At 35.6% G+C, this 72,089-nt stretch overlaps 3 protein-coding genes across 19 annotated transcripts; all 3 read right to left on the reverse strand.

Annotated features, from left to right (window-relative positions):
• Positions 1-2,797: 2,797 nt before the first annotated feature.
• LOC112276722 (uncharacterized) lies at positions 2,798-7,343 on the reverse strand. Of its 6 annotated transcripts, none has more exons than XM_024508339.3 (5): positions 7,189-7,343; positions 6,898-6,980; positions 5,391-5,559; positions 3,941-4,355; positions 2,798-3,824 (listed from the first exon to the last, which is right to left on the reverse strand). In XM_024508339.3, exons 3-5 carry the CDS (start codon positions 5,492-5,494, stop codon positions 3,555-3,557), a joined length of 789 nt encoding a protein of 262 aa, XP_024364107.1. In that variant the 5' UTR covers positions 5,495-5,559; positions 6,898-6,980; positions 7,189-7,343; the 3' UTR covers positions 2,798-3,554. The 6 variants fall into 6 exon arrangements, with proteins under 6 accessions (XP_024364107.1, XP_024364105.1, XP_073387168.1 ...); XM_024508337.3 differs by having other exon boundaries at positions 5,391-5,751; XM_073531067.2 differs by having other exon boundaries at positions 5,391-6,980.
• A 19,528-nt stretch (positions 7,344-26,871) lies between these two features.
• LOC112276436 (uncharacterized) lies at positions 26,872-31,417 on the reverse strand. Of its 11 annotated transcripts, XM_073530876.2 has the most exons (10): positions 30,946-31,417; positions 30,662-30,820; positions 30,098-30,224; positions 29,624-29,950; positions 29,142-29,185; positions 28,440-28,971; positions 28,161-28,263; positions 27,780-27,919; positions 27,456-27,623; positions 26,872-27,344 (listed from the first exon to the last, which is right to left on the reverse strand). In XM_073530876.2, exons 4-10 carry the CDS (start codon positions 29,789-29,791, stop codon positions 27,216-27,218), a joined length of 1,284 nt encoding a protein of 427 aa, XP_073386977.1. In that variant the 5' UTR covers positions 29,792-29,950; positions 30,098-30,224; positions 30,662-30,820; positions 30,946-31,417; the 3' UTR covers positions 26,872-27,215. The 11 variants fall into 11 exon arrangements, with proteins under 11 accessions (XP_073386977.1, XP_073386978.1, XP_024363517.1 ...); XM_073530877.2 differs by lacking the exon at positions 30,662-30,820 and having other exon boundaries at positions 29,738-29,846; XM_024507749.3 differs by lacking the exon at positions 30,662-30,820 and having other exon boundaries at positions 29,624-29,846.
• Positions 31,418-35,056: 3,639 nt separating this feature from the next.
• Positions 35,057-40,653, reverse strand: LOC112276968 (calcium-dependent lipid-binding protein). 2 transcript variants are annotated; one of them, XM_024508823.3, is made up of 13 exons: positions 40,471-40,653; positions 39,788-39,973; positions 39,540-39,585; positions 39,170-39,271; positions 38,929-38,979; positions 38,632-38,752; positions 38,410-38,528; positions 38,018-38,116; positions 37,744-37,824; positions 37,418-37,506; positions 36,907-37,132; positions 36,425-36,589; positions 35,057-36,220 (listed from the first exon to the last, which is right to left on the reverse strand). In XM_024508823.3, exons 2-13 carry the CDS (start codon positions 39,805-39,807, stop codon positions 35,843-35,845), a joined length of 1,497 nt encoding a protein of 498 aa, XP_024364591.1. In that variant the 5' UTR covers positions 39,808-39,973; positions 40,471-40,653; the 3' UTR covers positions 35,057-35,842. The 2 variants fall into 2 exon arrangements, with proteins under 2 accessions (XP_024364591.1, XP_024364590.1); XM_024508822.3 differs by lacking the exons at positions 39,788-39,973; positions 40,471-40,653 and having other exon boundaries at positions 39,540-39,781.
• Between the last annotated feature and the right edge of the window lie 31,436 nt (positions 40,654-72,089).

A 72,089-nucleotide genomic window follows, 5' to 3' on the forward strand; every position in this document is an offset into this window, starting at 1 on the left:
CATTCTTATATTGAAAAAGGAGTCTTACCCAAGCTTCTGGAGCAGGCAGACTCTGCAGACGTCTCCGAATTCAACGACAAAGTGCTCAAAAAGAAGACACAGTGCCATTTAGCTGCAAGTCCGGATTAGCGGCACGATGGTCAAAAGTAACTCGGTGGACGAATCGAATCGGACTCTGCAGCAGCCGCAGTGCATCCATCCACCGGCGATGCGTGGTCGTTCCGTAGGGTTCAGCCGGTGGACATGGCCCGTATGATATTATCCCGACAGGCCCAACAACGCGGAACCGGGGGTGTTGGATAATGGGCTCGGAAAGGCGGCGTGTAGCAAGCTGGAAAGCTAGAAACGAAATGGATTTTATTTGCCAACAGGAATCCTGGTCGACCTCCCGAACCGCGGGGTGGGAGGGCGCCGATCCCAACACATTGCCACAGTATCTGGATCATCATCCGATTACCGATTCACTGGATCCAATCGAACTTTGTGTGTATCAGTGATGGAGGGATTCGGAATCTCGATCAAAACCTCCCCTACTCCTCTTATTAAGCCCAGCCACACCATGCCGCTGTGCGAGGGCTTCTCTCCTAAAGCTTAGGTACCACGTGGGTTTCCTCTTTGTTGTCGACGGAGACTCAGTCAAAAAATGGAAATCGTCTTCTGCACTACAACAAATATCGCGCCATTTGAGTAGGAGCCATTCTCCTTCTTTTCGCTGCTGCCAGGTTCCATTCGTGCTTCCCCCTCCCGTCGATGAACTAAGAGAATGGCCGCAAGCCACCGATCGTTCGATTGACATGCTTGTCTTCGGAGAAATCCTGAGAAAATCGCCACCACTGACCACTTACACGGGGAAACTCCACTTACATCACCAAACGGTTGTGAAGTCCTGCGCACTGGAGCCCATACCTTACACCGTAACTAGCATCCTCAGCCACAAAAGACGAGAAAACAGACACACAAGGAAAGAACTTGCAGCTTTTTTATGGTCGTTGAGCAGTTCAAGTTGCATCAGTGTGAGTCAAGAGGCAAAGTCCGAGGGAGTGCGATGGAGGAGTCCTCGACCATAAGTCTGTGTTGGGAAATAACAGGTAGAAGAGAGTGGAGCTGGTTGTTGCAGGGAGTGAAAGTTTAAGGTCAGCAACGCCAAGTCTCGTTGGGACGATTGAAAGTTGTCTGATTCTCAGATATAAGATTGCCAGTACACCGTGCAGGTGTGTGTGTAGAGTTAGCAGCCGTGCATCTGCACAACCCTGCAGATCGCTCCAAGTATTTTTGGCTTTTTAGGATTAGGGTTGCATGCGACCTCGCACCCAGTTCGTAGGATTGATTAGACAAATGCTAGACACTATGTTGGGCTGCAACAAAAATGAATTCTTTAGTGGTAAAACAGAAGTACACGAAGAGTATGTGTTGGCAAAAGTGCTTAGTTTGCAAAGGAAGACTGGATTGTCGTGATTATGTCCAAAAAAAATATGGCATGATGACCATATGAAAAAATTATTATACTAAAATATAAAATTTATAATAGAATAATGTAGAAGTATACTAAAGAAAAAAAAAGAAAAAAAAAAAAAACCATGGATGAGTGCAAATTCCTTGAGAAGATGAAATAAGTCTTAAATTACAATAATTTATTAGACTTTACAATAAAGATATCCATTGAATGTGGGACAAGAATCTCTTGCTGTGGGCTAGTTATGTACACACAGTCAAAAAAATGAACTGATAGGTAAAAACTGTAATACAATATGTTTTCATTGCTCCTTGTTCGCCCTCTACAGGTGTTAAGACAAAAGTTTTTTTTTTTTTTTTTTTTCCTTCCTTTCCCAACGAATTAACATGATGGCTGTTGCCCTGTTTGAATAAATAAAATCCAAAAAACAAATCAAAACAAAACATTGCACAGCTTTTCTTTTGTTCCTGTTTTTGAGGAAGGCATCACATGCCTGGGTTCTAGATCCACTTTAGCACCCCATTGATCAACTTTTTCTAATTTGATAATAGGACCAGGCGTGCAAGCTATGAAGTAGGACATGCCATGTCTGCCTTGGCACTTTATATCATTCTGTCAGCATGCAAACCAAATGAGGTGGGGTATCCATGAATGGGACCTAGCCCACTCATGACCCTTGGCTAAGTGTTCTTACCATATAGGTCCAGCGGCTTGTGGATACAGACTTCTGTTAAATTACTCAGCTACATCCTCTCCACCAGTAATCCAGTGTTGAACAAACGTTCGTAAAAAGAGGAAAAGGGACATCCTCTGCACACCTCCTGAAGAAACTCCTCCCTCATTCCTGCATACTATGGCAAAAATTTGGATGGACAGCCCTAGATTTGGATGGATAGCCCTGGATTTGACTCATCTGCAGACAAGAATCTTGCAGCTCCAATAGATCTACGGTGATTTGTTCTCAGAATGATCTTCTGCTATGGTGCCCTTAGTAAACCTGTTTTTAGGGTACCAGTCATTCATCTTAAGGCTACTAATTCACATCCATGTGAATCCAGACCTGGTTAGAAAAAAAACTAGAGATGAGGTTTCCATGTGGAAATCCAAGTATTGCTATCACCTTTGAGGGAACCATACAGATTGCCTTAAGTCCCATTCCTTCACTATTAATCTGCATCGAAGCATACAAGATGCTAAAAGGAATTATGCCATACCACGATTGTTACTTTGCTAATAATAATATTAATTATCATATGCAACGTTTCCACGTAATAATAAATTTTAAAAAGGCACATTAATAAGTGTTTTTAGTGATGTGTGCATACCACAAGCACTGCATGCAAATTAAGAAAAATGGATTTAACACTAGAATTACAGGTCGACACACATTTGAAGACAAGTGGTTCGTGTCGGATAACAACAGCCACTTGAGGGTCTACTAAAACAGAAAACGATTTTTAATAGATACAATCCTTTTTGTTTTTTCTGTTCTTGTACATCCCTCTATTAGGTTACGCCCTATGTGCTGCAACTATCCCTCCCCAGAAATGGACTAGAATTCTGCCTAGACGCAGTAAACTCACGACAGTGCCAAGTCCTGAAAAACAGAATCCCGAACTATTATAATAGAGAACAACTCTTCTCAACAAGAGAAATCTGGATTCTGTCCAGTGGTTCTCTTATAGAGCTATGTTTACAGATCCAAAGACCAACTGAGCTTAACCGTGCACAACCATCCCACCTTCTAACCGGTGTAGATAAACTCGCCCCACTAAGGCATACGAAAACCATAAGGGAAAATGTTCCGAACAAAGAACACTCGAGAAGGGGCACTCTTTTAGGACGTGCCCTCACTTTTCACCAGTGAACACGCACATTGAGGAGACTAACGGTTAGAAGCCCAGCCAATCCCATGGAATGTCTTAGTCTTAGTCAAAGCATCCAGATTTCATCGAAAGTTTGTGAAAATGTGTAGAAACACAAACCTTCTCTGTCGCAAGAGGCAAGAAATTGTTACAGCAGAATGTCCAACTTGACGTGGGTTCGTAGGGTGAACAACAATGTTATCTCGGTGAACTTCAGACAGTGTTCATGAGAAAAGTCAATAACATATGTCGGATAATGACTTGTATCGTCTCACAAGACCCCTCGATTGATCGTCTCCCATTGTAATGTTGTTGGAGCGAGACAGTACCTTGAGGGAAGAGAGCCTCTTTAATGGTGTAGGTGCATTATGTCTTGATGGCAATGACATCTGAGTCCTTAATGTCTTTACATCCGAATGCTTTTGTTTCAAACCTCTACTTCCTCGAACACTGCAACGAAGGCTGCTTGGACTTCGCTTATTGTCACAAGAAGCACTCGTTCGCATCTGTGAAACCGAAATACAGTATTAAACATACTTTTAGACCTAACAATGCCCAAGCCTGCAAAACTCAGCAACTACAGGATTGTGCAAAGATGACATAAGATATGTGGATGAAATACCTGAACAGTTCCAATACTTCCTTCTTCATCTGAAATGCTACTGTCAATGGCCCCGCCCTGTTTGCGCAGATTTGATCTTGCCCCACCGAGCGGGCAAGAGGCAGAACGAACGCCAGAACTCAATTTCTCACTCTCTACACTTGAAGAACAGTTGGAGCTACAATTTCCAGTTCTGGTCGTCAAAGAAGCTGATGGAGGAAATTCCTCCTTGGTTGACAGCACTGCCTTAATTAGAAATTCAAGGCCATTATCTGAGGATTTTAACGTACACTGTGACAATTCTCGAGTAGCCTCCTTCGTTCTTGATACGAAGGATGCATGTTTCTCAACTTTAGATTTACGCTGTCTCTCCAATCTACACCAATCGCAGACCCAGTTTCCAGTTTCGAGACCCTCTTTCAACGCGGAACAATATCTGCCAAAGACAACAGTTACATCGTCTGAGTCCGAAGCTTCCACTCAGTTAAACCATCACAGAACATACCCAATGACAACATTATATTGGTAGAAGCATTACGATACGGGACTGTTAAAATTGTTGCGGTGATGTCTAAGATCACAACTTAAATCAAGCGCATGGCTTTGGCAGTTGAAACAAAAAGTGCAAATATCAGACATGGGCAATGAAAAGTATCGATAACGCAGTACCTATGCGATAGCAATAAGTAAATAAGAACAATTCTAAGTAGAATAAATGTTCGACGGAGGGATATCCATTACAAATCAGCGCTCCTGCACGACCATAAAAAACGGGAGTATCTGATCACACACTGATGGTGCATCACTCGCTGGTCCAGTTCTTCCCCTCTAATTACAGCACGATTCTTGACTTGAAGCAATCGCCGTGACTCAGAAAAAGGACGCCATACTAGCCAACTAAAACTTCGGTTCTTAAGGACACACCCAAGGGGAATTGAGGATCATGACTTCTGTCAACCAGTTAGAAGATCAATATCGCTATCATGAGAACGATGACAACGATTCAAATGAAATTCAGTTGCAACTCCTCTATCACAGCATTCTCCTATATTCATGAAGATCGTAGCAGACGATTCACATCACTGTAACATGAATTTCTAGCAGTCGGCAATGAAATCGCCGATAAAGAAAATTTATAAGACGAGGTGTGATGCATCTATCTAGGATCCGCCATGATCGACGCCACCGCCGAATATCTAAACATAACACTCCTGTACGCCACTAATACTTAAGGAACAGGAGATTAATTAAATCCAGTGCGAGCTGAAAAGTGCTAGACTAGCAACCACAAGTAGTCCAGATTAACAATACGTAAACCGAAATCTTACAGTTGTCGAAAAATTTGACCGTGAGGCTCAACAGTCATACACTAATTTAGGCAAAAGGAAAGGATAGGTCCAAAGATGTCAGGATTGCAAGGTCTTCGTGAAAATATAAGAACGAGTGATCTCCAGAAGGAAAGAGCACGTACGAGTGCTGAACGCGAACACATGCTTTACATTGCTGGAGTTGATCAGAAAATCCCACATCGCCACACATGCTGCAATCGACCGTGGAGGCCGCCACGCAATCCATGACTGTTCACTTGCTGGTTCAAGGTCACACTTCACTTGTAACTCGTTGCTTCAGCTACCATATTCCTGCTGGTTCATACCGATACTCGTGTCACAGCAAGCTCTATTACAGTAGAAACTTCCGCATCCTGTTCTACAAATCCAACTTCAGTTCGTTTGAAGAAGCGCTGTACGTGTACTTGCTTGTGATTATTTGTTGTAGCGAGCAAGAGTGGCACAGTTGTTTCATGTGTGCTGAGGTTTGGCTGTATGTACACGCTGAAGTGCAGGAATAAGTTCAATGGATTCAGGCGAAGTTGGGAGCTGATTCAAGATGTAGCGCTACCCTAGAATCAGAATTCCTATCAACGCTTGAAGCTAAAACTGCAAAAAATTCAGCTACAGAAAAATGTTGCAACCCAGTGTAAACTGCACGACAGGTCGCGGCAGACGTTCCGTTCGTTTATACAACCACTCCCTACAATAACTACAAGGCAGATGAAATAGGAGATGTGACACTATAAAATCTCACGCAAAAAATGTGATAGAGAAGAATACCGACCATAGAGGACCAGGACTAACATGCAATAACTGATCTATCATCTAACCGCGACCTGAAAATGGTGAGGAAAGGCTTCAACAGTCGTACGTCGTTCTGAAAGAAGAGTCGGCCTCAGTCTAGATTACCCGGTAATGAAGTAGGAACAAACAGCAACTGCGCTAAGTTCGGTACGCACCGTTAAGAAGGACAAGAGACCTTCGACTTAACAATGGTTAAGGCTTGAGCAAAAGGCGGTAGCAACAAAAATCCCAATTATGACGAAAAGCTGCAGGCATGAGACTTCAGAAGGCTAGACACTTGAAATGGAAGATACTAATCACCTCACAGGCCGTTTCAGTGGATCTGCAGGAAATTTCTGAAAAGGTTTACTGTATTAATTCTCTCTTTGGATCGCAGAAACATGCTACACAAGAGTGCGCTTCATAACCTAAGGGCGGAGACTACCAGAGAACATCAACTCTCAGACCTACATGTAACAAGCATTCGGGTGAAACTGATTAGTACTGCAGTCTGCACACCGTTTTGATCTTGACGTAACACGCCTGGACGACGTTCTTCTTGTTCAGAAACGCCGAGGCTGTGTCGGAGGGAGAGGCAGAGAGAGGGAGAGGTAGAGAGCGAGAAGGAGAGGAAGAGGGAAGAGGAGAGGGCGAGGCGGAGCGGGGCGCGCGGGATTGATTGAGAGATTGATGGCAGGCAAGGGTCACCTAAGCACGGATGGAGCCGGAAATTCAGGAAGGCCAGCCGCAGCAAAGCACAACGAATCTCTTGGCTGTTGACACATACCACGGATGGATAAACATACACCCGAAATCCCACACTCATCAAACCCCAAGAGGCAGGGGGGATCTTATCTCCTCTACCTTCTCTCCTCCTCCTCCTCCTCCTCAGCAATTGCATGCAGCAGCGCCTAACTAACATTGGCAGTGCGTTGTCCTGTGGCGGCCTGCAAAATTAGTAAGAGTGCTTTGCTTAATCAGCGGCTGCCCTGCAACAACCCCCCTCGGTAATCACTCCAGCCGCACACCATCATCTCACATAAGCAGCCACGGAGAAAGAATGAATGAAAAAAAAGAGAGAGCAAGGGCGAGGGACACTTTTAGAGAGAGTTGGAAAGAGATAATAGGGGAGAAAAGAGTAGGCGGCCATTAAACCTTCGCCATCATGTCTGCAGAAGCCACCGCTCACACACACCCACACACACTCTCTCTCTCCTTGTGTCTGTCTGTCTGTCTCTGTGTCTGTCTCTGTGACGCACTTTCTAAGTTATTCAACGCGAGGTTGAGTTGTCAGACCCCCCCCCCTCCCTCAATACCTTTAACTGCTTCACATTAACTACGTTCCCGTTCCCCTCATCAGAGAGAGCATCACTGTATTATATATATATATATATACACACACACACATTTGAGAAAAAACCAAATATTGAAAAAGTGAACACGGTAAGAAGGAAGGAGAGAGAAAGTATAAATAAAAAAATATAAGGACTAACAGAAATTATAAATTTAATATGTTATCATAATTTAACATACATATGATAAAAAGTTCAAAATTTGATTAAATAAATTGTTAAAATTGTTAAAAATTATATTATATTAAAAAATCATTACCCAATTTTAATATAATATTGTATATGCTTTGAATGTCTTTATAATTTATAACAAAATAGCAACTTAAGATGCAAAGAAAAATAAAATAACATAAAAGAATATATGCATAATTATATTCATACATAAATATAAATATGTGTGTCCAACTCTCCAATTGCTCTACATAGCAATTAAACTAATCACATTTAGGACTCTCTTGAAATACATTAAACTTTTACAAATACATTAAACTTTAATATTAAAAAATATATAAATATTATTTATATTAATAATCATATTCATATTTTATTATAGTGGTTATAATTTTATTTTTAATAATAAAATCAAACTAAAATATATATAACATATTAACTATTTAATTCCATTTTTTCACCAGCATGCTATGGAAATAACTTAGTGAAGTTAGGCCAGGCCTCGTTGTAGTATCTAAATAAAGCATGTATAAAGCAGTCATTGTCAAGGATAAGAACATGATAAAGACAAATAAACAAGTGAGACTTCTCTCATAGAAAGATGACAAAATAGAAATAACTTGATATATATATTAAAAAAGAAATTAGAATGGCTATTGCCAAAAGCCAAGAAAACTAGAGACCCTTGAAACTAGACTAAAAGCAAGAAGAGAGTTAACAAGAGTGAAGAAGGCTTCACTCTTGTCTCTATGTATACTATCTAACCAGGGGCTATGTGGCGACGTTCTATAGGACCTCCAATATGTATTGACTTTGTAGGATACATGCCTTGACTTACAAGGCAAGTTTTTCTACATGTGGGCCACATAGTTAGCTTAGTCTTCAAGTTAACAATATGTATGGCACATGGTCAACTTATTGACCACGTTTCTAATTCCAAAAAGTCAATTAAAGACACCTATAAAATCAAAGTAGTGTCTATAAAGCTTCTAGGAAGCTTCCATATCAAATACTATAGAATTAACATACTTTTACCTACTTTTACTTACTTCTACTTATTCATACATGTAATTATTGGCTTACATGCATATATTCGTGACAACCATATAGCATTGGATTTGGCACTTGTCAACAGCCTAGCAACATCACATTTGAGACCTATCAGGATTGTTGATAGCTAATATATCAGACACCATGGAGCTACCTCTTATAGGTTCATTGGGGCCCATTCTTGGCCTCACCTTTTTCTAGAGAGCAAATTAACATCAATAGATGGAGACTATGATGAGGCCACCCTAACTTATATGCTATGCTGCCATGCCATTTACCAATCTTGCATCCTCATTGATGCCAACTAGTAGTAATGCTCTAAATTTCTACAAAACCTTTGATGAATCTACAAAGATTTTGATATTATTTTAAGGTAGTTTAGTGTGTGATTTAAATGCTTTTCTTTTCCAATATTTCTATACAATTATACTTGAAAAATCAATCTACAATAAGATTAGAATAAAAATAAGCTTTACCATAATTAAAAATTCTAAGGATCTATATAAGCAAGGAGACTTAAAACAAGTCTGCTGCTAAATCTCAATTACTATTACATTGACTTAATCTCCATACAAATAAAAAGAATGTCTCTATTATGTTAAGGCCTCGACTTAAGTACATGAAAATATCATCATGTCCTTTATTTATCTTCATCCAAACTTCTAATCTTCCATTTGTCTTCCAATTCTTGTCATGCCATTGGTTAGTGTATTTTTTTTTATTTGTTTTGTGATTATAGATATGTATAATTTTGGATTAAAATTATTATAAGTTTAAATCTATATAACTTTATTAAAAAATAAATAATCTAAATTTTTTGTTTGAAACAAAAATATAAGATGAAAAGGATATATGTAACTAAGATCATAAAGAAATCTATTGGATATTTTAAATATTAAGATTATAGAATTCTTCCATTAAAGATTCTTAACAATAAAAATCAACAAGAGGTCTTTAAGACCATATTACACACCAATAGAACTACAAAAATATAATTTGTTTCTAAAAATTGAACTTATTTTTATTATTTTACTTAAATATTATGATTGTCTTTGATAACAAATTCATAGAAGCATTTTCAAAATATTCCTAGCCTTGTAAGTAAAACATCAAACACAAAAGAAAATGACACAATGTTTTGTCTTCTTAACTATAATTTTTTTTGTTGATTACTTTATAACATAAAAACTTCATTCTTTTTCCAATGTTTCGTTCTCTATAAAATGATTATTTTTTGTATTATTTTTTTATCACATGAAGTTACTAATTTTTATGCCTTAGGAAATATTTTATTTTTTTATTTGTTTTTATTCTTTCTTAATTGTATTAAGTTCATATGGCAAAACAAACACCATATTAAATTAAAAATAATCTACTTACAAAATAAAAGTTATAGATGTCCAAAAAATAATAAATAAAAATATTCTAAAAATAATATTGATAATATATATATATATATATATATATATATATATTGAAATATTCTTTAATTAGATGGTGATATAAGTTAAGTGTATTGAATATATGTCAAAGATATGAATTTCAAAGAAGTAAAAGATCAAGGCATTCTTATGTCACTCAAAAAGACTAAACATTTATTGAAAGATGATATAATATTAAACTAAAATGGCTTTTTCTAAATACAAGAAGACTAAAAAGTCTTGAAACAAGACTAAAGACTAGAAAAGAGTTGACAAGAAAGAAGAAGACTTCACTCTTGCCTCCATAAATGCTATCTAACTAAGAGCTACATAGAAATATTCTATAGGACTTCTAACATGTGTTGACTTTGCAAGATACATATCTTAACTTGCAAGGCAAGTTTTTTATATATGTGTGACATATAATTAATTTTTTGACCAAGTTTTTAACCTTCTAATCAACTACAAATACATATAAAGTCAAAACTGCATCTATAAAGCTTCTGAGAAGCTTTTATAGATGATATTATGAAATTAATCTATTTTTATCAATTTCTAGCTAATTGTATAGGTAATTATTGGAGTAGATATGTAGGTCTATGACAATACATTAAGATTTTGATTATATATATATATATATATACATGTTTAAATACTTACAACTTTATGTATAGAATTAAACATATTATGTATAGAATTAAACATAGTATTATTTTTATTAAATTTATTATACTTATAATTATATATATATATATACATGCATGAATAAAAATATAAGTATGTAAATATTTTTATTATTTTTTAATAAATAAAAAAACTTTAATATCTAAATTTTTCCTTTTATGTTTATATTTAGTACTAAGGAAATAATAAATTATTTCAATGTAAAGTGTTAACCAAAATTCCAAGTATCAGATTTCTTTGTTAGTAAGATAGTAAAAGAATAAAAAAATGTTAAAAATAACAGTTACCTTTATCGTACTTTCAAAATAATGTCAAAAATACTAATTCAGAGATTGATATATTCCATTGATTTCTAAAATGATTGCTTTAGTTATTTTGGAAAGCTTCAATTTATACGAAATTAATAAGTAAATAGAATTTTCTCGCTTACTTTCAGTTACAATAAATTTATGTATTTCACTTGTTTTTAAATCTGATGTTTCAATTAAAAGATTATGTTTTAAATTTGTATGTGTTGATTATAAAGTCTCCTCTCTGTTGGTATAACCTTAGTAAAGGCAGGAGATTTACAATGTGCAGCCTATCCCTAAAGGGCAAGAAATGCAAAGAAAAGTAGGAAAACCACACACATACACAAACATATATATATATATATATATATATATATGTATAATCAAGTAAATACATAAGATAGTCATTCCATTAAAGGAGAGAACTCATCCCTTCTCTCCTTTCCTCATGTACATAGCCTTTCTTTCATATTCCCTCTTCACCACACTTTATATCGAAGCCCTCATCTGTTACTCTCTTCCATATGCATGCATTACTTCTCCATTCCTCATCCACCCTCCTTTCAAGTAAAAATCTCATTGTGGGTGTCTCTTTCACCTTAACAATGGTGTGGCCCAGAAAGTGTGCACACACACTCTCCCTCCACAAAACACTTTACAGTAGTTCTTCACAACTTGCACTCTTGAACATGTAATAAACAAATAAACAAATGAATTAAATAAAGAATGCTGATTCAGCTGCTGCTGCTATTTTAGGGAGGAGAGAGAGAAAGGGAGCAGCACTCCCAGCACTACTACTACTACTGATCATCATCATTGTGATGCAATAGGAATCAGTTTAGAAAAAGGAAGCAGACAAAACGAAACTAAACAAACAGACAGACAAAGAGGGAACATACTACAATTCCACACTCCACAACAACAACAACAACAAAAACCATAAACAAATATAATAAGTCAATCAATATAAGAATATATCTCTCTCTCTCTCTCTCTGTATGTGTGTGTGTGTATGTATATTCTCTTCTATTGCTACTCCCCAAACCTGGCATTGCACTATATCTTTCCTTCCTTCTCCTCCCCCACTTGTAGTAGCAGCAGTGGTAGTAAGTAATAACAACATTACAAGCAGTAGTAGTAGTCGTCGTAATAGTGGTTGGATGGATGAAAAATATATAGATGAACACATTTAGGGGGTACAAATATCAATACCAATGCAGTCAGTGAGTCAGTAAGTCAGTCAACGGTAGGCCACGTCATCCCTACCTCAGAAACAACAATCCGCCTCCAATGCTGCCGGCCAAACTACCGTGAAGACTTGAGGGGATGGTTCACATAAATGTACATATATACTCTTATATGTACATATGTACATTATATACAATCATCCATCCGCGTGTACAAATACATGCAGATGACGTGCCCGCACTGTACCGTGGGGAAGGGTCCAGGAAAGGGGAGCTAGCTGTCGGTTGTGAAGGAGGGGCGGATAGTGTGACACTTACTTCACTGTTCCTTTGGCTGCTGTTGCCGGGGGACCTCTAGCTCCCTCACTCCTCCTTTGTTTGGTCCATGCATGCCTTCGGGTTTGAATGTGGCTTGTAAGGTGCACAGGAGGAGTGTGGAATGTAAAAGAAGGGGGGCGTGGAGTCACACTTTCGAAGACGAGCTTTTAATGCGGCTCCAAACTGTGGGGCGAAAACAAACAAAAGCGACGATCCTGGTGCGAAAATCTGCTCAGTGCCCCGCTTTGAACGGCTTCCCAAATTTGGGGCATTCGGGAACGGGTTCCGGGTCCCCTTCGCCCTCTTCAGTTCACATCACAATTGGATTTTGACGTCTGCGCACGGGCGTGTGAATGTCAAAGTTGCTTGACTGCATAAGTTTCCAGATTTGTGGATTTTACCTCATCCCGAAAAGGAGCCGAATTCTCAACATCGGGTAAAGGTGAGAAGTAAGCTTGGAATGCTGTAACTGCTCACTGGCTTTATTTCGTTTAAGTCAAAGACAACATGAATCCTTTTTCCCGGAGTTTCACTGTGATCATGCGAGCCAATGTTGTACGCTTCGTAGCTGAAGGGCATGGGTATTTTTTCTCACCAAGATATCATTTATGTCTGAAATGTGTGCGTCCAACTGTATAATAACACAGCAGCACCTTTCGGGAAGTTCGAGAACAAACCACCCTGAAGAAGAATAATTTTATTTTAATAATTAAAATAATAACATTAAAATATAATAAAAAATTAGTGTAAAGTAGAGGAGAGAGAAAAAGGCCAAAGAGCGAGCACAGAAGTGGCCGGCTGGTACAGAGCAGAAGCACGAGTAAAGAGAGAGAGAGGCACATTGCAGAAATGTGCTTGGTGGCCCAGGCAGAATTCTTCAACAGAGAATCCGAGATTCTTACACGTGAAAGACCAGGGATAAAAGGAGCCAAAAAAGAGAGCCCCGATGATCATCGCCCTCTCGCAGAAGCCAATAATTCCACTGCCCTGGCTCTGGTTTCTGGCGCTGGAGAAGGGATCCCTCACGAAGAAACAAGAATGCCAGGGGCAAGCAAGGAAGGGCACGAGGCTTCTCTCTCCTTCCTCCCCCGTCCTCCTCCCCTTCCCCTCACTCTGTCTGACAACCCACAACGGCTGGCGGTGCGACATTCGACCCCTCCTCTGCCACGTTCAGCCAGTGCGATGGCAGCAGCAGCTCTCCTTTGTCATGGCGCGGACGAGGGTTTGCTTTTGCTGCTCTCTTCCTCCTCATGCCCTCGAACATTCTTTCTATTCTCCTGCGATTGTGGGTATAAATTCTCTGTGGTTCCTCTGCAGCATTGATGCACCGCCATAGCGTGAAAACGTGGGCAACCACAAATGCGGTGCCAGACTTTGGCTGAATCAGTCGACTCGGCAAAGTTGCCTTTTCCGGCAGCTAAAAGGCCACGATGTGGGGGTTTGTACGGTGGATTAGGGTTGCGGGTTTATCACTCACTCTGCTGCAGGTCATGAGCTTCTTGAACTCATGGAGTTTCTGCGCGACTAATTTGGGACAACCATTGGTTGTGAAATTGCATCTTTTTAGTGTTAACTAATTCTAGCATTAAGCATTTTGAAAAATAATTCCTTTAAAGAATCATCTCATTCAGCTGTTTATTTGAACATGTGAGCATATGTATGCACACACATTAGAATCTCATGTTATTGTGCTCAAGTTTTAAATTTGGATGAGATTCTTTCAAATCATAAAAACATAAAATTATTAATAAAGTTAATATTGCAAATCCACTACACACAAGTGTTACATGTTTAAGTAGCTCTTTTTCTTCTTTTTTAAAAAAATGGCTAGTCATGAAGTAAAAACACATGTATCTATCTACTTCAATAGATTCTATTTAATGAAGTTTTGCAACCTTTCAACAAAGCTTCATGTAAATTGTTTTTGGAAGATGAACTGTTGCTATTTTTGAACATATAATTGCTAGAAAAGAAGTTTGATTTTTATCTTAGTGGATTGGTTAAGTTACAATTGTTAAAGGATATTCAAATCATTTGTGACAAAAGTTGAATCATGTAGAGATGTTAAACTTTAGTGGTCAAGGGATTGAAAATTTTACACATATATTTCGACATTTATATGTGTGTATATATATATATATACACATATTTCGACATTTGTATGTGTATATATATATATATATATATATATACACACATATTTCGACATTTGTATGTGTATATATATATATATATATATACACACATATTTCGACATTTGTATGTGTATATATATATATATATATATATATAGGGTATTGCTAATGCCACCACATTTTATTTATATTGCTACTGCAATGCACCACCCATTCAATGTATTTTTTAGTTGTTTTTTCTTCCGATCAAAACAATTGTCCAATTAAATGGTTTGTGAGGTGCTGAACAAAAAAAATTGATTGATTTGAAAGGTTTTGAACAAAGGTGATATGTGGTGACAATAACAATATTATATATATACATATATATTTGTAAAATTAAACAGTTGTGTGCTTTGTCACAATATTCTATATTACTTGTAATGGTAACAAGAAAGAAAAAATAGAACATTTTTAAAAAAATTGATAAAATCAAAAATCAACAAACATTCATAACTTCTTCAACATTTATTGATTTATGTATATACAAAGACTAAAAATATGCTTCAATCCAAAACCATACAAGAATGTCCAGTGGCATTTCATATTTGATTTCCATTGCATTATTACAATCATGCTTGTGTTCTAATCTATATTCAGTTATATTTATATTTACATCTTTTATATTTAGTATTAAATTTTAAATCTAGTTTATGTACAATATTTATTTAAAATTACATTCTAATTATTTGTTAATTTTTAATGATTTATTACAATATCGTGTATTATTAAACATAACTTGCTTTACCATATTATTCACATAGGCCCTTAATGCTTGTGTGTATACCCATTGTGTTTTTGTTTAGTTTATTATTTTATTTTCCTTCTTTGTATATAAGTGTGTGTGTGTGTATATATATATATATATATTTACACACCTATATTAATCAGACATCAAGAGATTCACATTGACTATGTGGTCTAAATCATAGATTGGTAAAGAAGAAGTTACTATGTGTATTTCTCTTGTAAATATCTATATTGGATATTGGTATTATCACATTTTGAAATTTACTGGTTTAAAATAATTCAATAATAAATATATATTAGTATATATCGAAATTTAAAATTTACACTATTATATTCTAAAAACATAACGTAGTGATTGAATATTGCAAAGGTCATAGAGATTTTTACATGTCACATGTTAATAAAAGAGGAAGAAATAGGAATTATTGTGTTTGTGAGAAAACTACATGGCATTTAATAAATATACATGTTTTTATCTGTAAACTATTTATTGAATGTCCTTAAAAACTAATCACACTTTCATCCGTTTTGATGAACTTAATTGGAACAAACATTTTAGGAATCTATTGAAATTAGTAAATTAATAAAATCATATATATATATATATAGTTAGTTAGTTAGTTAGTTAGTTAGTTAGTTAGTTAGTTAGCTAGTTAGTTAGTTAGTTAGTTCTAGAGACCTATCTCCAAAAGACTATGTAGACATGGGTACTGGTGTTTAAAAATGTTTCTTGCACAAAGAACATCTGTGATTCTTTAGAAAATTTGGACACAAAAAATTAAATTGATAAAATAATAAAAAATACATTGCTTGTGAGTGACACCTAATAGTCTTATTTGATTTTCTTTTTATGCAACCAACACACAAGGGTTACAAAATGGATTACTTGTTGGGATATGACATTGGACGAGTGTAACATCCTTTTGGTTGAGGGGGTGTTCCTCTTACAAAAAAAAAACATCATCAGTGGTGGCACCAATAACATGCCTATGGATGAATGGATGGATGGATGGATGGATGGATGAAAACTATTTGAGGTGGTGGTGGATGATACCCAAGCTCTATTGTGTCAGCCCTGTCTTAACAACCCTCATTACTTCCCTTGGATCCCCAGCAAATGGCCTCCTCCATATAACACACACAATTGTGATTAGCCTTATGATTAGTACAATGCCCATTTCATCACAATCAGCTGCTGCACACCCTAATTAGTACCAGAAGCTGGCCATGATTAGCCACCCTGATTCTGATCACTATTGAGTACCCATCACCACCATACAAGCTATGCAAATGATTGGAACTTATTTCTGTAGTGGCCTGTAAACTATACTTCCATATATATATATATATATAGATATATATATTTTGTTTTTTTGGTTCCTTCAATATACAAAGTTGTTGTGCACATAATCTCTATATGACAGTAAAATGGGTGTTTGTGTTTTATCATGTGGGGGATTGTTTAGAATGGTTGATGGGAATGGGAAGGAGTAGTAGCCCCTCTCAAGTCATGTGCACTTACTTGTGAGGTCATCCACATGCATGAATGAACATACAACATATGTATTTCATTTTCAAAATTATGTCTGTTTATTTTTTGGTGAAACAAGAGACCTCCCATGTTGAAGAGATGGTTAGAAGGGATTTTAAGCCTCTTTTATTTATTTATTTATTTATTTATTATTGGATGAGCAGATCAAAATTATCACAACCCTTGCTACACCTTCATCTCAAATTCCTCTTGTAATCATCATTAAATTTATGTATTTCTTTTCCACTTCCAGCATTTGTATCCAGTGAATCACACTTCATCATGAATCCCCAATCGGAAATAGTTTTATTGTCCGTCAATGCTTGTGAATGCAGACACCAATGGCCTTTCCTTGTTGTGAACCTAACTCAGTCAAAGCAATCTGTGTTTGTGCTGCACTTTAAGAAAAAGCTGTCTTTAGCAGTGCCTTTGATTGGTTGAAGGATGTGGGTGTGAAGAGAATATCTGAACAAAGGTCCACAATCCCCCAAAAACTACACCAGAGAATGGTTGGTTAGCACCAAAAAAAGCACCTGCCAGTTTGAATCCTAACTTAGCCTCATGGATTTTGCACAGAGCTGCATGACCCGTTTGTACTTGGATTAGAGGGTATGACCTCTGCAGAAGTGAAACCAGAAAACAGAGAACAGAAGAAATAAGAAGACAAAACAAAAATAGAAACAAACTGTCTGAACAAGTTGGAGGGCAAACAAAAGAAAATGTCAAAGTTTGGCAAAGTAATGGGCTCTCTCTCTCTCTGTGTGGAAGAAGAAGAAGAAGAAAGAGAGAGAGAGGCTTGAAGAAGGCCTTGACCAGCATGATTCTCACACCCTATGCAGGGAATCAATCAAGGTTTCTTCATTGACTGGGTAGTATGAACTTTTATTCTTCTCGTTTTATTGTTGTCTCATTGCATGTTTGTATGTGAGTTGGAGGTGATCCAATTGGATCTGTTGAAATGTGCTTCTTTTTTTGGGGTGGGTGTCATCCATCCTTCTTCTTTTGAGGCATCCAGTGCTAATTCTCATAATTTTATTTATGTATGCCACATTTCCTTTCTAGGAAGGAACCCCATGAGATATAGGCCCTGTTCTCATACTTATCTAAACAATACAAACACACACACACATATATATATATATATATATATATATATATAAAAGGGTATTTCAAGTTGATTTTGAATATTAATTTATTTTAAGAATATTAGTTTTTCACTTGATATAGAAAATTTTATATGTGTTAAATTTTGAACTTTAATATAGCCCAGTTGGGTTTATTAAAAATTACATCCATCAATAACTATACATTAATGAAAAATAAATAGAAAATAAACTTAAGTGATTAGTTAGGAGCCTCACAGCGTTGACATAAGTTTTTATCTTATTTTCTATGGTATAATAAAGATTGGAAAAACAAAAATCATTTTAATAGTAAAATATTTTGAAGTTTTATTGGAAGGATCAGACATAAATAACAGTATGTAACAATTTTAAGCATTTTCCTTCAATGTACATCCAGCAAAGTTTTAATGTAACAAACTTGCGGGAGTTTAAATTAGTGGGTTTTGATTATGCAATTTCTTACATGAATGAAATAAGAACAAAATTTAAAAATAATTACCAAAAGGAATATGAGGGGAAAAAAATCCAAAAAATCATAAATAAATATTTAAGGAGTATTACATAAAATCCACATGTTGTAAGTTATAGACCATATCCCTCACACCCTTCTCTTGAAAAAGGATTGCATGTTTTAATGTCTTGTATATGTGATATATCATAATATATATAGAGAGATAAACAATTAAAGGACAAACAATAAGGATGCAAATTGCTTGTCTCAATATAATTCAATCGTTTGTGGTAGGTAATTTATATATTTATTTGATGTAGTATATGTATATGTATATATATAATTGCATTCATCACTATTGCAAAGAATGATAAAATTATTAGAATTTACAAATTGTTCCATGTCTTGGAGAAACCACCATTATGTCAACTATTTGTTGTGTTGATTGTGGAGTGGGCACCGACCCACTTTGGTAGAGCACAAATGCTTGGTAACAAATAAATAAATATAATGATAATAATGATAATAATAATAAAATAAAACATCAAAGAGTTGTCCCATGTCTCAATAAATCCCCTGATTTTGAGAATTCCAACGTCAACTTCTGACATAACCCTTTGGGTTTCAAAGAGCTTATCAACCACAGTACCCAACACTGAAAAATGAAACAAACCCTGAGTGTTTTGGAGTTATAACTTCATACACAACATTATGAAGAAGTGGATAAACTTAGTGGGTTTCTGGAATTGAATTGAACATTTCTTTGCTAAATTGAAACTCAATTCTAGCTCCTCCCCAAAAATTTGTAATAACCCAGAAGTAGAATATCCATATTTTTTTAGTATTTAGGAAGATCTGTTTTCTAAGCCAGCATCATCTCAGTTACTATGATGATTGATTTTTTTATTTTTTATTATTTTTACTTTTAAAATTTTAATAGTTATTGATTTGTTTCTTACTAGATCATAAGAAGTTGAACTCCCTTGCTAATATTTTAATAATTTCTAATGTGCTTACAAGGTGTTTGGAGGTTGTTTTTCAAGTCTCCAAGTTATGGTATGAGATTCTAACCTTTGGAGGTCGTGGATTGCAAGTTCAAAAGAGTTGCCAATCATGCATGCAATGTACCTAGCAAGTCACATTTAACCTAAATTTTAGAAAATCATTTCATATTTCTTTTTGTTCTAGCATCATTATTGAATTAATTTGGCTATTTTGAGCCAACTTGCTTAACCAAATTGTATCAATCCATACCATACAGCTTTTTCTACTCTTTTACTTGTCCAATTTTCTTAACTGAAGAAGTTGTCATTTTTTTGATCCCCATTAACTCAGATGTATGTTCCTATCTTCAATGGCTATGAAACTTTTGCATCATTTAGACTCTAAAATTCTTTGTCACAAATCGTTTGCTGAAAATATAGCATTGATCATGGCCCTTGAGGATGCCATCTTAAACTAAAAGTGAAGAATAGACTAGACTCCTTTCCTATGTTCTTTAAGCACCCAAACACTCCAAAATTCAACAGAGCATAATTTAATACAACTATTCCCAACATAAAAAAATAAATACATTCAAAGTCCACATTAAACACCAAAATTATCTAAATTACTTGTCAAAATATAAATGTTCAGTAGTATTTTATTGCAGTGATTGCAGTGGTGGTGATTCAACCTACTAAATATCAAATCCAAAATATCACTGTTCAAACTTTATTACCCTCTGATATTCAAAAAGGGAAGAGAGTTGAGGCACGCAATGCAATTTTTGATAATTGATCTACCTCTCTTTTGATATTTTGATTTCAAAATCACCCACCTTGTGAGGTAGCTAATACTTGTCAAAATATCATGGGATACTTGGAGAAAATACCACAAGTGAAATGTCACCTGAAAAGGCCATGTTTGAAACCCCCTAATATGTAGATTTTTTTTGTAGGCAATACTTGTCAAAAGCATGGTTGTTTTTGTGAAGTAAATTGTCCATTTTTAGGAGGGTTGGCAGTTTTGGCATTTTTATGGTTGGTGAATCTACTTTCACAGATCTTTACTGGGTAGACTCAATATCTTAGATATTTCTGGTATTATTTGTGTGTTAGAATAATGTCTTTAATGCGAGCACGCATCTCAAAGTGGCATGATGCTAAAGGCGACTGTGCAGCAGCTCAAACTCTACATAAATGCATGGGAAGGATTCAATGAGGGTAATGTCTGCAGCATAATGTGAAGTGGCAGTCAAATATGCTCTCTCACCATCTCTTTTAACTCATCAACTTGTCCCCCATAGCACTGCAAACATTTCAGGGCTTTGACAATGGCTGACAACCCTCAGTTTCTTCTCTTCAGATTCATGCAGTTCCTTGCCTACCCTACCCACATTCACTGCCAGTTTTTCAGTGTTTTAATAATTCTATTTTGCATTCTTTTGTTTGTCTATATGCATGTATGTGTACGCATGAAAAAAGATCATCGTACTTTACTTCTTTGATAAATCTAGGTTTTTCTTTCTCATGTTGACCTCATTAATTTTGGGCTTAGAGTAGAATTGCTTCTTTGATGATGAGGCATGAGTGAGCCATCTCAAGTACCTCTTGTGTTGGACACAACCTGATTATGTCAAGTCCATCACATGAGTCTTAATAACAAAACCCTGGATCCTATGCCCTGACAAATTATTTTTATGGAATATTTGAGTGTATTACATGAACTATTTTTTTTTTCCCTTCTCTTTAGCTGCACAGAGTCCTTATGGGCTGCAGTTTAAAATCAACTTTAGATTGTTATTACTGGTACATTTTATATTTTTATATTTTGTTGAAAGTGACAAATATTCATTAAACAGTTTAATATGTGACTATTCTAATTTAGATGTCTACACACTTATAAATAAATGAATCAGTAAATAAATAAAACCAGAGTAGCTTCAACATACATATTTCTATGCATCAATAGCTTATTTTGCTTAATTTGGATGCATTAAGATGTTAAAATGGCATATCGAAAAATCATTCATTGTTCAAGATTAACCAAATGAAAAAGTTGGTATAACTTTCATGATTCCGAATTGTGTAAGCGTTTTAAAATTTTGATGTAGCAAACAAATAATGTTAAATCTCATATGTGAAACTGGAAGTGAAGAATGAAGTCTAAATAATCAGTAATGTTTAGTTTATGATTTTGGATAATGCAATTCAGAGATGTAAAAGCAAGGCCAACTGAATATTTTGATGAAGTATATTTATAAAATATGAATTTATTTATGAAATATTCAATATTTTTTCATTCTATCATGTTATTTAAAATGAAACATGTTTATAAAGTATGAAGGTACCAGAATGACAATTGCCAATAGAAAAGACACAAGAAATTCTTGTACAAGAAAAATTATGAGTGATTATGATTTTTTGTCTCATCAATCAAAATCTGTATAACAAAAACTATAGATATTCAAAATAAATCAACAATGCATTTACCAAAATTAAAAAGTAAAAGAACTGAACACAAAAGAAAATTTAATTAATTGCATATTACAAATAAAAGTAGAAATTTTAAAAAATCATGCACTCCACAAGAAAAAGGAGTAAAAGTTGTGTCTGTGAGATAGAACTATTAAAGATGTAAATAAGTTTAATGTAACAGATGCCAATTGTAATTAAAAAATACCATTTTTTTTAATAATGCAAAGAACATAAATACAAAATGTAAAGACCCCATTACATTCAATTGGATGAATAAGATAACTACTATTTTAATACAATAAATCCTAAATTTGAAACATGTTCCTTTGATGAAAACTTTTGACTCTTATTTGTATAAAGATAGTTGCTAAAATTCCTTTTTTAGATGTTGCAGCTCAGCAAAGGATTATGTGGTATATATTTGTTTTTGTTTTTATATTTTTGAATCTTTTCATTTGTATCTTTGGAAACAAACTGAAACTTAATTCTTTGACACTAAATATTAGATCTCATATTAGTGGACTTGTGGTATGCAACAGAAAAAAAGAAAAAAAGAAAAAAATATATGTATTTTAATTCTCTAAATCCTTTGTATCCAGATGATGAGTTCATGTGTAGTTGTGTCATAGAACTTTTACTCTCACAAAACATTTCCCCTATTCTTTTCTGCATTTGTTGATTATAAAAATAGAATACATAAATTATGTTGAGTTAATTTTTTAAAATTATCAGATCCAATATGAGACATTCTAATTAAAAGTCACATGTCAACAATATTTTGTGTGCAACAGATTGCAATAATTGTTGCAATAAAATATGTTAATAAATTTTGATATATTGAGATTGTTATATAAAAGTACAAGAACATGATAGATCCTACAAAATCATTGAACGTTTGTGTTATTCCACTGCAACAACTAAACTCAAGGAGAAAAAAAAATTAAACAATTACAAAATAAAACTAACATGCCCAAAATTTTATAAAACTGAATATGTTCATAATTTTCCTAATACAAAATTGGAGATTTGGTGGTTTTCTGAAATACCATGATTTTTTTTAAAAAATAAAATAAAAATGAAAACAAAAAAAACAATAAAAAGGTATCATGTTCCTGTTCATACTTTGATTGAATCTTGAAAGGTTCGTTTACTTCATTTCAGGTTTACATGAAGTAATAAGAAGACTTAAACAAAAAAAACAAAAATAAAAAAATAAATACTCTATTTTGAAATAAAAAACAAATGGTCAGCACACCCAACTGCAAAATCCTGACATATTGTCAGTGAGTGTTCTAGTCGACACTCACTGACTTTGGGTGGTTACCACCAACCTCCTCTACAAACTTGCAAAGAAGCTTGCTTTTGTGTCAACTACTCTTCCATTTTTGTATTTTTGTATTTTTTTTTTTTAGGGTTGCCTTTGGCTGGGCTGTAGTAGTAGTAGTACTCCATGAGACTGGACAAAGAGGAGGTTTTTGGTGTGGTCCCAGCGACCGTGCTGATGGGGAAGCTTCACCTGGCTGGCTGGCTGCAAGCTTGCAAGGATTCTCCTGGAAAGCATTACGAGGAAAGCATGCTCATCAGAAGAAGAAGAAGGAGAAGAAGAAGGAGAACTAATAGTGTGACCAAGGCATGGTGGTGGGGGGACTCTATCCATCAATAATAATAATATTTTCATTCATTCATTCACCCACATACTATTATACATTTATTTATCCACGCACTGACTCTCTCTCTTTGTTTGTTTGTATGTTTGAATGTTTGTTTTTGTTTTGTTTTTTGTTTTTTTGTTTTTTTTTATTGCTCACTGGCAGTGAGTCCCCACCCACTTTATCATCCCCACCATCATCATCCTCTTCTTCCTTTCCTTCCTCTCGGCGTTGTTTGTTACTGACTGACTGACTGACTGACTGACTGTGAGTGTGTGTGGGTTGTGGTCCATTGCAGCGGGTACCGCCCATGCGAGGCACTGAGAGCACAGCCACCTCTTGGTCACACTCCACAATTACATACTATAAGAAGAAAGTCCACTGGAAACGAGTTCATGAGCAGAAATAATTTGAGCTGAAACCCGTGTGTGTTGCCGCATGGGCATTCGGACGCTTCTTCATTCTGGTCACGAGTTTTGGGGTCCTGAGTAACATGACCCTTCTACAATTCTGGAACTGTAACCGTTGTCTTGGTCCCACAGAGAAAGAAGTCCAGTTGGGAGTTGTCTGTTTTAGTTGAGCTTTCATCATGGAGAGGTCAAGGCTGCACTAGAAGTGTGGAGCACGTTGATCAGGAAACACCGGCTGCAAAGGCGGGGAGAACCTGGAGCCTTTACGTGGTGCGACACTGTTAACGACGAATGTTTCTAATTGTGGACCTTGACGACCATTATCCGCTCCTCCTTCCGCCCTTCATATCGGCAGCCATTCACAGTTACTGGTGTCAGGGTTTCGTCCGCGACGATCGCACTTGGAATCCATTATATTTTTACTTCCACTTCAATGTTCCTTGACGTTATCCCCAGCCCTGAACTACTACGCCTATATTTATTCCCATCGGAACAGAATCCAAATTATTCAACAATTATCCACCGCGCAACTACAGTCTCACTCTCCCAGGTTGCAGGCCCCTGGGGTCGGGGAACAGCTAATACCCTTCGCATGTTTACCTCCGACAATCCTTTTAGTTGTGGATCATTCCGAAATGAATGGAATAGTGGGCCTGATGGTGCCCTCTCCAGCAGGTAGTCGTGCCCATTTTTCGATCACGTACGTCGACCAGCATTATAGCCTCTTCGTGTGATGAATGGCAACAAATACGAAGCACGGATGAATCTCTGGTGGCACTGTAGCAGGATTTGCATGTGCGCGGCCATTACGTTTTGAAGCGGGCGATTCATCGCTGTCCTGGAACCTGGCCTCGAAGTCAGCGAGGTGCTTTGTGGGCTGTTGTTTTCCAGTCTAACTGCAAATCTCTGGGTCTCGTAGCAAGGAGTGAAGTTTACAGGAGCGTGTTGGTGTTCAGATTATGTTAGGCGGGTCTAGGAGAAGCAGTTAGGGCAGCGATCATGAGAAACGATGAGAATGAGGGGTGGGAATGCAGGTGCGCTTACAAGGGGGCAGGATCAGTGGGCACCCCAGGCGCGGGGATGGGGATGCTGTGCGAGTCGTGCCTGCAGTTTCTGAAGCAGTGTCCGCCGAAGAAGCGGCTCAAAGAGCACTGCATGTCGCGTCCCGTGATTCTGAAGCCGGCAAGTGGTGGCGCGTTGGCGCTGGATCGTCTGGTGGAGGTTGCGCTGTCGCCAATTGAGCTCCGCAGCTCGTACCGGATTGGTCCCAGAATGGTTTCCGAAGTGGGGAGCGCTGTATTTGTAGAGACAAAGAGTGCTGGATATGTTGGAAGTGAAGTTAGCAGATGTCGATTAGATGCTGGGGATGGGGCAGCCAAGAGTGTCGAAGCCAACGGGAGATGTAATAGTATCAATAAAGTGCACACACATGCTGCGGGGTTTCCATTCAATCAAACCAAAATTAATCCAGGATTTAATATTCCACATCGAGAGATGGAGACTACCAAGAACTTGAAAAGGCCCTCTTCGTTCAACGAAATAGCGCAGTCGAGGCTGAGGTCATCGTCTGTGCAAGATGCGGATCAATCCAGGAGGTTTACGCCACGATTCAAGTCGCTCGTGGACTTATCGTGTTAGATCTGTCACAAAATAAAGCTCCTACAGATTGTTCATTCTTCTTAGGATAGGAACTCAGCGTTTGATCGGAAATATCATAACCATCGACGGAATTGGATGAAGTTATTCACGTTTGGTGCCGGCCGCAGAGATCTTAAATGCCTGCACCCACGTTGGACCCATTTTCCCACGTGTTTTGAGCGTGTGTGTAACTGGGTCCTTTGCAAGCTGCTACTGTCATGGTTATGAAATTAGTATCAGTGAAGGCAGAGGATTGGAGCAGCGAACTATCGAAGACTAGCGGCAGAAAGAGGTTGACTCGAGGGTTCCGCTCTTGGCTACCGAGGTTCAACGCGATAAATTGCCTTCAGGAGTGGTTTGGGATGTTACGGTGGAAACCTGAAAGCAAATAAAATGCAAGTCAACTTTGGCATACTAGCGAGTAGTGCAGCGCATGCGGCTATCTGCTCAATTGACGTTACTAAGTCAGTCAATCAACGCCTTGTTTTAGAGCTTGGTATCAAATTTTTGAATATTGGTTTGGGATCACGAGGTTGTGCAGGACATGGTATGGATCAGTGACTCTCAAGGTCAGGCACACGCAGTACTGGGAATACCTATCATACAGCAGAAGCTATGGCTCGGTCAAGCATATTGGCAATGGGATGTATACATGAGAGGAAGTAGAAGGTCCCCCCAGTCAGAACAGAAATTCGTTCTTTTGCACTAAATTCCGGCTTTCAAGACGGACAACCAAAACACATGCTGTGCGGTGCAGGGTACACGGCTAACCGAATCATGATATTCAGCTCAAGCTGATGTGGAGACAATCTGCTGATTTGGAGAGCGCCCTTGTCTGAAACTTTACCAAGGGCTTCTTTACATGCAGAATCTGCTGCACATACGTATCTTCTGTTGCATTTTTTTTCCGAAGTGGTGCTTCGACTGTATTCTGCCTCATGAGCTTCGGAAGTCCACCCGTTGAACTGCCGGACCTCGAGATTTACTGTATTTATTTTTTCATTTGTTTGTTTGTTTGTTTGTTTGCTTGCTTTATTTTGTTTTGTTTTGTTTTTTCTCGTTTGCTTGTACAAACGTTGAGAAGTTAGCAGCGATTACCTTGTCATAAGTGACACACATGTTGATGAGTCACCTCCAATCCACTACAGTCTATGCACATGTCTTCAGATAGTGCTACTGGTTAACAATGTGGAGCTATCTGAACTCATCAGATGGGTCAATTCTCACGGGTGACACTAATGCAGTCTCATTACATCAATCTTCCAGAAGATATGCCTACGTATGAACCCTTGGAATCAATCACCCTAAAACAACAATAACACAGCACTGACAGCTGATCCAGCTTTTATACGCTGACTCTAGAGCTGTCTATTTCGCCCCTGCTTGGAACATAGAGAGCTGCGGGACAGAAATAAATGATTTTTTTGCTACAGAAATCTAGGTTTGACGTCCTGGCTGCGAGTATTACCCATGCTTCGCGATTCGAGGTTTTTATTTGTACAGTTCTAGCTCCACGAACATTTCTTAATGGCATTGACATTGTGACTGTCTGGAAGCAGCACGGCTCTGCGAAAGGAGCGACTTCTTGCGTAAAGCTTCCTTCCGAATCCGCTCAGCTAATTCCTTCCTCAATGTTTCCCTCCTTACGCTTGCCTACACCATTTTGCAGTGGTAGGGTGCTTAATATTGCACGTTGTTGAATATTCAGAGCCACGTAAGATTATCATTTGATTGGTGGGCAAACATGGATTTCGAGACACTAACCGAAGAGAGATCTAAGACCATTCCGTCTGTACTTTTCCCAGTTTCACAGCTGAGAGGCCTGAACTCAGTTTCACAGTGCCCAGGGCTGCACGAGGACACGGAGTCCGAGTCAACATTTTTCCGCGCCGCGCTCGGTTTGTAAATAAAATCAGGGTATCTTCGAGCACTCTGCACTTGACAGCACAATTAGAGAATTAAACACAGGGATTACCTCGACCCACAATCTTTCCAATCAAGTCATTGTCGCGAAACATTATTAAATTCTCGAAGGATTTTTTTTAATAGTAACGGTGATCGTGCCTGGTAACGGAAACTGTAATTTACCTCCTCAACATTCTCAATGATCGGGAAGTTGGCGATCGATTGTGGATCAGCTTTAGAACATGGTGGCGTGGTTCTGATATCGTCTACCTCTCCAACACCTTCCAAACTCCTAAAATATCTCACTTGCTTCTTCCTTATTGCTGTCCTATTCAAAAGCCGAATTACTAAGTCAATTTTATGTAAAATCAGTTTGATTAAGTATAATTAGTCAGTTTTATTTTATTTTATTGTAAGTATATGAATTAATCTGATATCCTACAGTAGAAGTGAAGCTAACAGAAGACGTATTTTATCACTCTGTTCCCCCGAGGATGCCAAAGCCCTTAACAATTATTCACTGAAAGACCAAAGTTTGGTGGTTTGTAATGGAACACTAGTCACCTATTCTATGGGAGTATCGGCGATCCTGCTGCTTTTCTTGTTCAAGTTGAAGCAGATAGTCTCGTGAATCTCCATATTGTAACTGATCCTTACTCACAGGTTTCTGGACACATGACACGTCAGTAATTTCATATTGATACTTGATCTGTGAAAGTATAATGAGTGCACAGCAATCCAGAAACGCTCTATTTCAGGGCCTACACTGGAATACAATCACAAGTCCACCCTTCGATACGTGTCACATGGTGTATTAGGTGCAAATGCAGAAAGAGGATTGACCTGGGGGATTTTTAACTTTGATTCCTTGAACCTCGGCTTGGTGGATTCACTCACTTCAGCGGTTACAGATCGAGCATGGTCTTCTCTCTGATAACTTAAGTTGGCGGCTTCACCTTCTGCAATGATGGTTTGCATAATATCACCCTTCAAGCATTTTTTTAACCTTACTTCATATGCGGACTGCACATTGTTGTTAACACTACCACCTATTTCATTTTCCTTGCTGAAGTCTGCTTTGCTCGTCTTCGACAAAAGCTCAGTTGCTAGAGCAGAAAGCCCCTGCTGCTGAGCGTGTGTAGTGTTCAAATGCGATTTCTGGGTCATATCTGTGATCTGAGCCTCAGCCCCCGAAGTGGACCGACTGAACACTTGGTATTCATCACATGTAACAGGCAACGGCATAAGTATGTTGCTCATCGTCTGTTGCAATGGCACCACGATTCCAATATTCCCGGGAATCAAGGAGGATTGTTGACGCATCATGCTTAGAGCCTGAACCTCAGATTTCTTCATCCTTTCTACAGCTGAGGAACTTCTCCACCATCCCAAACACTGGAGCGTATAAATAATGGAATCAACTATTAGTACAACGGAAACTTTACATGAGATCACTTGGCTCCAGAACCTCAACATTCAAATCAGAAATTATTCAGGTACGCTTCATCTAGTGAGCGTATAATTTTGATAATGAGTGGAAGGTACCCATTTTTTAACGGGACGACCTGCACTGGCTCTCTTTTGGTGACCTACACATGAGAAACACATGTCAAACCAAATTTATTTCAGGAATCAAACGAACTTGCTAATCCTCACGATTTTTAAAAATTTCAGAACTGGTTGTTTCGAACTATGCGACAAGAGAAGTTTCATGCACATAATTGCAATGTTTTAGACTATCTACACAAGAGCCTTTGTAATGAACAACCTAGTTATGGAATCAACTTGGATACGAGGTAAGGATGTTTCCAACATGTGGATTCTTTAAAGGTGTTGTAATAGAGGAATTGCAGTTCGGTTGCTTGTCATTCGGCTGAGCCACCACATTATTCTCTAAACTTTTACTTGAACAAAGGAAATATCAGCTATGTGTGTAAACTACTGCATTTCGATCAAATGAAGCAATACATGATGTGAGAAGGTATGGTGGATCCAACAAAATACATCATTAGCAGTCTGCATGGCACCTTTCTTGTTTGCTGTGAACTTTTCTGTATTTCATCTTGCCGTATCCTATCGAGATAGTTCTGGACATCCTTCTGAGAGCGTGCCCATTTAAGACCCTGCTTTGCAAACTTAACTTGTTCTGCTGGGTTGGAAGCCTCCTTCTTTAAAAGTGGCTTCCATCTTTTCATAGTTTCAACCGCTATCTTGTTTTTTCACCTTGTTGATCCCCTCAACTCTTGTGATCTGTATCTTTCACAGATATTCTTGAGCCTTCCAACAGAATATATCAAAATTTCATTTCTTTGATCTCCTTCAAATGAGCATTCAAAAGCCTTCCACGAATAATCCTTCGAGGTGAGAAATTATGTATTTAAGAACCCATATCAGAACAACTTTGGATATTTAAGATTTATATTTCTATTATTAAAAATATACGAACCCATTCAAACCATGTACAAATTATTGTAATTATACGTAGCGTACATCATACGAACCTGTTTATCAGTTGTAAAAGGCTCGTGGCAGGAATAACATGGTAACTGCCGCTCAGAGGTGGGTCCAAGTAATTAACTATAAGTTTGGACATTACGTTCGCCTCTAGATGTGGAGTGTCCTGTCCATCTGAAAGGAAACATGCAGGGCGAATTGAAGATTCAATGAGGAGTTTTGTTTACTTCAACTTCTATCATACATACGCAAAGTAATTCGAGGGCGTTAAAACCATGTAAATGAGGTTGTTTTAGCTGTTGTCTAGGGTTTATGGATCTATGAATTGATAGGCAGGAGATCACAGTAGAAAATGCGCGGATGGTCAATTGATACAATAATTATTCTCTATGTTCTGACATGCCCTACTTTTAAAATCAAGAGAACCTTCTGAGGCCTCAAGAAACCATTTAGATTAGGTTCTACTGAGGACGACACTTCACCAGACTAGTATCTTAAAAACCCTGATTTATATCATGGAAGGAACTCTTGCCAATACTCAACATGCTTTGACGAAGAGAAGGAGTCAGAATTGTTCTGTGGAAAAATACATGGCACTGCACAGCGCATACCGTTACTGCCGATCTTTAGTTTTAAAAAAGAAGCGGGCATGTCTGCTGAGGCGGAAAGGAATTCATTATTCAGCAGTTAATAAAACAATCAAAACCCTGGCTGCTTAATAATTCCAGCTCACTTTTCACCGTCGCTTCTTCTACAATCGTCTATCCCCTCTGAAAGAAAGGATGATGCAAACGATATTCTTACCCGAATCAGTCAAACTGGAACTTTCCATGGGCACAAGTAACACCAGCTAGCTTTTCCCGATGCCAAACAAACATGGGCAGGAGGAACTTACCGCGGACATTTCTGGAATTACGGAGACATCGCGTGCTGATGATTTGAATAAATTTCCTAACAAACGACCGCGTCAATGCGAACCACCTGATTCACCTCATGCAGCTTCCGAATGGTCGTGGTGAAGATGAAGATACGGTGTTGCGGGAAATGAAAAGAGCGGAGGAGATATGAAGGACACCATGGTGGTCCATGTCCACCACTATCCGGATGCCTCCTCAATAAGCTAGGGTTGTTTTCCTTCATATCCCAAAGACCCATTCGTTTCAATCCCACGATTCGTTGCCACTGCATGCACCACAAATCACGTCATTCAACACCATCAACAAACTCTCAACTTCAGGTGCTGAACACACAGAATTACTGAAGATATGCGCAGAATTGACAAAGACGATGTTGTGTGAGACTGCAGAGATATCTTCAGAACCAACTATCCTTTCATCTCCGAGAGAATGTTGGTTTCTCGTCAAGTGCAGCTGCAGATAAGGAGTCGGTAAATGAGACCCACCAGCTCATTTCAGACTGTATGGTGTCATGGTCTAGTGGAGCTCTCATGAACAGAGATATCTAAAGCAGTGTGAAAGTTTGTAATTCATAATGTGGTGGATTTGTTTTTGTTGGACATAAATTGGTGTCAAATTACACAGAAGTAGTTAATCGGATGTGAGAATATCTTGCTTTAAAGATGCTAAAGTGTGTTCTAATAAAAGTGAGACTTATTAGAGTTCTAATTTTTTGGCTTATTGTCACTATCTAAATTTAACTTAGCAAATTTTCAAAGCTCCTTGCTCAAATTTTGTTTTAGATATAGATCCTTTTTATGAGTATTTATTTGTTTAAAATTTCTTTCTTTTTTGAAGAAGAAAAGAATAAACACCATTTCCATTAATTAAAATAAATAAATAATTGGTAAAGAAAAGTCTTTATATTGGTGCTAACAAGTTGATTTGGTTATTAGAAGCAATCTAAGTTGCCTCTTTTGGGTTCAAAAATAGTTCAATATTATCTATTATTCCATTAGCTTGACTTCTTTATTTTTTTCTTTCTAAACTCTACATCAATCAAGAAATTGATTTGTATATAGGTTTTATATAATTTATAACAACAATAAAGTCTCAAGTAATCCATAAGTTTGAAAGAATCATTTAGAAGATTTTGTAGAATTTTGAATGTTTGGTTATCAAGATGCACTTAATAGTTAGGTTGTTTATAAATATGCTTGTTGGATGAGGAATAGAAATTGACTTGTATCATATTGTTGTGTTATGTAAAATCTAGTTTGAGAATGTAGCAAATATTTAGCTATAAAAATAATTTATCTAATCTTTAAAGTTTTTGTTTTTATTTATTTACTTATTTACTTTTGAATAATTCAGAATCAAATGAAAAATTTAGAAACAAATGTCTTGACAAACTTGATCCTCTTAGAAATCCTAAACTCAATCAATTCTAATTTCTATCAACTCTGAATAGCAAACCTAAGTAATGATAAACAATCCAAACAAAATCCTAAATAAATCTCCAAAAAATCTTAGATATATCTTTTTAAATCTTACAAAAATCCTAAATATATCTTATCAAATTATAATCAATCTTCAAAAAAATTCTAAATAAATCATAAACAAACCATATTACACCCTAACAAACTCCTAAATAAATCATAATAAAACTCTAAGTAAATTCTAAAAAAACTTGAAAATAGTTCTATCAAATTCTATTAAAATCCTAAATAAAATTTAATAAAATTTTAAAGAAATAACAAATAAGTATAAATAAATCTTCTAAAATTTTAATAAAATATTAAATAAATTATAATTTAATTTTAATAAAATTCTTAAAAAATCCTATCTAGATACTAAAAAATCTCTATATAAAAAATAATGATATTATAAGAAAATCCGTAAAAAATCTTAAGATCATTCTATCAAGTTTTAACAAAATTATAAGTAAAATAAAACCCTAAAGAAACTCTAAGTACATCATAATTAAATCCTATTAAATCCTATTAAATCCTTATATAAATCTTAATTTAATTTTAATAAAATCTTCAATAAATTCTTACCAAATCTTATCAAAACCTAAGTAAATTCAATCAAATCTTTAAATAATCCTAAAAAATTTTAATCAAATCCTAAAAAAAATTAAGTTAATTCTAGTAAAATCGTATTAAATTCTAATAGCAACATTAAAACTCTATAATTTTTTTAATAAATGGTTAATATTTCTTTAAAAAAATTATATCTTTTATTTTATTAATTTATAAAAAAATTAAAAAGAATTAAACTTACAAATTGAAAAAAAAGACTAAAAATAATTTTCAAGTATTAAGCAACTTTCTTTTCTTATCTTAATGTTAAACATCCAAATGTAAGATCTAATTCTTTTATTATTAAGATGAACTCAAAATATGGTTTAAACTTGTAATTCATGTCAATAACTAATCTACAAAGTTTTATCTCAATCCAAGAGGTGGGTCTTTATAAATTGCTTCTATCCTTATTGATCCTAAAACTATTTATTACTAATTTCTCAACATACTTGAATTTTAATAATTTTAAATATAATCAACCAACTAAGTTAAAATTTAAAATATATATTCAATATAAAAACATGTACAAACGTTTAAAAATTCAATTGCAGATCTATAACAAAGTTGGTAGTTTTGTCCAAAATATAGATCCTAATGTATTGCTTAATAACAATGTTATTAAAAACAAACATTTATTATTAAATAAGATTATTTTTGTATATTTACGTAATGAAAGAGTTAAAATAAACACAATCTTTACATACTTTTATATTTTAAATTTGTTAATTAACAAAAATTCTCTCTTATTTGAAAAATTTGATGACATTCAAATGACTTTATATCCATTAAACGTGAACTTTTAACACAAGACGTGAGTCCAGTCGGGCATACTGTGTGCACACATAAACAGGAACATACACCATATAAAATTTAAAAGTATCAAGACAGAGCACATTGTTGCAGCTCATTCGGAGTAAGATTCTGATCAAAAAATGAAATGAGCATCTGCTATCAGCTGTTGCAATTAGACATACCTATAGTCATCAAGAGCGTGGTACCCTTAGATGTGGAGGCATCGTTGCTTTCAAAAGGCTATAGCTTGTTCAAAAAGCGAGATGACGCAGCTCCCAGCTCCAATTGCTTGTAATACAGCTACCACATGCAGGGCACATGCTTCTCACAATTCCAACTCGAGACCAAGGCGAACAAACGACATCAACCCTCAAGAGAACCCAATGAAGCATTTGCTTGATCTAATCGAATTTTAACGCCATGGAAAGATCTGCAGGAACTGTCCCACTTCCATTTTCTGCTCATGCAACTGCTGAAATGCTTGATCATACATGTGGACGGTATCCCGGTGCTTTATGTTTTCCCTTTGCAGAATATCCAAGTCACCCTCCACCTCCGCCCGATCTCATTCCGTGAATGCATCCTTCTTCAATCTGCGAGCCTACCAGAGCTACCGCCATCTCCCCTACCGCAACCACCGAACTCCACTACATGAACCTCCTCTATATCTCCTCCCCTCGCTCTAATTGTAAACCACCCCACCCCAAGTAGAAAATTCACACCACCGCACTGACCTCTAGACTACCACTTATCAGACTCAAATTACACAATCTATTCCGTAACATTCGATTCTTTGCTCTATTGTGATGGCTTTCGAGCAAGAGACGTCTTTCAAGTTCTAGGCTCAAGCCCTAGTCATGAGATGCCCTGAGATATAAATAGACTTGGTAGCTGAATCCTATGCTTGTCTACTTACCAGTCCAAAGTTGCACTAGACTCTGGAATTCAGCAAAATGGGATAGCCACTTTACAAGCGAGTGATCCAGCTGACTTGGTTCCCTACGACTTGCACATTTGGTCACACCGCAAGGAACGTAGTGAGAGCATTCGATTTAAGAAAACTGTTGGAAGGTCCGGGGTGTCTCATTATTGTCATACTCCACGTCTACATTTTCGACTGATATCCTCTGAATGCAGATGTGGACATAATCCAGAGTTGATCCCACGAGCAACTAAATGACAAGCACAAGTCGTTAGAAGAGGCACTCCCAAAACAAAGATGCACGTCACAAGAGGAAGAAATAGTATCGACGGCTTCAATTTACATGAAAGTTACAATAAGCACCACATGGGTAGCAGCAAATTGACTTGCGTGGATTTAGCATTTGCAGAAGCATTACTAATGTGGTGAAAGTTTCAATAAGCTTTACTCTCAGACCGAGCAGACACTAATGGTGTACATTCTAATTTAGACATACGCTAAAAGAAAACTCAAAGCACGGGGCTATATATATGTATATGCTCCGAAAGTGCTTAGGCACGTTGAACTTTCTCATTAGAATCTAAGAAAGGAATCTGCCTCTAAAGACAGCGTGTGATTATAACCCTTCAGACAGAATGTGTCTGAAACAGATTAATCACAGTCGTGTTGACCAAAGCAACCTAGATTTAGCCTACTTGACATTTTGGATTGCATTTCTAGGCTGCCTTGGCGAGTATATCTGTCCTACAAAACCTATGATGGCACTATGCTCAGCCCTAAGAAAAATAAAGAGAAAGATGGTTAGCTTTCAACAAAGCAAAAATCACACAACACCAAGAGCACACTCGATTAAGAAATCCACAGAGCCTCTGGTAGAGCTGAAGGTTCAAAGATGAAGTTGAACGCTGATCTTCAAAGAAGCTTAGAGCTTCCTGAATTCGAAGTCGCCTGCATTCTTCACATTGCCTGAAGCTGAAAATGATATCAATGTCATGCTCCAAATTGGCTCAGCCACAACTTGCTTTTGAACTTTTCTGGCACTTGGAGTAGGCCATTTACTCCACATGTGCTGTGTCAACTCATAAGAGCAACAGTTTAAACCTCTTTCAATTTCGAAATGCCATTCACTTCATGCATTGGGCTTCCATTGACTGGAGTTGAAGTTGTACTAACAAGTCTGTTGCTACTTGACAGCCTTTTCACGCCACTGCTTACCAACCTGCTAGCCTTGACAACCCCCGAACCTACAATACCCACACTCGACCCTACAGCTCCAACACCAGTACCCACAAGCTTTGATCCACCAGAACCAACAGCGGAAATTCCTGAGCCCACCATCTTCACACCTCCTCCCACGGCATCCATAGCGCCTCCAATTACACCATTGTTCATTTGTTCTCTTGCTTTGAGCTCGTTCTGCTCGGCTAGCATAGCAGCCACCTGCTCCTCTTTGGTGTAAGGGTGGTATTTGAGCTGGATGTGTGTTAAAATAGTCAAGTTAGTGCGAATTGCGTACACAAGAAATGGAAACACAACCTAATGCCTGAGAAATAGCAATCTGATGAATAATAGCTATTTTGAAGAGTAATTATTGCATGAGGAGATGCACGGTAACAAAAACCCGCATGTTAATCGGAAAGGGCAGAAACTTGGTATAATTTGCACGATGGCACTTACACTAATTGTGATGGAACCACGATCACTTTTGTCCTTAACCTTCGCAGTGTCCAAAGATTTGAGCAGCTTTTGAGTAATCTCAATTTCAGTGTCTGGTTTCAAATCATGTAGCGGCACTGAAGCTATGCCAAGTTCCTTATCTGCTCCAATGTCCTCGTCCATGACCTGTTCAGCATCATTGGGATGCGATTACATAACGGTCATGACTCACCAACATCCTCAAAATCAGCAACAAAATACGTCAAGGAGGCCCTCGATACCTTTAAAATTACCCAATACCCCGCACAGCAATAATGCAGCGATTAAACCGTCTAAAAATAGAATTATATAAAATCATGTATATTACATCTTTACTTTTGTTTGTTTGTTTGTTTGTTTTTTTTTTTTTTTGCTTTCTTTTCTTTTCTTTGTCATTTAACACTCTCACTAGGTGCGTACCTCGGATCTACTATGGAAACAGAAGCAAATGTAGAAGCACAAACCTGCAGTATGAGAGTCTGAGTTTCAGTGTCCTCGACATTAAACAAAAAACTCTCCATCCATTCCGGATTCAGATTGCTGTGAATGACTTTAGTTTTTTTCTTGAAAAGCACTCGTACAAACAGTAAAACGTAAGGATCTGATCTTCCAACAGTCTCCTTGTTTTTCAGTTTTTCAGCCTTAAATACTTTAACTTTCAACTGGCCTTGGAGCTTTAAACCTAAGTCACTGGAGCCAATCACTATAATGTTAGAATCACCCTAGGATGAATTCTTTGAAGACGTAAGTCGGGACATTCCGCAACACATGTCAAAGACTCCCTTCTCCAACTTCGACAAATTTATCAGTGTAAAAGGTATAATCTTTGAAGTGATCATCAAAAGCACCTAACCTGGTCGCAAAACATACTACAGTCTGGCTCAAATAGATATCATATAACTCGGAGGCTTGCACATGCAAACTGCATTGACAATTTCATTCCAGTCCAACAGGAAGGACATGAGCAAAACCAACCTCATGATGTCTGCAGGTGTATCGCCAACAGGAACTACGATTCTGTGTGGCCACTCCACTTGATCCGCAACAGTACTGTTCACCAAATCCTTCACAGTAGAAACATACCATTTATTGAAGGCAATATCTAAAAGCATTGTCCAATACTTCTGAAGGCATGTGAATGATACAAGCTTAAAACTTTTAAATTTGACAATACATAGGTAAAATTGAACAGAATTCACGTTGAAGAGCCGCGCAAAAATCAATTCTATGTCTGCATGTGACAGTATCAGACTAGCCCCAACAACACCTTCTAACGTAAAATGCTTAGTTCAGGTATCCACCTCAATCATGTCACCCAGGCCAGGGAGGTTAGCATTGTTTCCTCCGATAACATTCAGTTTGTAACCAATTTGAAATTTTGGCTGCATGGAGAGAGCACAACCTGTTACGTTAACAAAATAGATAGAATCATTCATATCTAATCGCTTGTCTGGTACTTCTCCAAGAAGCGATTAACTGAATCACACGCTGTCACAACACACCGCTCCTGACTTTGAACACACACTTGACAATGAAATCTCCTTTAAATAGTTCAAGGGGCCAGTGATAACTTACCTTAGGCAGAAGAGCGACAACAAGGGCGGAGATACACGGAATCACTTCTGAAAGTTGGAAGATAACACGAATTGTTGCGAAGAAGGAAAGATTTTTCAACTGCACTTTAACAAGTACAGACCGTTAGTTCACAATTATAACCTCCGAGTTTGTGCCAACATAAGTGTGACGATTCTTCATTAACGACCACCATAATAGAAGAACAGCATCGATCACGAATGATTCGCACAACTGCTAGATCAACAAGGCTTGAGCATGAAGCTGCATTGTTAAAATCCTGTAGTTTTCACTCAGGTCTACGGTTACAACCCTTACAAGATGTTTCATTAGAACAGCAGCATAAACCTTGAAATAAAAACAAAAAAATAACTTGTCAATAAAATTCAAGGCACCTGAACAGGCAGTTTGGTTCTCATAAAACCTATGTTGAGTACAATTTCACCACTGCCACCCCACTTGAACTCCATATCCATGTGCACTTGACCTTCACGAAACCTCTGTATTCTTACCCCTATATAGGTGAATAAATTATCATCAGCATCAACCTGTAGTTCAATAAATTGGGATGAATACCGTAGTATACTTCAGAGACATTGCACAAAGCAAGATCTTACCATCAATTTTGGGGGGCGTTTTTCCTAGGTGAAACTTGTCCAGCGTGAGCGATGAAATCTCAACAGGCTTATACGCCACTAACATTGGTCCGAGCCTCATCTTCACCTCCTTTTCAGTGGCCTAAACATACAACCGTGGCAATACCTCTTAGTCACCATCTGTGACTTTCGTGAACCCGCTTCAGAAAATGAGACTAAGCGAATCATCCCAATCAAACCAAATTAGTGATTCATTGAAGAAACATTAATTGCAAGAGCATTAATGTATCAATAGTGAGTCCAGATTAATGCACATACCTCTACTATAGACGGCCAGAACTTATCCAGCGTTTTGTTCAACCATTCCACCTGCCAAAATGTGTTAAAATCCACTGAGAATACAAAGCAGAAAGATTGAGACGTGAAAGTTTTACGTAGACCTTCAGCTTCAAATCATACGTTAACTAACAATATGCGCAAAAGCAAAGTTACTTGAAGCATTAGAAATAAAACTTCACTTGCAGACACAAGTTGCTGGTGCAAGTCGCTAGGTTGATACCTTTTCAAAGGTTAAGAACGAAATATGATTTGGTAAGCTTTGTTCACAAAGCTTTTTGAGGTCCATTTCGTCTATGACGTTCAAAAGCTCTATGCCAGTAGCCTGTGGATTAAAAGATCAAAAACAATTATGGTCTCAGAACTGTCCTGACCTGAGGTATCAATCCCTTAAATGGCTCCCAGGTGTGATGGATAATTTATATTTCAAAAGACAGCTGTACTCGAGGAATATTTTCCACATCGCAGTTGAAGGTTGACTCTAGACACAATCGATTTGAACAATTCTACATCTACAAACCTGAATTCGCAGAGCCAGAAAATCATGAGAACCAAACCAGACTTTTTACGAGAAAGTTTCTTAGGCGGAGAACCTTCTGAATTCTCTTCTTGTTTCGTTTGTCCATCATATACCTCCACCTGGCAATAATTACCACTCCCACCAACCATCCGATTATAAGCCCACTAAGCACCATCGTGACAGACCTTTTGCTTGCTTAATTCATACACTGAGGTCCCTGATAATAAAATATCTGTTATTCAGCTCCTTGACTTCGTCACATTCACTTCAGGTGCCCCTACCTGCTTCATTACTGGTACCATAACTAAAAGCAAAAGCTACCTTCCATCCACTACCACCATACATACGCGATTTCTGAATACATCCACTTAATCATGTGAAGTGTGCTCTGTACTCATGTTGGCCACGTGGCCATAGGCACAAAAATAGCTCAGTAGTCGCCGATACGTAGTAGCTCAAATTTATAATCCTTCGTCAGAAAGGAGATCTCGACAGAAGTGCCCTTTCCTGCAGAAGACAGAGGCATGTGGAGAAACAATTGAGAATAACAGGCTAAGTTCACAACGATAATCCATCCCACAATCAAAGAACAAACGACTGTAACAGTCAGTAGCTACACTACATGCAACTTTAAGTCCTCTTAAGAACTACGAATTCCGCCCAAATTGCACTAATACTCCTGCAAACCCCTACCAACACCGCATTTTATTACAATCAACTCTGAACCTATATCACACGCTCATATCTCAGTAAATAAGCGTCAAAAATAGAACGGAACTCACAACCTAAGTACGCACACCTTCAACACAATATTCCCATTCCAGGTGCAACGCGTTCGGACAAGTCACGAACACTGTGTGAGATTTCAAATACCTCAGAATCTCGCTAAAAATGGGAAGGGATAAAAGGAAAACAGGGAAACGCGTCGAGTAATCGCTCTTCGGGACTAAGATCCCGTTCTACGAGCTTTATCCCGATCACGAATGCTATGTTCTGGCGCATACCTCGAGATTGCTCAACACACGTACGCAGCACCACAACAGTAGTGAGGGTTCTGACGGACGCTCTTCCTGAACGAGCCTTGCAAAAACCGCATCAAGCGCGCGACGAGAGCAGCGACAGAAGAGCTAGTTAGAAAGGTGAGTGTACAGTGCAGACACTGCAGCAAAGATGCAATTCCGATGAGCCCCGATGCGCAAAACACAGTCAATCAAACCGCACCTATATCACCGAAATTCCCGTTTCGCGAGCGCTACCTTTTGCGCTTTCGCCCTCCCTTCCTTTCCAGGAGTTCGAACGCAGCTTTCCATTTCCATAGCGCGGCTCCCCTTGTCGTATTGCCCCCCACCCGACCCGCTCTCTCCTCTGATTCTCTGTGATTCTATTCACACCTGTTTCTTGTGAGATTAAGGGGTTTAAACTCCTTCAACTCCAGCATTCTAAATTCTGGTTTTTCGCCTAACCTCTAAATATTCAAGCATCTCCTTACAAACATGTGTACGTATGTGTACGAATGTGTGTATATGTATGCATATTTTTTCTTTTTTCCTTTTCTAATTTTATTTATTATATTTGAAATAAGATTTCATATTATTTTAAAATAAATAATAATAATTTTTTTTTTTGCTCAAGCAACTTAAAGAAATCCTTTCTCCTACATATGTTTTTTAAAATTTCTGAAAATTTTGAAAGTGGTTTTGATTCTTTTAAAAATTTCATTTCTAACATTGATTTTGAGTGGCAAAGATTGAGTTGAGTATATTAAACAATCAAAAAAAAAATATTTAATTTATTTTTATTTTAAAAAATCATAGTTGCATTGAGTCCCTTGATTTGCATCAAAAGTTACATGATAAAGCAAGTTATTGATGTGTAAGAGTATACAATACAACAAAAAAACCACAATGCAAACAATGTAAAAAAGAGCAGACAAACACATTCCATCAAACCCACACAAAAACTATATAAAATGATATTTAAAAAATTCACATGTTTATGCAAAAATAATTTAAACAATAATGTACATACATGATTAAAAACAAAAAGAAATTAAATAAACTTAGAACCATTAATTTGTAACAAAAATGAAATATCAAATACAACTACATCATTTTATTGCTTTCTTGGTGGTATGTTATTAAGTTTCTTAACTATTAAGAGTGAAATCAGTTAGCTTTTGGTGAGTTTGTTTGTTTGTTTTTTTGTTTTTGTTTTTGTTTTTTTTAAAACAAATCTCAAAATAATACAAATATATTGTTTATTTTGGGCTTTTTGATATTACATTAATTAATATAACAAAAATTTTGATCATTTTTAGCCTTAGTTCTTTTGCCTAGCATACCACATGTAATTATATATATATATATATATATATATGTGAGCACTTGACAATCATTGTAAGCTTGAGGTTATAATTCCATGTTCATGAGATATTGTCATGAATATGAATATATATATATATATATATAATTTAAAGTAAAAATAATTGTAAAGTAATCTTGAAAGCTTCCATACAAAAATCGTTTTTTCCCTTACAAAGTAGCTAATAATGTAATTCAAAAAAATATTTATCTATGTGAATGAACTTATATTATATATATATATATATATATATATATTCATATTCATTTTTTTCACTCACATACGTATATATAGCTAATAGCATTATCATTTAAAATTTTAAAATATATGTCACTATTTCATACATCAATATATACTGGGCTATATATGTTCATATTCACATGCTAAGAAAATTCGAGTATTGATTCAACTTGATTTCTATACAATTCAGTAACATAACTCTACACTTTTATATTCATGTATATATAAATATTTACATTTATTGAATGACTTGTTACTCATATTGATAAGTCTAATGTGCTCTGCTGCTGGGCAGGTGTAGTAAAGGCAAGAAGAAAACGGCTTAATAAATTAAAATGTAGAAAAATTATGCAAAATACAAAGAACGTCTCCCTGACTCAACCGTTCCCAGACCCATCACGTTCTCAGTCAGAGAGAGAGTGCTTGGGAGCCGAGAACGGGTACGGAAACGTTGACTGGGCAAATGTGGGTGCCGGCGGCATATAGCCATGGGGCCCAGGAGACAGATTCCAAGAGGAATCCGCCCGAGGGGATCCCCGGCAGCTTTGGGGCCCCCTTCCTTGCTCACCCGCAGGGTGAGAGAGAGAGAGAGAGCAGCAACACATACCTCGTGTACACTGACCTCACAACCACGCTCCCACGGTTTAACAGTGACTCCTGCCAGATGGACGTGGGGGCAGTACTGCCGTGGTGATGGGTGCCGAGGTTAGCCAAGTTCCGTGCCCATTCACGTGGTGGCGGCAGGGTCCCCGGACATGATATTTTGGCGAGACTGGTTCCATGATGTAATTGTGCTTTGTAGCAGTGCTTCCGTGCTGGATTGATTGACCATATTCTAGGTTCTATGTTAGAATCCGTTTCATATTCGGGCCAGCCTACCCGTTACTTTAAATACCCTCGCAGAAAATTGTATGTTTAATCAGAAGGCAAGCAGGGAGCCCATGATTGATGTACGCTGCACCGTGCACGGCTATGTGGTGCGTGCAGTCTCCACCTCAATGATCCATTGGGTTATTTCATATCCTAGCATACTCTGCACATAGTTAAATAACCAAACATTGTCATGGATTTTTTTAAAAAAGACTATAACATACCATTGTTTAAATACCAAAAATAATTTGTTTCTTCTATTATTCATATTTGAATAGAAATCCTCTCCCATGTGTGATGTGATACATATGCTTTGTCGTATTATAATTGGCATCGTGTTTGTCACTTACGTGGATGTACTTAAGTTTCTTCAATTGGATGCTATATTAGGAATTAATGCTTATATTTGGTGATATTTCCTTACATGAATTCTAACTTGTTAATAATAAGTTTAAAGGTCAAATTTTCTTTAATAATTGCATGTATAAATGTAAGTTGAATATTTAGTAAGTTATAATAGCATTGGCAAAAACTATTATGATATATAGTAGATGGCAAGTTGTAATAGTAATAACAAAAATTATGATGGCATGTAATGAATGGCAAGTTATGGTAGTATCAAGGATGAAAACTTAAAGAAGATACGTAAATAAGTGAGAAATGAATCAAAGAGAGATAACAAACTAGAAATAAAAAAGTAAATATATTTAGTAAGAAACTCAAATGGCTATTACCAATGGCTACAAAATTAGAAACTCCTAAAACTAGACTAGAAGTAAGAAAGGAGTTGACAATAGTGAAGAAGTCTTCACTCTTGCCTTTATATACACTATCTACCTAAGAACAATGTAATAACATTCTATAGGACCTCCAACACATGTTGAAGGTCTAGACATGTTGCTGGACACATGTCTTAACTTATAAGGCATGTTTTCTATAAGTGTTCTATATCATAAGCTTGTACTACAAACTATCAATATATGTGATACATGGCTAACTTGTTGGCCAAGTTTCTAATCTATCAATCACTTATAGACATGTATAAAGGTGAAACCATGTGTAAAAAGCTTTTAGAAACAAACAATGGATTTTAAATTGAATTAGTTGGCTATTAATTCTCTATTTTTTTAGCGCTACAAATACACAAAAATTACAAACAAAAATAGAAGGTCGAATACAATCTTTTATACACTATAGTTCTTTTATAGCAAAGATTTATTATCATTTATATTAATTTTGATGGATGTCATCCATCAACTTTATTTGCTGTATTTATAAGATTCTTTGTTGGCTCCCATATGCATTCACTAATATCATATTTATACCAATTAATAAGATATTCCAACTTATTTAGATGCCCTTTTAAGTCTAAGACTTCTTCTACATTAAATTCTTTATTCTTATCTAATTCTATAAGAATAGATGGCATTTTTCTTCTTTCTAAGATATCCACTATCTTATATGGCTCAAAAAGAAATATATGAAATAAAAAATGAATCTTCATAAGATATAGTAGATGTAATCAATAGGCAATAAAATTGATTTGTTTGCAAATAGGAAATAATTTAAGCCTATAATAATCTAACTTATAAGAAGAGTATTTAATCTTGATATTGCAATGAAGTAATTCTACGTTGTTGCCAATGTACAATTGATGCTGCTCCTTGCAACAGGCATTTGCATTACTCTTTTGTTGTTCTTAAGCTTCTTTTAATTGTACCATCATTATTGTATGGATCTTAGATAAATGATTTGCCAATTTTTTTGTTGTAGGATTATCAACTTTTAAAAAGTTAATAACATCAAGTGGTCAATGATAATCATAATTAGCAAAGAAAGATGTTTGTTGCATAGAAGGATGTATTGTATTATTATAAGCAAACTCTGCCTATGACAAAAGTATTATCCAATTATCTTGTTAGTAGTTGATGTTATATCTTAAATACTATTCTCAAACTTGATTTATATGCTCTATCTATCTATTTGTTTAAAGATGAAAAGTTTAAGAGAGTTTTATATCTACCTTTAGAATTGTAAAAAAGGTTCTCCAAAATCTTAATACAAATTGAATCTCCATATTTAGTATAATATCCTTAGACAATCCATGATAGCAATAGATGTAATTAAGAAAAAGCTTAGCTATTTTTTTTTGTTTACTTGTGAAAGATTTTGTATATGGTACAAAATGAGCCATCTTTGTAAAAAAATTGTCTATCTCAAATATAAAATCATACAAACTTAAAATTAGAAGATTTGTGATAAAATCCATAAAAACAAAAGACCATGGTTGTTTTGCAATAAGTAATAGCTAAAGAAATTTATAAAGATGATGATGAGGAGTTTTTGATCTTTAAAAAATATCACGTAATTGTACAAAGTCTTTGATTGCCTTCTATATTGGAAACTACTAAAAATATGTAGAGATGAGTTCATAAGTCTTATTGTATCTAAAAAATCTAATATTATATTACATGAAGTCTATTCAACAATGGATACCTAATTATAGAAGGAAAAATAGAATTACAATAAGATAATCTTAAAAACTTTAATAGAATCCTAAAAAAACTTTATTAAATTATAATAATATTAATAAATCTTTAATTAAATCCAAAAAAAATCAAAAATAAAAATTCTAATGGAATATTAATCAAATTCTAATATGACCTTCAAAAAATCCAAATAAAAATCTAAATAAATCTTATCCATATGTTAATCAAATCATAAATCCTAATCTTAGATCAAATCTTAATCAAATCTTAATCAAATCTTAAAAAAATTCTAAAAAAATTTTAGAAAATTTTTAATCAAATCTTAATCAAATCTTAATCAAATCTTAATCAAATCCTAGATAAATCCTAATTAAATCCTAATAAAATCCTAAATCCTAATCAAATCCTAGAAAAATCTTAAATTAAATCTTGAGCAAATTTTAATTAAATTCTAATAAAGTCTTAAACCAAATTTTAAATAAATTTTAGTAAAATCTTAAATCTTAATCTTAGATCAAAATTTAATACAATCTTAATGAAATCTTGAAAAAATCCTTATTAAGTTTTAATTAAATCCTAATTAAATCTTAGTTAAATCCTAAAAAAATTCTAAATTTTAACCTTAGACCAAATTCCAATAAAACTTTAAATCCTAAATAAATCCAAAAAAATCCCAAATAAATTTCAATCAATTACTATAGCTATTTGAAACCTCAATAAATATTAATTAAACCATAGATCTTGACTAATATTTTATCTTAATTTTAATCAAAAAATAATTAATAAACACACAAAATTTGAAAAGAACTGGACTTATTAATTGTAAGCAAAGCTCTAAAAACTTCCTAGTTTTTAGATGTCCTTATTCTCCAACTTGAATATTGATCTTTCAACACCATTTTTTCCTTGTTGAACTATTCAATTATTTTAAAAATTGGATTGTATATAGATATTTAAGTCTTAATTGCTGTCACCAAATATTCCTTCAATCTAATTAGTAGATATTCTTAGATCTTGGAATCACTTAGTGATCCTAAATCTCAAATTTTTAAGACCATAATCCACAAAAATCCTCATATGCATCAATCTAATTGCTTGATTGATTTCAAATTTTTCACATACATTTATAATAAAAATATTAACAATTTTTTAAATTTTTACTTATGTGCATGCTAAATTTTTTTAAAAAACCTCAAATTTATAAATATATTTTTATTTTTTAAAATTTGAATCCACTAAATATATCATTAATCTTAAAAATTCCTTAAAATATTAATATTAATTCAAATGATATAAGACCAACAATTTAAAACCTTTCTTCAAGTGTGTTCTTAAATTTCTTTCTTTGATTTGCAAAAGAATCTTGAAATTACCGTAGGTGCTTGATTTTGTGCCTTGAGATTTGATTTCAACCCTGGTTGACAATTGGTCTTCTTTGGATATTAATTCTTATCTTCTTGAGGTAATTTTTGCTAAAAGTAATTTTAAATTTCTTCCTACATATGTTTATATATTTTTTCTAATATGTCTTATTTTTTTATATTTATGGCTTTATAAAATAAATAGAATTTATTTTTATAAAATGCAATTCTAACACTAATAAATTTTACAACATGAATATCATTTATTTATAATTTTTTACAATATATTTTAAACTTTTTTTCTTCTATAATAAAACACTTTTTTTTTTCTTTTATTTTATGTTTGTATAACTATACAATATCTAATATAAATTTTATATAATAACTATAAAATATAAAGTTATAATAAGCTTGAAGAACACTTAATTATGCTTTGTCTTTTAGAATATATAATTGTCCCTCAAAAAAGAGTAGATTTTTCTTAAATTTAAACTTTGAAGTATCATAAGACTTAGAAGAATTTTTTTTGATATCCTCAACAAAAGAATTAGAGGATATACTTGATTGAACTTACTTGAAAAAGTTCGAATCAAGAGTCATTGTTGATTTCATTGCTCTCAAATGAAAATACTCCAACTTCAAGAAATTTTTTCTTTGTCAATCAAAAGTTGCATCTCTCTCTTATGGTATAAGATAAGAACATCTAAAAAAGTCATTTGAGAAACCTTATTATTTTTTGAATTGATAAATGATCTTGAAATTAAATCTTCATAAAGACATACTCCAATGGACTTGGCAACAATTCAAAACTTGTGCCAACATGAAGTACTTGAGGTTCTTGTAATTTGTATATATAGTGATTGAATTTGAAGCATCTTTTTAGATAATGACCTCATTCTTGATATAAATCTATGATTGTAAGTTCTTTATTGTAGATCTTGAAGTTAATATAGGTTACTAAAATTTCTTGGAATAAAAAGCTACTAAATAGAACTTGTTATTTGCTCTTATTTGTAATAAAATACCACTTACAGCAAATCTGGTGTATCTATTTCTATGAAGAATGCCTTAAAAAAGTCTACGTAATATAAGATTGGTACAAAAATAAATTTTTTCTCTAATGCTTCAAAAGATACTTCAACTTCTTTATTTCACTTAAGTTTGTTTTAATATGTCAAGCATGTAAGAAGAACCACAACTTGAGAAAAGTTCTTAATAAAGATCTAATAATAATTAGAAAATTCCAAAAAATATTGCACAACTTTGATTGTTTTTAAAATCTTCCAATCCATGATAGTCTTAATCTTTTTAGGATCCATCATAAGACCATTATTTAAAATGATGTATTCTAAGAGGTCAACTTGAATAGTATAAAATATACATATTTTTATCTTGGCATATAATCTTGCATCTTTTAGTTTTTATAATATATAATAAACATGAAGTTCATGCTTTTCAATGTTCTTGGAATGAATTAAGATGTTATTTACATAACAAATGATAAAATAATGAAGAAATTTATAAAAGACATCATTCATCAGACATCAAAAGTAACTAATGTATTTATGAATCTAAATGATATATAATTATATTTAAAATATCTATACATGGTTTAAAATATAATTTTTTATTCATCTTCTTTTTTAATGCATATTAAATTATATGCTCTTTGTAGATCTATTTATGTATAAATCTTTGCTTCATTGAGTTGATCAAGAAGTCTTGAAATCAGAAGTAAAGAATACCTATTTTTGATGATAAACTTGTTAATTCCTTGGTAGTCTATACATATCCATAAAGATCCATTATTTTTCTTTATAAATTAAAAAAGAGCTCTTGTTGGATATTATGAATGATGTATGAAGTTCTTGGTCAAGTTCTTATTAATGTATTCCTTTAATGCAACCAAGTAGTTTTGCAATAAATTAAAGATTAGACTCAATAGCAATTGAGCTCTTTCTTGAAGATCAATTGAATAATTATAAGATTAATGCTCTTGATGAATATCCTAATTTTTTTTTTCAAAAATATCCTAAAAATCTTGATACTGATGAGAGATGCTACTTAACATCTTTTTATTATAAAACATATGTATGATATATATAATAAACAATGATCCTTCTTTTAGAGCATGCATGGAAGTTCTTACACCTACTAGTAGGAATTTGGATATATTAAATTTATGTACTTTTTTTTGACTAATAAAATTTTGGATAAAATTATATATAAAAAAATATCATAAGAAATTCAATCTATTTAAAGATTATATTTTTTTAACCATGACAATCTTAAAATATGAAGAGAGATCTTATGACATTAAATATTACTATGTTATTATGATCTTCAATTGATACATTTAAAAAAACGATCTCATGAGTAACATCTTCAAAAAATAACTAAAACAAGGCTAGTCTATCTTGAGAGTTTAAGATCCTTCTAATCCACAGTAATATAAAACCTCATCACAAAGTAAGACAAAATGGTCTAGAATAAAATTAAACAAAATTAAATAAAATAGGACATGAAAGATAAAATTGAAGAAAAAAAATAGAATAGAATAAATAATAATAATAATAAAAAAAAAATACAAAATCAAACTTTATTAAAAGAAAAGATTCAAAGCCATATCTAAATAGATGCCTGAAAGGCCTTGGCCGATCCTATTTATATGTTTTTCTACCACATTAGACTTTCAAGAATGTTCTTAGATAATAGACCCCACTTAGATAACTACCTTAAATTCTTTTTAGAAGGTTCTACAATAGATCCTACCTAGATAATTATCTTAAGCTCTTTTTAAAAGATTCTATGGTAGATTCTATTTAAATAAATACCTTAAGCACTTTCTAAAAGATTCTATAGTAGATCCTATCTAAATAACTACTCTAAGTTCTTTCTAGAATATTCTATGGTGGATCCTATCTAAATAACTACTCTAAGTTCTTTTTAGAATATTCTATGGTGGATCCTATATAGTCTACTAACATAGCCTAAATTCTAAAAACTTCCATAATTTCTCAAACATGGTTTCAACTATCTATTCTTATGTATCAACAATAAAAATATCTTATCTATACCTTGTTAGAATAACAAATGTCCATCAATAATTTCTATGTGTGCAAATTTAGTTTTCTTGATTAAAGATATTTTTTGTTTTTTGACAAAGTCTTCATCTATAAAAGAAATTGAGGCTCTTGAATCTAGTAACGCAAAGACTTTATGATTTTTAGGTCCTAAACATGTATCTGTTATAAGAGAAAGTGAAGAATTTGACAAGAGAATAGGACCTTACTATATATTGTATATGATTCTAGTTCCACAGTCCCTATTATAGTTGAAAAAATTGATTTTTTGATATATTATCTTTTCTAGCAGCCATGCTCTTTATTTTTTGATTGCATCATTTCTTTGAATAATATTGAGTAATGTGTTTAGCTTCTCTATAATACATCTATAAACCTTCTTGATAACCTCAAATCTTTTCTCGTTCAATGAAAGATTTAAAATATAGTGTATGTTACAAATTTAGAATACTGACTGGAAATCTAAACAAGAAGCTCAAGAAGAATTGGAAAGAACTTGATTAATTAGATGAGTACAAGAACAATACTAAAGAGGTGAGCTAGAGCTCCAAGAGGTGTGTTGTTGAGATTGTGGATCCCCTCAATCTCGCCTCCTATATATACTATAAGCTAAAAAGCTTCTCAAGTAGCTTTCACAAATTAGGAAGCTTTTCAAGCAGCTTCCACAAGCTAGGAAGCTTCTTAAGCAGCTTCCCACGAGCTTGAAAACTTCTCAAGTAGCTTCTACAAACTACAAAATTTCTCTAGAACCTTCTAGCATCTTCTATAACTTCATAGTATATGTCCTTGATAACACCCCCTCTCTTTTAGCTTTGAGGTTTCCAAGAAGCACTCCTATTGGGAGTCACTACAAATGTAAGAAGTTGCAAATTTGTCGCATATTGTCTACAATATACTCCAATTGTTGTTTACATGGCAAGTAGTTCATTGGTCCTTATATCCAATGATAGTGTCCTATTCCTTTGATTTCCGATCAGGCATGAACTTTTGTGTCTTTATTGTGAAAATGCCCTGCAAATATTCCTTCGGGAAGATCACCATAGGCAGGTTCTACCTCAAAAATAATTACTAGTGACTTGTTACTAGGTATCCTCCATCGTCTTTGTGGTATAGGTGGTTCTTCATCTCAGGGTCGTCTTCGTGATATACTTGGTTGAAAGAACATGACTGGTATGGTATCTATCTCTTAGCTATCCATATCAGACCAAAAAAATAAGCACTAAACAAAGAAGAATGGGCTCAGGTTACAGATTTATAGTCTCTAACTATGTCTCTTAGAGGTTTCTTCTCCCCCTTCTTTGTAAGGTTGAGGATTAAGAGGCTTGAAAGAGAAGGGACTTCATTGAAAAACTTTCATCGAAAGGACTTAGGTTTTTGAGGATAGTATCAATGAAACTCTTGTACCTTTTGCGATGCATTGATAATATTTTTTGCTGGTTCCTATGTGTGCTTATTGATATCATAACCACTCCAATGCATTAGGTACTAGAATTTCTCCTACTTACATCATGAATCTAGTACCTTTTCCACCTCGTATTCCTCGTGGTTCTCATTTTCAATACTAGATGGCAGACATTGTACTCTTCTAGGAAAGACGACTCGATAAGGTTCCAACAAGGAAACATAAAAGTCTGGATGTACTTTCATAACAGCCGGTAATCCTAGATAGTACGCCAGTGGATTGATTTGCTTTTGGATGATAAATGGTCCCAATCTTTGGTAGTCCCACTTATGACATGACCACTTGGTTTTGATATTTCATCAAAGCAGCCATACTTTATTTCTAATTTTGAAAGTAGGTGCATAATTCCAAAATTTATCTGCGGATGCCTTATAAGCTTCTTGGGCGGTTTGCAATTGAAGCTTCAACGTAGTTTGAAGCTACGATAGTTGTTTCACAAATCCTTCAGTTGCCGAATTGTTATTGGGTGATGGTTCAACAAATCAAGCTTCAGATGATTCCCATAGTTGGAAAAGAATGGTGTTTATTGAGTCAACACATAAAAGGTGTTATATGCAAACTTGGCTAACGATAGATATGCAGTCCAATCATCTTACTGATAGTTGATGCTGCATCGTAAATACTATTCTAAAATTTGATTCACCCATTCCGTTTGGTCGTTAGTTTGAGGATGGAAAGCCAAAGAAAGCTTAATATCCACCTTCAATATCTCAAAGAGAAATCTCTAGAACTTTGATATGAATTGGGTTCCTTGATCTGACATGATATCATCTGATAAACCATGATATTGATACACACTATTATAGAAGAGCCTTGCTATGTCTTTGCTTGACAATGTTTTCTTGCAAGGGACAAAGTGTGCCATCTTTGTAAGCTGATCTACCACAACAAAAATACTGTCAAATGAATTCGATGGCGGCAGGTCCATAATGAAGTCTATGAAAACTGAAGATAATGGCCAACATGAAATTGGCGATGGCTGAAGAAGACCATAACGAGGATGCCGAGGATTCTTAAAACTTGAACAAATGTCTCAGTAGAGGACGAAATTCTTGACATCCTTCCACATTTGGGGCCATCAAAAATCTCGAGAAATAAGTTCCAAGGTCTTATTGAATCCAAAATGTCCCACGGCTGAAAAGTCATGTCGATATTGGAAAACTTGGAGTCGTACTGATCTCTTTGGAATATATAACCACTCTTCAAAGTATAAAAGATCTCCTTCCACCTTAAACTTATCGTTATTGACATGTTATATGATATTGAGGGCTACAGAATCTCCAATAGTTGTAGTACGTACCTAATTGAGGAAGTCAATATCAATTGGCATTATAGCAAAGCAAAGCCTAAATTGTTTCGACTTCAACAATTTTGTACACTATTAATCAAACGCTACTTCTCCAGCCTTTGGTACTAGATAGCCTTGATAATGCATCGGATAGTCCTTGTTGCTTCCTAAGCCGATAAATAATAACAAAGTCAAACCTAGATAGCAACATATTCTATCGAGCTTGACGGCAATTCAGACAGTTGACATGAAGTACTCAAAATTCTTGTGATCCGTGTATACGGTGTCGAGGTAGAGAGAGTTTGTCTCAAAAAAATGTTGGGCTTCTGGCTGTCACTAATTATTCAATCAAATTTGAAAATAAGGAAATCCCTAAGTTTATATATAAATTTTCCCTTTTTGAGAAATTACACCAAATACACAAGCCTCAAGTAACCAACAACATCCAAAATATGATAGAATCCTCTAAAACATTGTATATTCTTATGTGGAGATTTTTTCGAACTTCAACACCTCATATCTCCTAATCCGACCGTCCAAACAAACTCAAATTTTACATAAGATATTTATGTATTCTTATTAACTTTTGCAATAATTTTCAACCGCAAATTCATTGTGGATCTTGAGGTATCTTGAAAACCCTAATAGTCACTTCAAACCCTTGTCTTTATATATCCACGTGCAATTTTCTTCATATCTCACAAAATATAAGCTCAAATGCCACGAAATTTATATGTATAGCTTTTTAATACAAAAATTTACATTGTTAAAATAGTTTGAGCCAAAAATTCGTCTGATAATTTAAGTTATGGCTCCAACCATTACTACAAACAAAACCGCTTACTTACTGCCTTTGATTTGAAAGTGCTGCCTTCAATTCCTTATAATTCCTTCATATAAATTCCAAAAGCAATAATTCTTTCATAAAAGATGTAGGCTTTAAAATTGCTGTTCTATTTATATCTTTCGATCTTCAAAAGCTGCTATAAAACTCCTCGTATTTGTAAAAGAGTAACAATATGACTTAAATTAACACCTTAACTTCAAACGGCTATAACTTTTTCACCCTAATTCCAAATCCTCTAATTTTTGCATAAAAATTGTACCTCAAATCCTAAAATTTATAATCCTAGCTTGTAATCTCTAAATGCTTTCTTTGAAGTCACCGAAATCCTTCTTAAGGTCGTGGATAGCCTTCTCAAAGCCCATTGGGCATCGACCAATAGGGATGAAGTTTCCCATTCCTTGCCTTTATCTGACCATGCCTTACTTTCATCCCTTCCAATTAGCCTTGTACTAATTTAGATTTTCATCCTTAGGCTTCCACGATCTCCCAATACTTCATACTAAACATTCAGGTCATATATATATATATATATATATATATATATATATATATATATATTTAATATCAAAATCAAAATAAGTAAAGAAACAAAGTAAAGTTTCTTATATCAACTCTTTTTAATTTAATCTACTAGCCATTCTAACACACATCTAGATTTATTAACATTTAATATGTTTTAATTAATTTTTATATATTGTAAGCATTTACAATACGATAACGATTACTGAATGTACAACTCCTTTAAGAATGTGACACCACTCTTCGAAAGAATCCACTATCACAAGAAGTTCTTTATCATGGATCTCACAGTTGATCACGATAGCAGAAAACTTTCAAGAGTAGAACGCAACCGGATGAAGCTTCTTGTCTGTGCCTATCTGTAAAAATACAGCTCCGATAGCAAAATCTGAAGCATTAGTCTCCAAATAGAAGGCCTTTGTAAAGTCCGGATGTACCAAGTTTGGAGCCGTAGTAAATATCATCTTCAGATCTTGGAATGCTTTTTCCGCTAGAGTTTTCCATTCAAGCTTGTCTTTACATGTCAACTGAGTGAGCGGAGCAGCAACTTGAGAATAATTCTTGATGAAGATTCGATAAAAGTTAGCAAAGCCAAGTAAGCATTATACAACTCTAATCATCTTTAGAACTTCTCATGATATGATTGCTTCTACCTTCTTAGGGTCCATCTTCAAGCCTTTCGTAGTTACAATGAATTCCAAAAATTCCATCTCAGTTTGGTTAAACAAGCACTTTTCTAACTTGGTGTAAAGACCTTGATAATCCACCCACATCCGTAGCAAGCCATCTTTCTTCACAAATAAGATTGGTGTCCCAGCTCGTGACTTTGAATGACAAATGAAGTTCTCGGCTAGATTCTAGTCAATATACTTTTGCAACTCTGCTAATTCCATTTGCGACAAATTGTAGATTGGGCCAAAAGGTGGTTGTGCTCCTTCCTACAAGTCTATGGCACAATCGTATGGTCAATGCTCTGGTAGCATATCAGCATTCTTCTTTTGAAACACGTCTTCAAAATCCTTATATTGTTTCGGTATATTTGTTGTCAAAATCTTTTCACCGCTAGTTGAAGTCGCATAAATGACAAACGATGTATCTTCTTTGGACGATATTACAAACACTCTTGCTCTAATAAATAAGGATTTTTTTATTCGGGATCTTTTAACAAGCTTACTCTTAGAATGTTCTATAGGAAATGTCATCCTTCGTAACCTCCAATCTATGGATGGATTATGCATTTCTAACCAAGAAAGACCAAAAATAATAGGATTTGATGGAATTCTAATAATATTGAAAATAATATCACTACTGTGGTCTTTAAACGTCACCTCTATAGGTTCTGATTCATAGATGACACTACCAGATAATAAAAGTCGTCCATCTATTACTTCTACGTGAATGGATTTAGGTTTTCGTACTAGAAGAATCTCATGATGCTTAGCAAATTCTTTCTCTTAAAAATAAGTAGATACTCTTGAATCTAATAACACTAAGGTTTTTAGTTTCTGAGGGCCAAAAGATAGAGGAATGGTAAAGCAATGAGCAAGCTGAGTGGAAAGAGAGGAACCTGATTGTTGTTGTGGTATTGAATCATCCAGTCGCACGGTCCCTATTCTGGCTAGGCATCTTTGTTTTCTTGAACAAATGTACCTCTGGTCTTGGCAATGTATCAATTTTGCTTCTTGGGGTTGTTTCCAACTTTGTGGCCTTCTTTACCGCAATACAAGCATAGTTTTTCCTCCGTTTGTCACTTTTTTTGTTCTAGAGTTAGAGATTTGACACGTATCACGTCAATTTGTATGTCTTCTATTTCTGAATGTGAATTCAGGCTGTTTGCTGAAATAATTGGAGAGTAACGAGCCATATGTTATCTTGAGCATTGGTCTTGGTGACGTTAGAACATGTGGTTATCGCACTTCATAGCTTAGCTAATGGCTTTATTAAGCGTTTACAAATTAGGAAGAAATAATAATAAATCCTTCACGTCGTCTCTCAAGCCCTAATAAAATTGACTCATCAATGCTTCTTCGTCCTAATGGATGATGCACACTAATTATTTGAAATCTGATGCGTAGATTGACCGGGAGTGTGCTCCTTCTCGTAGCGATCGGATCTTTGTTGTAGCCCATTGTGCCTTGTCATGTTTGCCAAATGCTTCTCCAAATGCCTCCAAAAAAAATTTGAAGTTGTTCAAAATTGACGATCCTTTCTCAAACAAAGGAGCAAACTATTATAGAGCTTGCTCCCTGAGCAAAATTCCAACTAGTCCAACATGTGACTCCTCCGTCGGATAGCATTTAGGTTGTAAAGTTGTTATCAATCTAATTTCATTGACAAAACCTCAAAACTTGGAATGCATATGATCAAACTTGTCTGAAAGACTAATTCATAGCTCCTTTCGTTGTAAAACCAATGGTCTTTGTTGAACTAGAGGAAAAGTTGCTTCTCTTAGTGCTGAAGCTTGACGTCAGTGAATCCTTGATTGTGCCATCTTAGATGCTCTATTATTATGAAGTCTTGCAATGACTCCTTCAATCTCTACAGTTCTATGTGATAATATAGGAAGAGCATTCATAATGGCATCCAACTTGGACTCCAAATTTTTAGTCATACTAATATCTTGACCTCTGGCCATTCTAAGAGAAGAAAAGAAATGACTCTGTAAGAAGACAGTATTGGTTTAGGGGAGGGTACTCCGTAACTTCTAAAACGTCTTAAAACCTTCAAGAAGAGGGGTAATTCACTCTCTCTAAGAAAGATAAGACTCCAATATTATAATAGAAGAAATATCAGTTTAGAGGAGGATAATTCGCAACCTCTAGAATGCCAACACCTTTAAGAAGAGGGATAATCTACACTCTAACAAGAAAGAACTAGCTCTGATATAAAAATTGAGTGCAATCTTGACAAACTATCTTGAATTTAGAATACTAATTTAAAATCTAAACAAGAAGCTCAAGAAGAATTGACAAGAACTTGATTAAACAGATGAGTACAAGAACAACACTGGAGAAGTGAACTAGAGCTCCAAGAAGTGTGTTGTCGAGATTAAGGATCCCCTCAATCTCGGCTCCTATATATACTACAAGTTAGGAAGCTTCTCAAGTAGCTTCCGCAAACTAGGAAGCTTTTCAAGCAGCTTCCACAAGTTAGGGAGCTTCTCAAGCTGCTTCTACAAGCTTGAAAACTTCTCAAGTAGCTTCTACAAACTACAAAGCTTCTTAAGTAGCTTCTACAAACTATAAAGCTTCTCTAGAACCTTCTAGCATCTTCTACAACTTCCTAGTGTATATCCTTGACACTGTATCAATTTGCATTGGTTTTGGCCTCGATGAATAAGTTTATGAAAACTTAAGAATTACAATCATTACTTGATTTTTTTCTTTTTCAACCAAATATTTATGCTTGATGCCTTTCAAATAATTGATTAGTGCATGCAATGGCTTGAGCAATATATTAATATAAAGAATTTGATTTTAGCATTATTAATAATAAATCTTTGAAATTATCTTTTAATTCATATCAAAATTGATTGATAAGGACTTTGTCATTTCAATCCACATCACAAGCAAAGATTTAGAATTTAATAACATATATGGTGGCTAATTGTGATCCTTGTTGTAATAATAAGAGTTTGGTCTTTACTATTCTTGCTTGATCACTTTCTTTAAATGTCGTCATAAGCACTTCTAGAAATGAATTCAAATAACAAAAGAGCCACAAATCTTTTTCCATCAAATGTGTAAACAAAGAGAAAGTACTTCTAAATAGAAGTGTACTTACAAAACGAAATTGAATAAATCCATCAAAATAATAGAAAATATGCAACCTTAGATAGAACTTGACTTATTGCAAAAATCATCAAAATTTCTTAGATTTGGTTATAAAGTCGATCTACTTACTTTCTTCAATTATACAACTTTTTAGCATAGATTATTGACTTCTTTCATAGGCATAAGAATAGTGCTTTTATGGTTGGTATTAGTAATGCAAGAAATTTCTACCTTAACATTGTTGACAAACCCATGAAGATTTGTAATAGTTACAAATTTATTTTTATTTTTGTTAAGTATAGTATTTATGATTTTTTCTTTGATTTCAAATAAATTAATAAATCTATAAATAAAATTAAAAGAATATAATTTACAATATTTAATACCAAATAAAAATTTCTACAAAGAGGGATGATTCACTCTTTTTAAGAAAAATATTAATATTAGAAAAATAAATATTAATTCAAGGTGAATAGTCTGCAATCTTTGAAACTCAACAATAAAAGTAAGATAATTCATTCACTTCTAAAAACAAAGTAAGAATGATGAATCAACATTCTTATTAATCTATCAAAGATTAAAAAAAAAAAAAAAAAAAATGTTAACAAGTGAGAAATAAATTAAAGAGAGATAAAAAATATATTTAATAAGAAATTTCAATGGCTATTATCAAAGGCTACAAAATTAGAGACTCTTGAAACTGGACTAAAAGCAAAAAAAGATTTGACAAGAGTGAAAAAGGCTTTATTCTTGCCTCTATATATATTATCTATCTAAGAACATTGTAGAAATATTTTATAGGACCTTCAGCACATGTCCAATTTGTAAGATATATGTCTTAACTTACAAAGCAAGTTTCCTATAAAAGTGCCATATCATTAGCTTGTATGACAAGTTATTAATACATATAATACATTGTTGTACTGTAATTATTTATAATATATAAAAATTAGTTAGGACATATTATATGTTTATGAATCTTGATGTATGTTAGAATGGTTAATAGAATAATTTTAAGACAATGGATTTAAGAAACTTTATTTTAAATTTTATCTATTTTGATTATGGCATTTAAAAAATTATAGGACCTAAATGTTTAGTATGAAGCCTTAAGAGGAGATTAGAGCCTAAAGATGAAAATCTAAACTAATAGGAGGCTTATTAGAAGGAATGAAAGCAAGGCATGGTAGGATGAAGAGAAGGAATGGAAATCTTCATTCTTATCGGTCAAAGGCTATGTCCAATGGACTTCAAGGAGGCGGCCCGAGGCATTATTAGGGATTAGGTTTTTTTTTCTAAAGGCATTCAAACTATTGAGGCTAGGAACAGTAATTTAGGTTTTTGGATACGGATTGGGTGCAAATTTTGTGTCATTTGGAGTTTTTATGAAGGAGTTATTGGCACTCAAAGTTAAGGTGTCAATTTCATACCTATTGTCACTCTTTGGAGCATAACCTACGTTCACAAAGAGCAAAAAAAGGATTGGCAACCAAGATTGGAGAGAGTAATTTTTTGACTACACTTTTCATATATTTTTTGATGAATTTGGAGTTTGAATGAAGGAATTATAGAGAGTTGAAGTCAGTACATTCAAATCAAAGGTAGTAAGTAAGTGATTTTGTTCATAGTAATAATTGCCACCATATCTTCAATTTTTGAACGAATTTTTGACTCAAACCTTTTGAAAAAGGTAGATTATTGTATTAAGAACCTATATATATGAATTTTGTGGTATTTGAGTGCTTAGTTTGTGAGATATGAAGAAAATTGCACGTGGGTGTATAAAAACTAGGATTTGAAGCTACTGTTAGGGTTTTCATGATATCTTAAGATCTGCAACGAATTTGAAGTTGAAATTTGTTGTGATAGTTTTTAGAAGTATATTAATAATTCATGTAAAATTTGAGTATGTTTGAATAGTCCGATTAGAAGATATGAGTATTTGAAGTTCAAGAATAATATTCCATAAGGATATATAAGGATTTAGAGTTTTTTTTATCATATTTTGGGTATTTTTGGGAACTTAAGACTTATATATTTGGTGTATTTGCTCCTAAAAGTATTACACATATATAAAAACTTGGTCTTTCTTATTTCAAGACTTGATTGAGTAGTTAGTGGCAACCAAGCGCCTAGTGCTTTCTTAAGGCTTAACTCTTTCTGTCTTGACAATATGACTTACTTGTTGGCCAAATTTCTAACCTATGAATCACTTATAAACATGTTTAAAGGTGAAATCACATCTATGAAGCTTCTAAGAAGCACTTTCATAAGATATTATCAAATTACCATATTTTTATTTATTTCTATCTATTCATATTATTTAAGTAACTATAGGTATATCTTTAATAGATAGCAATAATAAAAGCTATGATACTATTAATAATATTTTAATTATAAATATTTTTTATATATTATTGTGATTTCTCGTTTTACTTATTCCAGAAGAAACTTCCCAAAATAAACCCATATAGGGGAATTCGAACACGGGGAGTGACTAGTTGCTTGAGCGTTCACGTTAGGGTCACACAATTAATTACCTCCAATGTATCGTCACTATTTCCATTGTCTAAGCACATAGGAAAACGATAATCTCTCCTTTCACCTTATCACTCTCTTCCTTGCAACAATTCAGTCATACCAATAACTGTTATTTCCACCAATATATCTTCACTCTTATAATCTCCAACTGTAATACCTCAACATCACAGCTTCAGCACACAATTACCCTCATTCCAATTACTGGAATTCTTCACACAGAACTACCATTCACATTACAGTGTTTCACACAACCACAGATTCACTCTTTCTGCTGAACTACATTCAGATTTCAGCATTCAATCTCTCTTCTTCTCATTCAATAACATATAATTCCATTCACACTTTCATTCCATGATTCACTTCACAATATTCAGAAACTCTCAATACTCTTATTTCAAAGAACATAACAACAAAAGAAAAGAGGTAGCACCAAGCTTACCCCGGCTCACACTATCACAGTAATGGCGGTTTCTTCCTCTCTCTCATCCTCCTTATCCTACCACAAGATACCAACTGTTACATCTCTAATGAAAATTGCTTTTCCTAACTATTCATCCATTTTAACTACTGAACTACCTTTCTAACAGTCATCTATCCCTGTTTACACTATAAACTAAGTATCTACAAATCAGCAAATAACTACTTATTCTACATAGCCCCACTCCTAACTGTGCAGCGTCCTCACAAACAATCAGTTTGAAATTGAACTGGTGACTCCTTAGCATTTCCCATACTCATTGCTACTGATTATTATTCTAAAGTCACTTCTTCGTCTTCCCTGTATGATACATTTATTGGGACTATGTTCAATCTGGCCGTTAAATCTTCATTAAGTGCTTCCAATTCACGGACTTGACTTTCCAATTACAGAATTCGGATGTCTTTCGCCTCTAATTGGTATTGTTGTTGCTTCACCTTCTGTTCCAATTCGCCAATTGAACCTTCAATTGACCCTTGTGGCCATCGAACGCTGACCAATTCTTCTTCCAATTTCTTTGCAACCTCCTTCAGAGTGTTGATCTCCCTTTGCATTTCCTCTATTTTCACTCTGAATTGGTCACTCATCGTCTTCTTTTCCTGTTCCAAAGTCGCCATCTTCGTCTGGTTCAATTCCAATTGTTGCTTCATTTTCTCAACTTCGAGTTTCGATTGATTGAGAGAATTGGAGAGTTCTTGTTTCTGATGCGCCATTCCGTGGTGAAGGCGCTCTCTTTCCTTTTCCCACACTTGCTGTTTTACTCCAAGGGCATGCTCCAGTCTCGAATTGGCTTCTTTGGTGGCCCTATTCACCCGATCTTGTTCCAACAGTTTTTGACGTTGTTCTGCCATTTCCCTCTTACACGCCACCAATTGCTGCTTAAAATTCGTGTGATCAACCAATTCGTTTGCCGTCTACTACAATTGGGATAATTGTACCAAAAATCGCTCTTTCACACTGTTCTCCTCTGGTGTTCGATGTTGAATGTCCACTGGCCCATTGTCTCGCTGAGCCATTGGACCCCTCTCCCGAACACTGATTGGTTCTCCCGCCTGCTGGCTTCTTTCTCCTGGTCCCCATAGAAGTGCCAATAAATTGCTCCTCGGTTTTGGTAGTACTGGAGCTGCTATCATCTTCCCTTTCTCCGGCAACGGTTGACTCAACTCATAAACAATTGTAGACTGTATATAGTTGGAACACAAAAGCGTTGCAATTCTATCCGACCTGCGCTTGTAACTCAACTCTGCATGAATTCTGGTGGCCACGTACGCTGCCCAATTGAACACCATACCCTCAAAGGAGCCTATTGTCGCATATAATAATCATTTAGCCATATACGTCGTATGTCTATTTAATCCCAACCTCTTCTGAACGAAGCGCATCCACTCCATCAATTCTGGTGTAAGTGCATCCGCCGTCCGCCATCCTTGATTCCTTTCTAGCGACGTCATACCTCCTTTAAAATAACTCCCCGGATTGAAGTCTGAAGACTCTTCTGCGCCAACCGCTAACTCTCCTATTGGTAACTGTAATGCCTTATGCAAGGTATTCTCATCAATTCCCAAAGTCCTCCCTTTTACAACACTCGAAGCATCCTCAGGATCATAGTTCGTCAAGTATTCTTCCAATAGTTCTACATCGATTGATGGTAAATTGTCTGCCGCTCGCAAAAAAGGATAAAGCTGCGCACTTCTAAAGTCCTTCTGCCGCGTTGCATTCCAACAAATTTCTAACCGCATGGATTCCATATTTGTGAGTATACAAAGAGAAAGCTCATCCATATTACTCCTTGACCTCACCCTTCTACCCTCTTCCTCCTTCTCCGAGGCTCTCTTCACCTTCTCCCTCGACATTATAAATCTCTGCGTATTCGCACTAATACTATGATTTGCCATGAACTCTCCACTAAAAAACTATGCTTCAACAATTCTAGACAAAATACTGAAGACAGCTACACAGAGTGCCCCTCTCCTAACTGTTTACCCAGTTATGAAACAAGAATCCCTAATCTTGATTGCTGATGTTCTAATACACTAATCAACCGCCGTCATTTGCCTCCGATTAGACACTTATGATGGCAGGCAAGTCATCATGAACAGCACGTCTGCGCCCTCCAATCTTAATAAACCCACCCCCGGGTTTATGTATAATACAGGCGTAGTCGGTTTCCATTGATATGGGTTGTGAATTTGGTTCCCGTGAAATCTTTCAATTGGACGGAACCATTGGGAAAAACGGCCAATACGCGATAGGGTCCATGCCACCGAATTTGAAATTTTTCCCGAAAAATTGTGAAAACGGCTGTCGTACAGAACGTGCAAAAATCATCTAAGAATATTTCCATTGACACTCGTAAATAATCTTGAAAGGCCTGTGTCATCACTCTTTGAAATGTGGCTGGTGCATTGCATAATCCAAATGGCATCACTTTGTATGCAAATGTATCCCAATCTGTTGTAAAGGTCGTCTTGAGCTGGTCTTCCTTGGCAATTTTTACTTGATTGTAACCCGAAAAACCATCCAGAAATGAATAACATTCGTGTCCTGCTACGGCATCCAATACACTGTCCGTAAAAGGTAGAGGAAAATAGTCCTTCTTGGTAGCAGCATTGAATTTCCGAAAATCTTGACAGATTCTAATCTTGCCATTTTTCTTAGGTACCATTACCATTGGTGAGACCCATTCGCTATACGGAACCGGATAAATGAAACCCAGGCACAATAATTTGTCCAATTCCTCCTTTACCATCAAGGAATATTTTGGGTTGAGACGGTATTGTCTTTGACGAACTGGTGTAGCATCCGGAACCAATGTAATACGATGTTCACACACCGTTTCTGGAATACCCTTCAGATCTGCATACGTCCAAGCAAAGGACGATTTATGCCGGAGGAAGAATGCTTTTCACTGACTCAATTCGTTACCTTGAATACCTTTGTATATCTTTATATTCTAGGGCACGTCAGGGGTGCTTAAGTTCAGAGTCTGGAAAACAGGTTCTTCCACAGTCGCCGATTTAAAATCGCCTGTTGGCCCGTCGTGGTGCGAAGGAGACTGCAACTGCTAGTGACTCATGTCTGACCGCATTGCACTCACATGATTGACATCATATCGGGTCATCCATTCGATAATAACATGATCCGAGTTAGAGGCATTCTCCTGATGGAGTAAATATTCACCGGGGCCACCACATTGGTAGATTCCTCCCTTGGTTGTAGAAGGGGTTTGACCTACTCCAAATTGCGGTGAAACTATAGCATCGTCATCTTCCTCAATCGAGTGACTCTCATTATCCGATGTAAATTCTGATTCGGGCAGTTGGGTTTCTCCGTGATATTGTACCGGGTACATTTGTAGAACAATCTGGTCACTACCTTTTCCAATTGTCAATGTGTCGCGGCCCCAGTCGTTCTTAGCCTTGGCTTGATACAACCAAGGTCTGCCCAATAAAATGGGATACGATAACGTAGAACTCTGTAACCTAAATATAATATAATCAATTTTGTATGTCAATCCCGCGATTACAGTGGCAATATCGTGTAAGATTTCCATCGGCTTAACCCGACTATGATCTGCCATTCGCAAAACTAATGTCGTAGAGAGCAATTGCTTTAGATCCAAGTCTTCCATTGTATCAGAGTTCATTAAATTCACACTGGAGCCACCATCGACTTGTACCCCTGGAATTAAAACTCCATCGATTGATACATCGATTGTTGGTGCTCCCGGATCTGGGTTTAAGCTAACTTCATGTATTTCTCTAGTAGGGGATCTCCACCGTATTAACGCTGAATTCAATGTTGATCGATATTCCGGTGCTACAACCAAAAGTTGCTTCATTGTAATTGAAGGCTGGATAACATCCAAATCCTTCAAAATGTCATAGGGTTGCATATTGTGAGTAACTCCCAATGCTCTTTTGCGTTTCATTGGTTTCGTTTTGACTTTATTCGACAGCAATTCCTTCCTCTTAGTCGACTCTTCGACCACTAAAGGTTCCTTCAATGGGTACGAGCTTATATTGGGTTGTGCGGGTATTGGGACGTGGTCATTTGGAATTGATCTTGATGTCCCCGAAAAATTGGCATGTGAAACTGAAGTGGGTTCCTCGTCTTGTTGAGGGCTCAATATTGGTATACGTCCCAATACTGATATTGGTTCGGTCCGCCTCTTGGATGGCGCTACTGTTGTTACTTCGATTGGGTCATCCAGGTCCTGAATTGGATTCTTGCCTTTCTGTTGGCCCCTGGTAAGCACTGCGTTCACCACCTCGACGCAATGTACTGGTGAGTCCCATTGAACAAGACCTTTGTCCTTCGTCGGTTGGCTTGTTTGCATCTGCTGGTCCTGATTATTATAATTAAAAGCCGCATTGCACTGCTGATAAGTATGACCAGACTGCTTACAATTTCCACATATTGGGGCATAATCATCACTTGCTCTTGGATTAGGACATTCACTCGCATAATGTCCGATTTATCTGCACCAATAGCAACGAAGTGGTCTTCTGCCAGCTCCTTCAGGGATATTGGATGTCTCTACTGGTATATAACGGCTCGGTCTATTCCATGTCGGTTGAGTAAAGGATCCTGGTTGACCCATTGGTACTGTAGATTCTGGCATTGGCTTCTGCATGGGTGAATATTGATGATATCCTTGCTGATTCACCCCCAAGCCATGGGTATTGGATATACCTTCTTGGTGAAATTCAGAGTTTTGGAAATTGGAATAATTCCTGTTTTGTCTATTCGCTCGATTTCCATTCCAGCCGAACCTATTATTCGTTTGTACTTGATTTACATCCCACGAAGTTGGTTGATCATGGTATGTTGTCCGACTTGTTGTTGTTTCCTTAAGTTCCAACAATTGGCAGTGGTATGCTTACCCCCACAAAAGATACATTGAACCAGCATTTGGGGTGGTGAAGAACATTCGGTTACCAAATGACCTTGTCCCTTACAATTGCTACACCAAACATTGGGTCGCATATTGGTCGGTTTATGCCTTTTCTCTTTATCCTTGGCCAGATTCACAGCCAATTCATCCATTTTCTTCGTTAATGTTAACAGCAATGACTCATTGGGATCCCTTGATACCAATTCATTAGTCAATTCCTTCGTAGGTATTGGTTTTTGATACGCGGAATAAGGCACATACGGTTGTGACGATGATGGTAGTACAGCCTACAATGGAACGGCATTCACTATTCCCTGTGGAATTGTACCATAATCACTCCTTCCCGGATAACTTTCCGATGCGTCATTCCAATTTGTCATTTGATAACCGCCTTGCGATGGAATCATCGTGGCGCCAACGGTTAAGTACTGGTCGTAATGACATTCCTCCCATACTTTTGCTCGCTTAAGAGATGCTGCAATGGTAGCTGATTGGGCCTCCTTTACAAACATCTTCAATTCTGGTGGATGTAATCTATTAACCAATATGGACAACACAAACGATTCCGGCATTTGGTTATTTGGCCATTTCCGAAGTATATCTGCTACACGACCATAATATGACTGTACCGCTTCCCCTGGTACCATTCTGCTGTTCATTAATCTTTCTCGAAGACGTTCTTCAAAACCAATTGGTTGGAAATGGGCTAAAAATGCCGTTTTCAATGCCTCCCAATTGATAAATTGACCTACAGGTTGGCGGTTATACCACTCGAACGTTGTATCTTTTAGTGTCGCTGGCAACCATCTCAGCCAAATGTCTTCTGTCCTTCTATTATTGGCTACACACGCCATCAAGAATTGAGACAAATGTTGATCTGGGTCCGCACTTGGCAAACCACGAAAAGTAGGTAATGGTGCGACGCTAGTCATACGATCGCCCAAGGTACCCATTTGAACTGCAATCGGAACGGCTGGTCCTCCTACCGCCATTGAATTTTCTGTTCTTCTGAAATTTGTTTTAAAATAATCTCTGCTTTTCCTTACTCTAATTACCGAGCTCTCAGCGGTCCTTGCTTTACTGTTATTTCCCGCAAATAGTTTTATTGGTTGACTTGCATGTGAAAACGTCAAATTTTGAAATACAATATAGTTGCCTTTATTGGCGACCAATTCATGTCAATCTGCAGAGCCCCTATTGCTCGTTTCAGCGGTACCCCCTACTGAAAAATTATCCAATGGAGTACCAAATACTTCTATGCCTCATTCTCTTTCAGTTAACAGCCTCAAGATTTCCACTGGAATGTTGACAAAATTTCCCACGAGTGCTCTTGGCAGTTTTTCTAACGGTACATAAGACTGCAGAATTAACAGTCTGTCCGGTTCTTGATATGTTCGGATGCGCAGACAAGCTTGCAACCATGGTTTAATCCAATTCTGTCAATGCTTCCTTTTAAAATTACGTTCTTGCTCCTCTCTACGCAAGTTCCTTCCTTGCACTCTTCCCTGTCTTTCTCTCAACTGATTTATTTTCCTCGATGCAATTCTCTCGTTCTTATTAACCATAATCTTTCTTCAAACACTACTGAAATTATCTTCTATTGCCCATTTTCTAACACGTTTGTAATTAATTCCTAACGCTCAAAGCTATTATCACTCCCCGACAGCGGCGCCAAAATGTGATTGCTCGTTTTACTTATTCCGGAAGAAACTTCCCAAAATAAATCCATATAGGGGAATTCGAACACGGGGAGTGACTAGTTGCTTGAGCGTTCACGTTAGGGTCACACAATTAATTACCTCCAATGTATCGTCACTATTTCCATTGTCTAAGCACATAGGAAAACGATAATCTCTCCTTTCACCTTATCACTCTCTTCCTTGCAACAATTCAGTCATACCAATAACTGTTATTTCCACCAATATATCTTCACTCTTATAATCTCCAACTGTAATACCTCAACATCACAGCTTCAGCACACAATTACCCTCATTCCAATTACTGGAATTCTTCACACAGAACTACCATTCACATTACAGTGTTTCACACAACCACAGATTCACTCTTTCTGCTGAACTACATTCAGATTTCAGCATTCAATCTCTCTTCTTCTCATTCAATAACATATAATTCCATTCACACTTTCATTCCATGATTCACTTCACAATATTCAGAAACTCTCAATACTCTTATTTCAAAGAACATAACAACAAAAGAAAAGAGGTAGCACCAAGCTTACCCCGGCTCACACTATCACAGTAATGGCGGTTTCTTCCTCTCTCTCATCCTCCTTATCCTACCACAAGATACCAACTGTTACATCTCTAATGAAAATTGCTTTTCCTAACTATTCATCCATTTTAACTACTGAACTACCTTTCTAACAGTCATCTATCCCTGTTTACACTATAAACTAAGTATCTACAAATCAGCAAATAACTATTTATTCTACAATTATATAATCTAATATCAATATAAATAAGATTCATATAAGCAAAACATTAGATTAGGTTATGTACACTTGTGGCTTTGAAAAAATACTTAATTAATTAAAATTATATTATAAAATAACAGAATTTAAAAAAAATTATTATCTTATTTTTTTATTATTTTGAAATACAATCTAAGAATTAAATTTAAATATTAACATAGTTTGAAATAATATTATTTATATCAATAATAAAAAATATATAATTTTTATTATAAAAATATATATCTATTATTTTATTTATATAATTGTTTTAAACATGGTTTGAAATTTTTTTAAAAAATATGTAATAATTTTTAGATTGAATTTTTATATAGGATTTATTGGCAATCTTTTCAAGGCTCTTTCTTTTTATTTTACCTTACTTATCAAAAAAATATATCAAATTTCCAAATATTCTTTTTTAAAATTTAATATGTATCCTTTTTAGACATGTATTTATTATAATTATTACCTATATAATATGAATAAGTAGAAGTAGATAAAAATAGATTTATTTCATAATATTTTCTAAAGAAGCTTCCTAAAAGCTTGATAGATGTTGCTTTGACTTAATATGTATTTGTAATTGATTGATAGGTTAGAAACTTGATTAAAAAATTAACCACATTCCACACGTTGTTGTATGGCATAATATTTTTTTATCTAAGAATATATTAGGTACTGTCAAGGACAAGAACTCGATAAAAAAATAATTCAAATAAGTGAACCTTCACTCAAAGAGAAGTAACAAAATATATATAAACAAGTATGTATATTGAAAGAGAAACTGGAATGGCTATTGCCAAAAGACAAGAAAACTAGAGACCCTTGAAACTAGACTAGAAGCAAAAAAGGAGTTAACAAGAGTGAAGAAGCCTTCACTCTTGTCTCTATATATACTATCTAACTAGGGGCTACATGGCGACGTTCTAAAGGACCTCCAATATGTGTTGACTTTGTAGGACACATGCCTTGACTTACAAGGCAAGTTCTTCTATGTGTGGGCCACATAGTAAGCTTGACCTTCAAGCTAACAACATGTGTGGCACATGGCCAACCTATTGACTACGTTTCTAATCCAAAAAGTCAATTAAAGACACCTATGAAGTCAAAGCAACGTCTATGAAGCTTCTAGGAAGCTTCCATATTAAATACTATAGAATTAATTTACTTTTACCTACTTTTACTTACTTCTACCTATTTGTATATGTAATTACTAGCTTACATGATTATGTCCATGCCAAAACCCCCCTTCTAGGGACGAGTTCCACGAGGAGCGGTCATCATATGTTGAAGAAATCTGTGATGCGACGAATTGTATTTGCTACATACTCTGATCTCTGTTCTCTTCGAAGATGATTGATAGGGCCTCTCAACCATCGGTAGTGTCCCATACCAAGGCGGGAAGACCACCCAGTTATTTGATCATTGTTGAGGCCTTCGTAACTTCCTTCGAATAGAATATTTTGAACACCATCAAAAGTTGTTCCTACCTCTAGCACAATCACCAAACATTGGAAGTCCCTTCCCAAATCGTGATACCAAATACGATGTATCTCGCCATCTATTCGAGGAAGAACATTTTGTTCTTGAAGATCTTCATCTCGATTGCGTCGTCTTGAAGGTTGTGACAATCGTAATGTCTTGTTCGGCAGGTGAGTAAATGAAGGCTCTTGAGTCGAATTCGCTAGTTGTTGATTTTCCATCTCCTAAGCGTCACTACTACAAAGAAGCTACGAACAAGAATTGAAAGTAGAATGTTATCTTGCGTAGGTGTTGTTTCTTTTATAAAGAAGGTTTTCATCTAGATTTTGATAGATGTTATCGATGAAAAGTCTCCACCGCCTTTGCTGCATTTGTAAGATTCTTTATTGGCTCCCATGTGCGTTCACTAATACCATATCCGTGCGAATGGACAAGACATTCTAATTTATTTCGGTGCCGCCTTGAATCTAAGACTTCTTCTACTTCAAACTCTTTATTATTGTCCACTTCTATAGGAGGAAGTGGAGCTTCTCGTCTTCTGGGTATGTCCACTATCTTGTATGGTTCAAGAAGAGACAAGTAGAATATTGGATGGATTTTCATTGACTCCGATAGATGTAAATGATATGCAACTGTATTGATTTGTGCAGAAATAGAAAATGGTCCCAGCCTTCGATAGTCCAACTTGTCACAAGCATGAGTGGTCTTGATATTGCGACAAAGTAGCCATATCTTATCACCCAAGACAAATGATGGTTGTTCCTTTCGATAGACATCTGCATTGACCTTTTGTTGTTCTTGAGCCTCTTTTAACTGCACCTTGATCGTTGCATGTAGCTCTGATAAATGAATTGTCAAATCTTTTGCAGCAGGATTATCAACTTTTGAAAAGTCAAAAGTATCAAGTCGTGGATGATAACCATAATTAGCAAAGAAAGGTGTTTGTTTTGTAGAAGAATGTACCGTGTTATTATAAGCAAACTTTGCCAATGGCAAAAGAGTTGTCCAATCATCTTGTTGGTAATTAATGATACATCTTAAATATTGCTCCAAAACTTGATTAACATGCTCCGTTTGTCCATCAGTTTGAGGATGGAATGTCAAAGATAGTTTTATATCCACTTTAAGAATCTTGAAAAGAGTCCACCAAAATCTTGATACAAATTGACTTTCCCTATGTGATATAATATCCTTGGATAATCCATGATAGCGATAGATATTGTCAAGAAAGAGCTTAGTTGTTTCTTCACCTGTGATAGATTTTGTACATGGTACAAAATGTGCCATCTTTGGTAAAACAATCTACTATCACGAATATAGAGTCATAAGAACCTAAGATTGGAAGATCCGTGATGAAGTCCATAGAAACAGAAGACCATGATTGTTTTGGAATGGATAATGGCTGAAGAAGTCCAAAAGGTCGATGACGAGGAGTTTTTGATCTTGAGCAAGCATCACATGATTGTACAAAATCTGTAACTGCCTTCCACATTTGAGGCCACCAAAAATCCGTAGATATCAGCTCTAAAGTCTTATTATATCCAAAATGTCCTGCTGCTGGGAAGTTGTGACGAGCTTGAAGAACACGTAAACGTGCTTCTCCTTCTAGAACATATAGGCATCTTTTGAAATAGAATAGGTTGTTTTTGAATTCAAATTTAGAAGGATCATAAGATTTAAAAGAATTATTCTTGATATCATGAACAAGAGAGTCTGAAGACATACTTAACTGGACTTGTTTAAAAAAAGTTAAATCAACAGTCAATGTTGATTTTATTGCTCGAAGATGAAATTGCTCTAGCTTCAAGAAAACCATTCTTTACTGCTCAAAAGCTGCATCTCTTTCTTTTGGTGCAAGATAAGAATGTCTAGACAAGGCATTGAATAAACCTTGTTGTTTTCCTAGCCGATAAGTGATGATGAAATCGAATCTTGATAATGACATGCTCCAACGAGCTTGGCGACGATTTAATACACGTGCTGACATAAAATATTCGAGGTTCTTGTGATCCGTATACACGGTGACTGGACTAGAAGCGCCTTCCAGATAATGATGCCATTCTTGAAAAGAATCCACAATTGCAAGAAGTTCTTTGTCGTGGATCTCATAATTGATTTTTGCTGCTGAGAATTTTCTTGAATGAAAGGCTACTGGATGAAGTTTGTCATCGGTTCCCATTTGTGATAAAACCGCACCCAGAGCAAAGTCCGATGCATCTGTTTCCATAAAGAATGCTTTGGAAAAATCAACATGATACAAGATTGGTACAGAAACAAACGCTGTCTTCAAAGATTCAAAAGTAACTTCCGCTTCTTGATTCTATTGGAGTTTGTCTTTACAAGTCAAACGTGTAAGTGGAGCTGCAACTCGAGAGAAGTCTTTGATGAAGATCCGATAGTAGTTAGCAAATTTCAAAAAACATTGGACATCTCTTACCGTTTTTGAGATCTTTCAGTCT

The sequence above is a fragment of the Physcomitrium patens genome, chromosome 24 (assembly GCF_059467195.1).
Source record: "Physcomitrium patens ecotype Gransden chromosome 24, ASM5946719v1, whole genome shotgun sequence".
Classification (NCBI taxonomy): domain Eukaryota; kingdom Viridiplantae; phylum Streptophyta; class Bryopsida; order Funariales; family Funariaceae; genus Physcomitrium; species Physcomitrium patens.

Coding starts and splice junctions, on each gene's coding strand:
- LOC112276722 (XM_024508339.3), bottom strand. CDS start 5,494: ATGGATTGCGTGGCGGCCTCCACGGTCGATTGCAGCATGTGTGGCGAT. Junction 4,356..5,390: donor TGTGTTCGCGTTCAGCACTC/GTACGTGCTCTT, acceptor TGTCTTTGGCAG/ATATTGTTCCGCGTTGAAAG. Junction 3,825..3,940: donor GAAGTATTGGAACTGTTCAG/GTATTTCATCCA, acceptor TCGGTTTCACAG/ATGCGAACGAGTGCTTCTTG.
- LOC112276436 (XM_024507749.3), bottom strand. CDS start 29,791: ATGAAAAGATGGAAGCCACTTTTAAAGAAGGAGGCTTCCAACCCAGCA. Junction 28,972..29,141: donor GTCGTCCCGTTAAAAAATGG/GTACCTTCCACT, acceptor ATGGTGGAGAAG/TTCCTCAGCTGTAGAAAGGA. Junction 27,345..27,455: donor TGGTCTTAGATCTCTCTTCG/GTTAGTGTCTCG, acceptor AAAATGGTGTAG/GCAAGCGTAAGGAGGGAAAC.
- LOC112276968 (XM_024508822.3), bottom strand. CDS start 39,641: ATGGTGCTTAGTGGGCTTATAATCGGATGGTTGGTGGGAGTGGTAATT. Junction 37,133..37,417: donor ACACCTGCAGACATCATGAG/GTTGGTTTTGCT, acceptor GATTGGCTCCAG/TGACTTAGGTTTAAAGCTCC. Junction 36,590..36,906: donor CTCAGACTCTCATACTGCAG/GTTTGTGCTTCT, acceptor GATGCTGAACAG/GTCATGGACGAGGACATTGG.